The following is a 72,089-nucleotide window of genomic DNA, read 5'->3' as shown; positions in this document are numbered from 1 at the left end:
CCTGCACATATGGAGATAATCTGCAGGTTAATACAATTCTGAACCTGCCCTGCGCCGACACTTAGACCCCCCAAATTAAATTTCCCCCGGTAGTGATTAGGTTTCAGTCATGGGGGTGGCACCAACATTGGTTCAGTCACTGCTCTGATTAATAAAGTTAATGAATAAAGTTAATTTCCTGCCAGCTGCAGGGGTCTAAATGCCGGCGCCAGGCAGGTTCAGAAAGCAAGGATATTTTATTAGACAGAGGACAGCCCCTTGCTAATATGTTCCAAAGAGAAGAAAAACTAACAGCATCAAAAGGGTTCCCTATAAAGGAATGCTCATATACAGTACCAATAATAAGTTTGAACATAAATAATATTCCTTTATTTTATTGAAATGTGCTCATTGTAGATTCAGACTGAAGGCAGCAAAATCACGAAGGAACACAAATGGAAACTAGGAGTAAAGAAATACACTTAAAACAAACCAGGATATGTGTTAAACCTTTAGGCTATGTGCCAACAATGCAGAACTGATGCAGATTTTTCCTGAGCGTTTCTGCCTCTCCCTGGCAGAAAAAAAGCATGCGGATTTTACTTGTGTTTTTTCTGCCAGGGAGAAGCGTTTTTGCATGCGTTTTTTCAAGCGCTTTTCCAAGCGATTTTGAGCATCACTTGGATAAAATGCTTGACAAGTTGGTTACACAATATAAATCCATGCAACTGGCATGGATTTATATTGTGTGACCAACTTATGCTGCTTTAAATGCAGCATGAATAGTAAAAAAAATGAATTAAAATGTAAAAAAACAAAAAAAAAACCATTACACTTACCTCTCTGGTGGCCCCCGGTCTCCTCTCTGGTGGCGCCCTCGGTCATCTGCATCCCACGGTGTTCTCAAAGGACCTGCGTTGACGTCATTTAGTCAGCTGACAGGTCACGCGACCGTCGACGTCAGCGGTCGCGTGACCATCACATGACTAAATGACGTCACCGCAGGTCCTTTGAGAACACTGCGGGACGCCGAGGACAGAGCACGCCACCGGAGAGGAGACCGGGGGCCACCGGAGAGGTAAGTATAATGTTTTTTTTTAATTCTCTTTTTACTATTGGTACCCGAGTCTGGAGGAAAGTTTCCTCTTTTCCAGACCCGGGTACCATCCGCGCATTGAACCACACAACACACCGCAATTACGCACAATAAATGGTTGTGCTGCGGATATTTCCACAATGATAATCCGCATCAGAAATTTCTGCAGCACATGCGGATTATCATTGGGAAACATGGCAGACAACTTAACAAGCGTTTTTAATGCGTTTTTTTGGCGGAAATGCAGCCACGGAAACGCATTAAATCCGCATCGTGGGCACACAGCCTTATACATCCTCGGCATTGTCTCAAGCAGCTTCTAACTCAAAATGGCAGCAGTGGTAAATGAAGCTTGCTTAGACTGAACAATTCAGCCCTTCATAAGCCAGCACATACTTTGGTTTGTTTCACATGTGCTTTTTTACACTTTGTTTCAATATGTGTCCTTTTGTGGATTTGGTGTCTTAGGCTATATGCCCACAATGCTGAATTTTTCCTGAGCGTTTCTGCCTCTCCCTGGTAGAAAAAAAACGCATGCGGATTTTACATGCGTTTTTTCTGCCAGGGAGAAGCGTTTTTGCATGCATTTTATCATGTGTTTTTTCAAGCGCTTTTCCAAGCGATTTTGAGCATCACTTGGAAAAGTGCTTGCAACTGGCATTGATTTATATTGATTTATATTGTGTCACCAACTTATGCTGCTTTAAATGCAGCATCAATAGTAAAAAAAAAAAGAATTAAAATATAAATATAAAATATAAAAAATAAAAAAATAACATTATACTTTTTACCTCTCCGTTGCATCCTTTGTCCTCGGCGTCCTGAAATGACCTGTGGTCGTCATTTAGTCAGCTGACAGGTCACGCGACCGCTGACGTCAGAGGTCGCGTGATCATCACATAACTAAATTACGTCACCGCAGGTCCTTTCAGAACACCGCGGGACGCCGAGGACAGAAGACGCCACCGGAGAGGAGACTGGGGACCGCCAAAGAGGTAACTTTAATGTTTTTTTTTTATTTATTTTTTACGTTTTAATTATTTTTTTACTAATGGTACCCGGGTCTGGAGGAGAGTCTCCTTTTCACCAGACCCAGGTACCATCCGCGCATTGAACCGCATAACATCCGCAAGTATGTATGTATGCAGTTCAATGCAAGTCAATGGCGGCGATTTTGCACAATAACTGGTTGTGCTGCGGATTTTTATGCAATGATAATCCGCAGCGGAAATTTCCGCAGCATGTGCACAGCACATGCGGATTATCATTGGGAAGCATGGAAGACAACTTAACAAGCGTTTTTAATGTGTTTTCGCGGTGGAAACGCCGTCGCGGAAAAGCTTTGAATCCGCATCTTGGGCCCACAGCCTTAAGTCTAAATCTACAATGAGTACTTTCCAATAAAAAAAGGAAAACCATTGCATAAAAAGGATTCTTCAAACTTTTGATTAGTACTGAGCTTAACCCTTTCATGACACGACGTGACATTTGGGGGAAGTCGTATGTTGTGTCTCTCCCTTTGATGAGGCTCCGGCGCTGAGCCTTGATCTTTTCAGGCACATGACAGCTGATCTGATCAGCAGTCATGTGTCTCTAACAGAAGCGGGTGTAATCGTGATCCACACACGGCTGTTAACATGTTAAATGTTGGTGTCAACCTCTGACAGCGGCATTTAACATGCCCGGGCTGGAAGCGCGTCAATGGCTACGGCCATCGGCGCACCTGTCACATGATCGCAGGGCGCCCATGGGTTGGCCTGCCAACACGGGTTTTGTAGAAGACTGCAGGTTGTCTGCTATGAGCGCCACCCAGTGGCCAGCGTTCATAGTATATGAGCATTTCTGCTACACATAGCAAGGCTGAAACCCTAATATGTTCAGCACAAGCAATCGGATAACCGCAGTTGAAGTCTCCCAAGAAAAGTAAAGATTTCCAAAAATATTTAAAAAAATTAAAACCATATAAAGTTCAAATCGACACCCTTTTGCGCCATTCAAAATAAAACTATATAAAAAAAAACAAAAAACACATATTTGTGATATACGAATCGGCAGGTTCAGAAATGCCCGATCTATCAAAATATAAAAATAATTAATCCGATCGGTAAACGGCATAATGAGTAAAAAATTCAAAACGCCTGAATTACATTTTTTTGGTCGCCTCAACATTGCAATAAAAGGGGATCAAAACATTGTATGTACCCCAAAATGGTATCGATAAAAACGTCAGCTCAGGCCACAAAAAATAAAGCCCAAAATCCGGAAAAATGGAGACGCTACGGGACTCAGACATGGCGACATTTTTGTTTTTTTTACCAACTTTGGATTTTTTTTCACCACTTACACAAATAAGAACCTATACATGTTTGGTATCTGTGAACTCGTAAAGACATGTAGAATAATAATGGCAGATCACTTTTAGAATTTAGCTAGCATGGTAAAAAAAACACAATTGTGGAATTGCACTTATTTAAAAAAAACAAAACTTTGGCACTAGGAATTTTTTCCCCGTTTTCCAGTACACTATATGGTAAATTCAATGATGTCTTTCAAAAGTACAACTTCCTCAAAATACAAGCCCTCACATGGCTATATTGAGGGAAAAATAAAAAAGTTATTGCTCTGGGAAGAAAGGGAACAAAAATCAAAAATGAAAACAAAGCAGAAAATTGCCCGGGAGCGAAGGGGTTAAAGGGTAACGGACACATGCTGCCTAATCCGTGGGCAGCATATCTCCATCACTGACTGAATGAACTCAGCCATGTATATTTTACTCTGAAAAGCTGCGTTCTTAGGTTCCCTTTAAGTACAGTACCAAACAGAGAAAAACAAACTTTTACTAGCCACTCGCATCCCTGACATGACAGGCCTCTGCCTATGAGCGCGTACAGCCCGAGCCCTAGTGATTATGAATAAGAGCATATAGCCAACATAGATAACATAGCACCTGGCTTAGCCCTAGAATGGTCCAGCTGTGCAAAACAGCATATATATGGCTAGAAAAGACACTATCACTTTGCTTTATGCATATTATGTTAATATTAACTTTTACTTTAAGTTAAGTTTAAGTTGAATTCAAAAGTTATATAAATTGATAATCTTTTATTTCTATTATTCTATGTTGTCAAAATTACTTACAACTCTGAATCTTCCACGACACAGATGAACTTGCGGGGGGGGATGCCTTTACACCCACATGATTTACTGCAGAAACATACAAATCAAGGTCTCTTTTAGTATTAAAAACAAAATAAAAATAACATTTTAACTAATAAAACCATCATGGTGGGGGCATTGTCCTAGCAAATGTGGAGTGAAGACATGTTCATTGTTCTCCTGGGCCCTAATCCACAACTAATCAGATTGCATTTTATCTAACCAGATGGGTGGCAAAAGAGAAGATAGACACCTACACCATCACAAGACACTACAATTACCATGGAAGGCAGCATCCACCAATTCCTTACTGATACCTCAGATTGCGCTCCTAGATTCAGATGCAGACAGTTCAAGGTTCTGGAGTGTCCATCTCAGTCTCCTGACCTCAATATCATTGAGCCACTCTGGGGAGATCTGAAGCGCACATTTCATGCTAGACAGCCCAGGAATTTACAGGAACTGGAGGCTTTTTGCCAAGAAGAATGGTCAGCTTTACCATGTGAGAACATAAAGAATCTCATCCACAACTACCACAAAAGACTTCAAGCAGTCATTGATGTTAGAGGGGGCAAATCACGGTATTAAGAACTGGGTTATGTGAACTTTTGATCAGGGTCATTTGGATGTTTTTGGTTGTCATTAAGATTTAAAACGAGAAAACACAGTAGTTTCACAATAAATGGCTTCACCCAACCAATGATGAATTTATGTATCAATGGGGTATTTAAGTACTGATGGTGATGCTTGTGGAATACTGATGGAATGTTCTGGTGATGTATTCATTTAACGATGATGGTTCTGTTGATGCCTTCCCTCATTAAAAATAAAATAACAATTTAAAATATTTGGTATGTCCACATCCACAAAAGTCTTATTTTGTGCTTACTTTGCCTCTACAGCCTCTTCCTCAATTACTGGCCTTTTTCTTTTTTTCTGTTGCCTTCCTAAAATATATAACAAAACTGATTATGATTCTCATTCATCTCCATATTTACACATTGTCAAAAGCAGCAGTCTCCACCTCTCACTAATGAAAGAAGCAGAACCTATTACACACCATATGGATAAACCTATTGAGACACATACACATTACTCCCAGAGATGCTTTTATGGCATTCCTTTTTAAATCCAGGGTCATTAATATGGAGTTGATCTCCCTTTGCAGGTAATAAAGCTTCCACTCTTTTGGAAGGCTTTCTTAAAAAAAAAATTGGGAATATTTCTATGTTGACTTTTATCCACTCTTCTAGAAGAGCATTTATCAGGTCAGTCGCTGATGTTGGACAGGAGGACCTGGCTTGCAATCTCTAGCTCATCTGATAGAGGTATCTGATGGAGTTGAGGTTAATCAAGTTCTTCCACATCAAACTCATCCAACTATGGCTTATTTGGACTTTCATGAACTGCCTTAAGACAACATATTACAGCAACATGCTGAATTCAGTGAGCTCTTTAGAACAAGCCATTCTTTCACAAATGTTTGCAGAGGCAGACTACATGTTTAGATGCTGGATTTTATATACCCGTGCCATTGGGACCAAAAGAGAAAACCTGAATTCAATGATTAAGAGGTGACTTTCCATCCTTGTCCATACAGTGTAAGGGCTCTTTCACACGTCAGTGTGTCCGGTACGTGTGGTGTCAGTTTCCACACATACCCAAGACACCAAATGAATGGGTCTACGCAAATGTCAGTGTGTTTCCACGGACCGTGTGTCCGAGTGACACACACGTAGACATGTCTGTTTTTGGCCAGCAGCTTGGATCACATGGACCCATTCAAGTCAATGGGTCTGTGTAAACACATACGGCACACAGATGCTATCCGTATGACACGTACCGGAGCCTGGGATCAGCGGTACAGTTAGCGCTGTTCCCAAGTGTCGGGTGCTGAATGCTGCCCTCATCATTGTTCCCTGCTTGCACTGCGATCAGCACCAGCAGGGACAATGATGAATAGTAGTATTCTGCTCCCACAGTGTCCAACTGTAAAATAAAAAAAACTTATACTCACCTGTCCTAGGTGTCCCCCCGCTGTAATCCATACGAATGATTACACGCGGAGAATGACATGCTGCAGCGAGAGGGCCCCGGAGCTGCGCTCAGTGAGTGACAGGACACCGCTTGATGAGCTCAGCAGAGGTCCGGTGCCCTCTTGCTGCAGGAGCCATTTTCCCCGGCTCCTCTGTGTGAGCGGTTGCATGGATTACAGCAGTGGACACTTAGGACAGATGTGTATAAGTTTTTTTTTGTTTAATTCTCATTTCTACAGTTGGACACTGCGGGAGCAGACACTTCTATTCTCAAAATTGTCCCTGCTGGTGCTGATCACAGCGCAAGCAGGGAACTATGATGAAGGCAGAGTTCAGCACCCACCCGGTGCTTGGGAACAGGGCTAACTGTACACTGATTCCCCAGCCCCTGTACGTGTGATCCACACACGGACACAGATATCTCCGGTACTGGTGTTTCTGGTACCGGAAATATCAAGACATGTGAAAGAGCCCTAAAGCCTCCTTCACATGTACGTGTTTCCGGTACATGTGGCATCCGGTTTCACATGCACCGGAGACAAGTATCCACACATACCTATTATAATCTATGGTGATCTTCGTATGACCAGTCCATTTTCTCCCGGCTGCATGGATGACAAGGGCCAATACAAGTTTATGGCTCTGTGTAAAACATCCTTGTAACATCTTTGTGCTGTACATGTTTAACATTGCAAAGTATAGGAGAAGCTTTTGAATTGATATTTCTGAAGTCATAGTGGAAAAAAAATGGATGGCACACGGATGGAACACTGATCCAAAATACTGATGACAATGGTACCAGTATTATATGGATGTGTTAAGGGGGCCTTAGTCAAAGGAATCTATTACACATGTCATCCTTCGAATAACAAACCCTGAGCAGGAGGTTGCAACGAGGTAGACATAGAGCTTTTTCCCAGGATAGTGTAACTTTGTCTTTTACTCCATTTCTAATAAGAGCCATAAACTTTTTATATTTCAACATAGCTGCAAGAGGGCTTGTTATTTGCAGAACACCATTTATTTATGAAATAAGTGGAAACGGTGAGGAGAAAAACACTAGTTCCACAAAGTCTTATTTGGAGTTTTGCATTAGCTCTGCTCACTTTGTGGTAATGTGGTGGTGATCTGTTAACTTTGTTCTATGGGTCAGTATGGTTACGGGATACCAAATCTATATATTCTTCTTTTGATTTACTACTTAAAAATAAAATAAAACCAATTACAAAAACAATTTGGCTTTGTCGACAATTTTCTGACAGCCATAATTTTTTAAAAAGTGGGCATCCGGCAATCAAGATAACCCTTCGGAAATCTGCGTCCATACTGCACGGTGGGCACATGGTCAATAGAACTGATGGCCACCATGTTGAAGTCTTTTACATGCCACTATCACACTTTAAAGAAGTAAAACTGATGTGAACAGAGACAACTGTAAGGCTAGGTACACACTCTGTTTGTGCTTGACATTGGCCACAGTCAGGATGGGTGTCATCCATCAGCTATAGGGGCGCACTGCAAGGAAAACATACTGTATAGCATACGTTTCTCTGCCGTGGGCTTCTGTGTAGAAAGGCACAGCCCACTGTGATTTGCTTTTCCAGTTTTTTTGCCAAGTTTTTAATTTATTTTTTAACGGTGTTCACTGAAGGGGTTAACTTCAGTTTTATAGATCAGGTCATTTCGACGATAACAAATGTGTACTTTTATTTTTGTTTTTACATAAATATAGTTATTTATTGGTATGTTTATTATTTTTATTTTGTAATTTTTTTTTTAGATTTTTACAATTTTTTACTTTTTTTTTTTTACTTTGTCCTATAGGATTTTAATTTTTATTACTCTAGATTACTGGTACAACACATTTCAATGCTCCAGCACTGCAATACATTATACCTGTCAGTGTTAGGCAATGTTCACATATTGCGTTTTTGATTCATGTTTTTTATGCAAATTAACCTCTTCACCCCCTGGCCATTTTCAATTTTTGTGCTTTCTTTTTGCTCCCCTTCTTTCTAGAGCCTTAACTTTTTTTATTTTTCTGGCAATATGGCTGTGTGAGGACTTATTTTTTTGCAGGACGAGTTGTACTTTTCAACAACACCATTGATTTTACCCTATAATGTACTGAAAAACAGGGAAAAAAACTTCCAAGTGTGGTGAAATTCCAAAAAAAGTGCAATTCCACAACTGTTTTTTTTTTTTTTTATCTACCATGCTCACTAAATGTTAAAACTAATCAGCCATTATGATTCTCCAGGTCATTACAAGTTTGCAGATACAAAACATATGTAGGTTCGCATTTATTTAAAGGGGTACTCTGGGGAGATAAAAAAAATGTGTACTGTTCCTGCACTCATACACTATAAAGACAAAATGGTCAGTGCAGTTTAATTATCTTTATAACCCTTGCAATTCCACGTGACAGAATCTGCTCCTGACCACTCACCCTTCCCATCCGGGTCATTACATGATACACAAGTGTTCAGCCCCCCCCCCGTAAGGAACAGCCACCCTGAGAAGAGGGGACATGGCCTGTTCCAGTGCTGTTCAGAGCTCCAGCGCCATGATATCTGTTTGGTTAGTTCAAAAATATGGGGCATGCTCCCTTCTAGCAGGGCTGTGGAGTCGGGAGTCGGTGCCCATTTTGGTGGAGTCGGAATCCGTATAAAATGGTCCGACTCCAACTCCTAAAATGTATAATAAATTGGGTACAGTAGTTCAATGCAGTTTGTGGGGAATATTTTTTCATAAGAATTTGGGAAAGTTATGAAATGTCCTATAAATGTCTGTCCTATTCCCCATCTAAGGGTCTAGACTTTTAGCTGAGATTAATCTGTGATACAGTAAATTTATCACTTAAATATGAGCCATGCATGAGGGAGTTGGTGTCATGGAAATTGAGGAGTCAGAGGTTTGGCAAACCGACTCCACAGTCCTACCTTCTAGTAGCAGTCATGTCAACAAGAAGATGCAAACACATGCTCGGCTGTACAACAGGAAAAAATGGACCCCAAAATTTCAAAATTTGTTATGCAATTTATCCTGAGTACACCGATACCCCATATGTGGGGGAAATCCACTGTTTTGGAGCACGGCATGGCTCGGAAGGGAAGCATCGCCATTTGATTTTTTTGGATGTAAAATTTCCTTGAATAATTAGCAGACGCCATGTCGTGTTTGGGAAGCCCCTGATGTGCCTAAACATGGGAAACAACCCACAAGTGACACCATTTTGGAAACTAGACCCCTTAAGGAACTTATCTAGATGTGTGGTGAGCACTTTGAACCCCAAGTGTTTTACAAAAGTTTATAACGTAGAGCCGTGAAAATAAAAAAATCTCTTTTTTTCAACAAAAATTATCTCCTGAGTACGCTGAGGCCTCCATATGTTGGGTAAAACTATTGTTTGGCCACACGGCAGGGCTCAGAAAGGAAGACGTATAATTTTGGAATGCACATTTTGATGGAATGGTCTGTGTGTGTCATATCGTGTTTGGAGAGCCCCTGATGTGCTTAAACCAGGGCTGTGGAGTCGGTAAGCCAAACCTTGGACTTTGACTCCTCAATTTCCATGACACCAACTCCGACTCCATGACTCTGACTCCCTCATACATTGCTCATGTTTAATTGATAAATTTACTGTAGCACAGATTCATCTCAGCTAAAAGTCTAGACCCTGAGATCAGGAATAGGACATTCATAGGACATTTCATAACTTTCCCAAATTCTTGTGAAAAAATATTCCCCACAAACTTTATTGAACTACTGCACCCAATTTATTATATATTTTCGGAGTCGGTCCATTTTATACCAACTCCACAGCCCTGGCTTAAACAGTGGAAAACCCCCACAAGTGACCCCATTTTGGAAGCTAGACCCTTTAAGGAACTTATCTAGATGTATAGTGAGCACTTTGAACCCCAAGTGTTTTACAAAAGTTTATAATGTAGAGCCATGAAAATAAAAAAAAAACACTTTTTTTGAACAAAAATAATCTTTTAGGCCCCATTTTTTTTATCTTCATAAGGATAACATGAGAAATTGAACCCCAAAAGTTGTTGAGCCATTTCTCCTGAGTACGCTGATGCCCCCATATGTGGGGTAAAACTATTGAAGGGCGCACGGCAGGGCTCAGAAAGGAAGAAGAGAAATTTTGGAATGCACACTTTGATGGAATAGTCTGCAGGTGTCATATTGCGTTTGGAAAGCCCCTGATGTGCTTTAACAGTGGAAAAACCATACAAATTACCCCATTTTGGAAACTAGACAGAAGGAATAAATCTAGATGTGTGGTGAGCACAGGTGCATCACAGAATTTTACAACATGGATGTGTAAAAATAAAAAAATATATACAGTAGTTTCCCCACAAAAAATTTGTTTTAGCCCCCAATATTTTCATTTTCACAAGGATAGCAGGGAAAATGAACTCATCTAGCGGTGCAGTGAGCATGTTGACACCACATGTGCCTCACAGAAATTTACCCCATTGGGCGGTGAAGAAAGAATAATTACATTTTTCACCACCAAAGTTTTGTTTTAGATTTTACATTTTCACACAGGAAAATGGGTAAAAATGGCACCAAAATTTGTCCCACAATTTATGCTGAATGTGGAAATACCCCATATGTGGCTGTACAGTACTGCTTAGCCACATCGTGAGACTCCGGAGGGAAGGAGCGCTATTTGCCTCCTGGAGCGCAGATTTTGCTAGAATAGTTTGCAGACTCCATTAACAGAGACCCTAAGTGCTAAAAGAGCAGAATCTCCCCTCAAGTGACTCCATTTTGGAAATTATACCCCTTTGAGAATTTATGTACAGGTGTGGTGAGGATTTTAACTACATGGGTGTTTTCCAGAAACAAGCAGCAGTGGATGCTGCTGACTGAAAATTGCAAACTGCCATTGTAGTGACCAGTACGTTACGCCTAGCTTGTGCTTCTGGAGACATGCACCCGTAAATTAGGCGGGCTCTTGTCGCAAAAGTAATGCCAAACATGTGGATGCTAACTGCGATTTAGGCACACTGTGGGGCTCAAAAGGGAGGTGGGCATTTGTATTTGGGAGCACAGAATTTACTGAATTTCTTTTGGGGGCAAGAGCCATTTCGCTTTTCCAGAGCTTTTGTGCTACTAATAACGTGGAAGCCCCCTATATTTCCGTTAACAGATGATGGACCCGAGTGGGTACTTGCTTTTTTCGTGGATTGAGCCAAAGCTTTTATTGTGATCCAAAATGTTATGTAAAATGTTCCCATTTATCCTGTGCTCTAAGCTCAGCAGTGATATCGGGGTTTCCATTTAAATCTAAGAGTGACGTAATTCAGATGAAACTCCAGAGGGATCCATTCATTATAATGAGGCAGCAGAGTTACTCTGGACCCTGTCTGGCCTCTGTTTAGCAGTGTCCTTTTTTTTCAGAGGTGAATAAAACTATGGCCGACGGCACTTTTTTATGCACACCTAATAAAAAAGACGGACATCGTGGGATTACAGGCCACACGGCGTCCACAGGGTCTCCATTTGCCTCATTATAGGAAATCTTCCGCCGGGGGTTCCGTCTGAATCACGTATTTCAGAGATTTACACAGGAAGCACTGTGAGTGCTCAGCACAGGATAAATGTGAGCCGAGCCTTACTGCAATCCTTGGGAGGCAGAAGGAACAAATCAGCAGCAGGTGAAGAATTGGCTTAATTTATTTTTTACGCTATTCCTTGTGCGGTGTAAGTGATTAGACGTCTTTATTCTTCAGGTCGGTGCGATTACAGCGATACCAGATTTATAATGGATTTTTATGTTTGGCAGCTGTCACACACTAAAAGTGCTTTTTTTCCTCCAAACACTAGTTTCTCCAAACACTAGTTTTTGCATCGCCATATTTTGAGAGCTATAATTTTTTCATATTTCGGCTGACAGAGTCAAGGTAACGATTTTAGCGGTAACATTTTTATTTACATTTGTCTTTTTGATCGCGTTTTATTCCACTTTTTCTTCAGCGGCATGATGATAAAACACCTTTTTTTTCCTTCATTTTTTTTTTTTTTTTTTACCGTGTTCACTAAAGGGGTAAATAGTGGGATTGTTTCATAGGTCAGGTCATTCCTGACGAGGCATAATATTTATGGGTACTACGCCAGATGACCTGGCCCCCACAGTCACCAGACCTGAACCCAATCGAGATGGTTTGGGGTGAGCTGGATAGCAGAGTGAAGGCAAAAGGGCCAACAAGTGCTAAGCATCTCTGGGAACTCCTTCAAGATTGTTGGAAGACCATTTCCGGTGACTACCACTTGAAGCTCATCAAGAGAATGCCAAGAGTGTGCAAAGCAGTCATCAAAGCAAAAGGTGGCTACTTTGAAGAACCTAGAATATAAGACATATTTTCAGTTATTTCACACTTTTTTGTTAAGTATATAATTCCACATGTGTTAATTCATAGTTTTGATGCCTTCAGTGTGAATGTACAATTTTCATAGTCATGAAAACACAGAAAAATCTTTAAATGAGAAGGTGTGTCCAAACTTTTGGTCTGTTCTGTATATGTTACATTTTTGAAGAACTGGGGGAAAGAGATTCAGTGGCCAAGAATTAATCTGAACCCAATCAAGACACCTATGGGGAATTCTGAAGAGACAAGTTAAAGAGGTTGTTCCATGAACAGAAGTTCATTTTAATCAATAGATTTTGAAATAATTATAATTTCCACAATTAGATGTGTTTAAAAAAAAGGTTTCTGTGCTGAGATAATCTTATAAATGTGCCCCTGCTGTGTACTATGTAATGGCTGTGTCTGACCGTGCAGGAACATGATCTGATCATACTACATCTCCTGGGCAAGGGGGTAGAAAAAAAGTGAACAGACATTACAGCAGGGGATCGCAGATGATTCTTTCTTTGAAGTATAACATTGTTTAAGAACAGGCAGGGAAATGTTTTATCTCACAAAAAGAATCAGCTGTGAACCCACGCTGTAATGTCTGTATACTCTTTGGCTCCCCCCACCCCCTGCCCAAGAGATGTGGCATTATCAGACTATGTCTCTGTATGGTCGGTGAGACATGGCCATTACACAGTACACAACAGGGGCACATTTATAAGATCTCAGCAAAGAAACATTTTATTTAAACACATCCGATTGTGGAACTTATTATTCCAAAATCTATTGATTAAAATGTACTTTTGTTTATGTGAAAAACCCCTTTAAGCATCACTCTCATCCATCATCCAGGCTCTAAAAGAGGTTGTTCTTGAAAAAAGGGAAGAGATAGATGTTGCAATATGTCACCAACTTGTTCATTCCATGCCTAGAAAACTTGGTGTTGTCCTTAAAAGTCATGAAGCTCATACCAAATACTAGATGTAGTAGTTTTTGATGTGGGGTGTATACATTTTTGCATTAACTAATTTGAGAAAAACTGAAGATTTTGTAAGAAAAGTCATAAGTTCATACTTTAACTGCTGGCTACAGCAAGCTCCAGGGATAAAAGCTGGGAGGTAGCACAGGTGCAAAATACTGGTGAACAACCACTCACACCGACCATTCATAGGGAAAGGGGTGAATGATTAGAATTCTAGATGCATGTGAATAAAACCTGTATAATGTGCCAGTCACACAGATACGTGTAGTGCACCACGCCGGCTTATTATGTATAAGTGCGCCAACCATCCTATTTTCCCCACCAACACTACAGAGCCTGGTTGTATCCTGCAAAGATTAAAAATATTAGAGTTAATGGTTTATATTTTGAGCAAAATATGCAAGTTTGTAACCTGTGTCATAGGTCCCCATTTTCTTGTGAGTTCCTACACTAAAATTACAAGCAATTCACTGAAAAGGACATTAAATCCCCCAAAACTGTAAGAGCAAAAAGCAGCCTAATTTACCAATATTTGATCACAATACTAATGCATTAAGGATGTAGCTGACCACCATGATAAAAAGACAGAGCACTACACATACAAAGGGCCAGACTGGCCATTAGACGGGTCGGTACAGCCGTGGGCCACACTGTCTGGTACACTGTTAACAATATCAGCTTCCTGTGGATGCTGATACTGATAAGGACACGTTCACACTAGGTTTTTTTTCAGCTTTTTTTTAATGAAAATTTTCAGCTGTGTTTTACAGTACCAGCAAAGTTTAAGATTTCAGAAATCTCATGCACACACCTTGGTTTTTGTGTCATCAGTATTTTGTGCTTTGCATGTTTTTTTGTTGTACAATAGAGCAAAAAACGCCTCGTGTGAACACAGACATCAGGCTTTGCTGCATTTTTAGTGAAAAAAAATCAAGTACAACAGTATGTGAAACTCATTTATTTTTGTGTTTTTCCCAAGTTTACCATCTTGTCTTGGTCACCTGAGATTACAATTTGGATTAGTACAGTTTAATTAAATTTTTGATGTTTACAACAATAAACATTGGTTGAGCCAGGTGTGTGATTGAACAATACCTGAGCAACTCAATGGCAGACCATAGTTTGAAAATAAATAGTGTCCTATAAACTCAATGCACTGCCAGTGTCTTAAGTAAACTATTCCTGAACAATTAACCTCCCTCAACTGTTATATTTGTAATACGGGTTAATATAGTTTCACATATATTTTGCATTGGTGACATGTGTTCATGCTTCTGTGATGAAAGCAAAGCTGAATTTTGGGATCTTGAAAAACGCACCAAAACTGGAGTTTTTGACGCAGCTTCTTTCCTGCCAAGAGATCAGGTTTTGCTGCAGAGAAAAATGCTGAAAAAACGCCTAGTGTGAACATACCCTAACAGTTGTGATTGAGCATAGAGCTACTATATTAGTGCCACATCGCTTACTGTTAGGCCACAGGATACCTCTGGCCAGCTGGAGGCCGGCACCGCACAGGGGATATCAGGCTGTGCGGTGACATCACTGCATCACGCCATGCGCATTCACTGAGACACAGGTTAGAAGAGGGGACAGACTCGGGACTGTGGAGAACAATCCTACTATATAGTGGACCATGTGGGACTATCATACTGTATGAGGGCTGTGTGATACCTTTATACTGTATACTGTATTGGGAGGCCCAACATAATGTTAAGCTAACAGATGGATTAGAGAAGGCACAGCGCGCCAGCTTCAGCAATCAAATGTACTCGCGTCTTTCACTTCCGAATCACATCTGGGTGACATCAGCAGCGTAATCAGATCAGCGGCACCGCAGAGGTGCATACAACGTCGGTGGTAAGTGCTTCAGTGAAGCCGGATAGAAGATTTGTTGTAATAGGGTGGGGAGGGATTTGAGGAGAAAGTATGGGGAGCGATCAGAGTTGGGTGCAGACACAGTATGGAGAGCAAGGGGGGATGGGTGCTGACAGTATGGGGAGCGAGGAAGGGGAGATGGGTACAGACACAGTATTGGGAGCAAGAGAGGGAGGGATGGTGTCATGTATTCCACAGGGACGACACCGGGGAAATCACGCAATACCTCACCGTGCCGTCACTATCAGGATTTTGCCAGGGATCTGCGAGCACACGGCCCCACTACTCACTACGGAGGTATCGGCAAGCAACCAGTGGGCATATGGCGTCACACCTCTGGATTCCAGCGCATGGAATATGTGTTTACGCCCTCCATACGATCACTGTCAGCTTCACAATAGCCCAATTATTAATATTATTGGCTGCCACCACCGGCCGAGTTTGAAATATAATACAGGCCTGGCCAAACGCCTGCGTTCTGGTAGCATATAGCTTCGGGGGAGGGAGCGATTACAGGACAAAAGAAACAGAAATATTTATATTTAATCCAAAAGGGAGGCAGTGTTTAGGAAAAATATATACAAGGATGTTATAAAGGAGACATTTATAGTACAGAATAGACAGTTACATAAAATAGGATTACAGAAGAAACTTATTATAGAGTTCGCAGAGACGAATAAGTATAGCTGTAGGGGGGGCTCCCAGATTTGATTTGAGCGTTATCTAAAGCAATCTGTTGCTTATAGTCTCTATACCCACTTGGCAAAGAACATTGATCAATCTTCCGTCGGCTCTCTTGTGTCGAAGGGGAAGATCGGCCCACACACCCCTGTGATGACATCATGTGGGCTCGGGCTCCACCCTTCATGTTTGTATTTAAAACCTGCTTTTGGGATAACTTATCGCTTGTTGATCACAGAAGCTTGCAAACGACGCCATTTTTTCCGTTATGATTTTAGCTTCATTTAGAGACCACACATGGCGCAGTTTCGATCCGTTATTCTGGTGCTTTTGCGCTACAGCTCCACGGAGGGGTTTATGGCTATGCAAAAATAAGCATATTATTCCTTGGCTGACCCTGCCACTAAAAATATAGGTCCCGTTATTATCGGACGTATGGAACTTTAGTTATTCCGTATTTTGTATCGGAGTCAAAAATCCTGCAGTTTGTGGTTGGGGAATTGTCTTAATTATTGTAAGTGCGTTTGATGCCTAACGAGCCATTTCCTCTCTCCTTCCATCTCTGCCCATCTGCTGGAGGTGTCTACTTCGCAGGTCTGTGCTAAGAGGAACTGCATTCGTATGTTAAATAGAATAGGCTATTGAGATTCTTGTACTGTTATTGGCATACAGACAGCTGCGTGGAGTGTCAGCTCTTGTCTCGTGACAAATAGGGGATAAGGGAGTGGTGAGGGGGGCTTCAGGGGGAGAAGGAAAATTTTCAATATCTCTCAATATTTCCCTGACAGATGGTTACAGACACAGTATGGTGAGCAAAGTGTGGGAATGGGTGCGGACACAGTATGGGGTGCAAGTAGACAAAATAGACACCGAGGGGATAAATATGTGAGGAGACAGTATGAGGAAGGGGGGAAAAATGTGTGCAGAGACTATTGAGAGGAATAGTGTGTGGGGGCAGTATAAAGAAAGGGCAGCATGGGAGTACAGTGTGCCGAGGATGGGGAATGTGATGAGGGGCACAGTGTAGAGACTGGGCACTATAGGGGAGACAGTGTGAGAGGACAGTGTGAAGAGGGGGCCCAGTATATACAGTATAGGAGAGGGGAAATGAAGGGCAAGTACCATAAGGAGGACAGTGTGTGGAAGTCATATTTTGTTCAGGGAACACAGTGAGAGGCAATTATTTATTGAGGGACTCAGCATAGGGCAGTTATTTTTATTCAGGAACATTATAATCACGCTACTATTTTTATGGGCATTGTGTGGTGATGTACTGCACAAGACCGGAGAAGATGGAAGTCTACAAAGACAAAGTGTGGATGAGAAAAGTCAATATAGCGTCTGAACAAGATGAAGAATAGAGAATGATTTCAATCAGAGACAATGTACCTGGACGTAAATGTTTGTATGTGATACTAATTCTCATCAGTACTGTGGTTTCAGCATGGTCCGCAGCCTGATGATGATTTATAACAACAACTCCCAGCATCATCTTACCATTGTTAAGGATATACTGGGAGTTTAGGTTCATGCGATAAAAATGATACAAATGTGTATGGATCTGATCTGACATTACTATTAATGTACCATGAACTGATGCCGGTTTTGGTGATGTAGTTCTGTGCTGATGGTGGTTCTGGTGCTGAATTCATGAATGAAAAGTGGTTCTGGTGATGTATCAATGGTGGTCCTGGTGATGTATTTATGTACTGCTAGTCATTATGGTAATGAATTTCTGTATTGCTGGTGGTTCTGGTGATGTATATCTGTACTGATGAGGTTTGTGATGGTGTGTTTCTGTATGGATGTCGGTTCTACTGATGCATTTCTGTACTGATAGTGATTTTATTGATGTATTATTGTGCTGTTATTGAATTTGATCGTGTACACATGTAATAATCCATGACTTGTAGGATTACGTGATACATGTCTATATTAATAAAGCATTGTGTTTGACAAATTATAGGTTACTATATTTTTATTTATGTTAGGAGCATTAAAAGGGTTGTCTAAGTTTGTACTGAAAGTATGCAGTTACTCTACGTGACTGCAGACTTCTGAATTCCCACAGTGAGCACTGCAACCTAACTGGATTCTCTGGTGCCATCGGTGAGAGCAGGAAGTCAAGAGACCACATGTATGCGATTTACATACATGCAATCATGTGCCAACTAGACATGCATGGCCTCGCTAAATTAAAATTAATTGAGTGAGGCTGGACACATCTAGTCGGAATCTGGTTGGAAGTTTGCAAACACTGCGTTTGTATGACCGTACACTCTTGCCGCAATCATGGAAGAATCCTAAAAGTGTGCAGTACACGCATTGTGAGAATTCAGAAGCCTGTTGTCACCTAGAATGACTGCCCCGTAGCATTCCAATCCTAAAAGCGTGTAATATACTCACTGTCAACTCAGCTTGCTAGTTCCAGAAGTCATCACATGGCCAATTCACTCAAGCGATTTGCATACTTACGGTCAAGTGAAATCTAGCGTTTCTGGTTGCTGCTCTCAGTTTTTCACTGAACATTGAGAATTAGGAAGAGCAGCTAGTTGGCACATGATTGTAAGTGTGTAAGTCGCATATGAATGAACGGTCACATGACGACTACTCAAACCGCATGAGGAAGGGGGGTTGCGCCAAACTGAATTCTTGCTCCCAGTGTGGAAAACCTAGATGTCAGGGACAAGATAATAGAACAGCACAAAGCTGGAATGGGCTACAAAACCATAAGTAAGACACTGGATGTGAAGGAGACAACTGTTGGTGCAATAGTAAGAAAATGGAAGAAATAAAAAATGACTGTCAATCGACATCCATCTGGGGCACCATGCAAAATCTCACCTCGTGGGGTATCCTTGATCATGAAGAAGGTGAGAGATCAGCCTAAAACTACACGTGGGGAACTTGTTAATTATCTCAAGGCAGCTGGGACCACAGTCACCGAAAATTACGCCTTAAAGGTTTAAAATCCTGCAGTGCCCGCAAGGTCCACCTGCTCAAGAAGGCACATGTGCAGGCCAGTCTGAAGCTTGCGAATGAACACCTGGATGATTCTGTGAGTTATTGGGAGAAGGTGCTGTGGTCAGATGAGACAAAAGTTGAGCTCTTTGGCATTAACTCAACTCGCCGTGTTTGGAGGAAGAAGGATAAGTATAACCCTGAGAACATCGTCCCAGTCGTGAAGCATGGTGGGCGAAACATTATACTTTGTAGGTGCTTTTCTGCAAAAGGGGACATGACGACTGCACCATACTGAAGGGAAGATGGATGGGGTCATGTATCGCAAGATTTTGGCCAACAACCTCCTTCCCTCAGTAACAGCACTGAAGATGGGTCGTGGCTGGATCTTCCAGCAAGACAATGACACAAAACATACAGCCAAGGCAACAAAGGGGTGGCTCAAAAAGAAGCACATTAAGGTCATGGAGTGGCCTAGCCAGTCTCCAGACCTTAATCCCATACAAAACTTATGGAGGGAGTTGAAGCTCCGAATTGCCAAGCGACAGCCTCAAAATCTTAATTATTTAGAGATGATCTGAAAAGAGGAGTGGTCCAAAATTCCTTCTGACATGTGCAAACCTCATCATCAACTACAAAAAACATCTGACTGCTGTGCTTGCCAACAGGGTTTTTGCCACCAATTATTAAGTGTTGTGAGCGCAGCACAGAAGCCGGGGAGAGACAGGAGGCAGAGGCACAGCCTCTATATAGCAAGCAGGAGAGTACAACAGCTGAGCAACTTGTAACAGGAATGGATAGGAGGCAAATCGATGATAGATGGACAAATGGAGAGGATTTGGAGACAAATTACAGGCAGGGATTGTCTCCCTGTCAGAGATATGAGTCCATGGATAGTGACTGTTAACAGGAAAAGAGCATCCAGGAACTGTCAGTAGCAGTCACAGACTACTATTCCAATATAAAAGCTTGCTACTCCAGCCAAATAACAATGGCATAGAGGAGTTTATAATTAATGGAGAGATATGCGTTTCTTTATAAGGGATTAAACTTCCCATCTATGCTTCCCCTTAAATATGTCCAGATGAGGAACAATCATAATCAAAGGATCATAACTCCTACCCTTAAGATAATGAAGAGACCTTTAAAAGGCTGTCTGCCACCTGTTAATCACATGAATCTAATCAAGAAACTGAGAATAGCTATCAGGAGATGAGTTCTCAAGAGCACATTAACACAGAGGATTTAACCCTCAACTGGTGAGGTGGGGTTTGGCACACCCCAGTGAATTTTTGATCGGCTGCCACGTTTCATAATGCCCTCGGATTGAATCATCAAAGTATTACATTTTCCGATACTTGCGGGTGTCAAAAATTTGTTATACTCATGTGTAATCAATCGCCAATAAGAAAACGATTAAAACTAATGTGATCTTTGCATTTTCAGTAAAAATAAGAGATTTCTAAACACTGGGGTATTGGAAACCCCACCACCAGTTGCGTGACAAAAACCCCACCTCACCAGTTGAGGGTTAAATCTCCAAGAGAGAAAGAAAGAATCTGCAACCTTACGAACCAATGGTCTAAATTATACTAACACATCCTCTACATCTTCTTACCATAGAAGCAATAGCTTTGTCTCAATTCAATCTGAATACCCCTTAGACACGTCAGATGCAAGCTCTGAAAACTCAAAAGGCATCCAATCACAAAATAATTATAACGAGTCTAATGGTCATCAGTCATTTCAGGTCCTTAATAATTATTTCATTAAGAACATACACGCTACCAACGCACCTGTAACAGAAGAGTTTGAGGACAATTTGCAATGCTCTACTTCAATCCCTTGAATGTCGCCCCACCCCAACTCAAGTTAATATTTTAGACAGGTACTTGACTAACCCAGAAGGTAATTTTCTTCACAAAACTACGACCGCAATAGACAAAGTTACCCTTATTCAAGCAATGCCATGAGAGACATTCATTAAGGATATATTAATGGAGGTCAATAGCCCTGATTCACATACCGTATTTTTCAGACCATAAGATGCAGTTTTTTTCCCCAAAATTTGGAAGGAAAGTGGGGTGTGTCTTATGGTCCGAACAGTACTTTACCGTTGGTGGTGGAGCGGGGATCGCAGGGTCCTCCGGCGGCGGCAGAGGTGAGATGCGGCTGGAGCCGGGGCCTGTACCTCTGCTGGTGTCCGGCGGTGAGGCAGAGGAGCCGGGGGCTCTGCCGGGCTGTGAGCGATGTCCTGCAGTGCGGCAGAGCACGGTGTACGGCTTCCGGGGGCGGCGGCCATCTTCCCAAGGGAAAATGGCCGCCGGCGCATGCGCCGACCCGGAGCTCCGGCGTCCATTTTCCTGCAGATCACAGCCTCAGGACGCCGGAAACCGCACACGCTGCTCTGCCGCATCTCCGGAAACCACTCACAGCCCGACAGAGGCCCCGGCTCCTCTGCATCACCACCGGACACCAGCAGAGGTACAGGCCCCAGGCCACAGGTCCAGGCCCGTCCACAAGCCCCAGTCCACAGGCCAGGCCCCAGTCCACAGGCCAGGCCAGGCCCCAGTCCACAGGTCCAGGCCCCAGGCCCGTCCACAAGCCCCAGGCCCGTCCCCAGTCCACAGGCCAGGCCAGGCCCCAGTCCACAGGCCAGGCCAGGCCCCAACCAGACACCGGCATCTCACCTCTTCTGCTGCCGCCGAGTTCCTGAGGCAGGAAATGGAGGGACCTGCGATCCTGCTCCACCCCCCCCCCCCAAGGTAAGATACCTAATCAGAGTATAAGACGGACCCCATCTTATAAAAATTATTTTTTTTCCTATTTTACACCCCAAAATTTGGGGTGCGTCTTATGGTCCAGTGCGTCTTATAGTTCGAAAAATACGGTAGTTTAGTTACATCCTCTGAAATTACAAAAATGAAAGTAAGAATCGATAAGGTAGTATCTTAGTAAACAACACAAAATCATTCGGAGATGGTGAGCTCAATTAATTCTTTACAAAAAGGTCTCATCTTTTAAAGCTAAGATGTCTAATCTTGAAGACATTTCTAGAAGGAACAATTTAAAATAAGAAGCATTCCTAAATCAGTCCAACCAATTAAATTAGATAGCTATATCACCAAAATACTAGCTCAACTAATTTCAAACATATGCAAAGATAAGACAGTCGCCAAGGTCTATAGGATTGCAAAGCCTCATTACATCTCTCCCGATATTCCAAGAGACGTTAAAGTAAACTTCTACTCCTTTTTAACAAGAAATACCACTATCAATGATGTGGAACTCAAAAACTATAGGCCCATTATGATTTCATCTCTTTATAGATCTATCAAGAGCCACTCTACAAGCCAGGAAATCTGTCTAACAAACTACAAAATAACTACTTTGTGTAGCATCGGCATCTCTGCCCTCTGCCAGGCAGAGATGTCGTCCCCCTTACCGCCGCGCTCCTACCCCGGCGTCTTGAGGCTCCCCTGCTGTTGCAGTCGGTACGCGCAGCTTCCTGGGCACTGTGCTTAAGGCGCGCGCACTCCTTTCCTCTTAAAGGGGCCACGCGCGCCGTCCTAAGGAGTCCCCGGCCAATGGCCGGAAGACTTCTCACATATAAGGGACCTCCTCCAAAATGGAGGTGCCCGTGCAAGGTTGTTGCTCTGTGTGCTAACTTTGCTTCAGCCCTTAGGTCCCGCTGCCAGTCTGACTACCAGTCCAGTCCGCCAGCCTGACTGCCAGTCCAGTCCGCCAGCCTGACTACCAGTCCAGTCCGCCAGCCTGACTACCAGTCCAGTCTGCCAGCCTGACTACCAGTCTAGCCCGCCAGCCTGACTACCAGTCCAGCCCGACAGTCAGCTTCCAATCCAGTCTGCCAGTCTGTCTCTCGGCTTGGCCAGTAAGCCTATCTGGAGCCTTTACCTGCTACCTGTCTCCACCAGCCGGAACACACTCCAGTCTGCCTACGGTCCAACCCGCCAGTCTGTTATGGGCTTAGCCAGTCCGCCTACCCAGAGAACTTACCAGTAACCTGTCTTGCCTGCCAGCCAGCCTACCTGGAGGCTCCGGCCTGTTACCTGCCGTGCCTACCAGCCTGCCTACCTGGAGGCTCCTGCCTGTTACTTGCTGTGCCTACCAGCCAGCCTACCTGGAGGCTCCTGCCTGTTACTTGCTGTGCCTACCAGCCAGCCTACCTGGAGGCTCCTGCCTGTTACCTGCTGTGCCTACCAGCCTGCCTACCTGGAGGCCCCAGCCAGTTACCCGGGGTGTACGCCAGTCTGTCTACCCGGACCACCCATCAGCCTGCCTGCCGTGCTCATCTGCTGTACCGGTCAGTCCCTGCCATCTGACCCATGGGAGTCACCTGCTCTCATACAAAGACTGGCCCAGAGTGGCACCTGGTCCCTCTGCTCGGTCCCTCCCTGGTTCACGGAGTCATTTGAGCCGCCGTGCGACCTTGGTCAGTCCGAGTAGATACTTAGTCACGCCCCTTTGGTCCCTCTTTGCACCGCAGCACAGAGGTTCCACCACTCGGATCCATAACACTTTGTGCGGGAATAAGCTACTGTTGGTTAGAATCAGCCACTTTGCAGGTCAATTTAGGAAGCAAGATTTACTTCCTTTTTTGCCAGTAGGACTAAATCTCCTAAGAACATTAAGGCTAAGTTCCCTCGATGCAGAAATGCTGCAGATTTTTTCCGCATCTTCCTGGCAGGGAAAAAGCATGCGGAATTTACATGCATTTTCCCTGCCATGGTAGAAGCGCTTGTCAAGCGTTTTTGCGTGCATTTCTGCATGCGGGTTATCAAGCGCTTTTCCAAGCGATTTTAGCATCACTTGGAAAAGTGCTTGACAACTTGGTCACACTATATAAATCCATGCAACCGGCATGGATTTATATAGTGTGACCAAGTTAATAGTTGAAAAAAAAAATAGTAAAAAATAAACATTATGATTACCTTGAGATGGCCCCCGGTCTTTTCTCCGGTGAGTCCGGTCTCTTGTACGGCTCGCGGTGGTCTAAGAGGATCTTTGATGACGTAATTTAGTCATGTGACAGGTAACGCGACCGCCGACGTCAGCGGTCAAGTGACCTGTCACATGACTAAATTACGTCATGGAAGGTCATTTTAGACCATCGCGAGACGCTGTGGAGCCAAGACGCATCGCTATGGAGACCAGGGGCCATCGGAAGGAAAGTATAATGTTTATTCTTTATCTTAAAGTCTCCTCTTCTCCAAACCCCGGTACCATCCGCACATTGAAACGCTAAATATCCGCATGTGCACATGTAGTCATGCGGATATTAAGCGATTCAATGCAAGTCAATGGCGGCAATTACGCAGCGTGTCCACAAAATTAATGGACATGCTGAGTATTTTTCCGTAATGATAATCTGCAGCGGAAATTTCCGCAGCATGTGCACAGAATATGCGGATTATCATTGGGGACCATGGGGCACGTATTACCAAGCGTTTTCGCAGCGGAAATTCCGTGGCAAAAACGATTGAAAAACGCATAGTGGGCACGCAGCCTAAAACTGCAAAATATCTTGAAACAAATCTAATCCCAATGCTAATTATCACCAACGGGAATAAAATCCCAGTAATTTACTCAGTCATCACAGACTACATATCAGCTAACATACACTTAATCCTATGTGGTTATTTGTTTCAAACCCATCAGGATAACAGAGACTCTCATTTCAATTAAAAATCAATATTTTTTATTCATTATCCATATTAAAAAAAAGAAAAACAATTTTTTTTAAAAAAAATGACAGGGGACATCCAGAAAAGAGAGATGCAATATACACTGTGTTCCAAATTATTATGCAAATAATATTTTCTCAGATTTTCCCAAATTACCTATATGAATTGCAGTCATTGTAATTTTCCAGTCAAATAACTATTAGAGTACAATTGAAAGGTTTTTGTACAAACTGCCTATGATAACAGTATATTTAAAAAAAATAAAATACTCAAACTGCACTCAAAATGCATGTTCCAAATTATTATGCACAGCAGAGTTTTCAACCTTTTCATTTTAATAAAGAACAAAAAAATGGTCATTTTTGAAATTATAAGCATTAGCAGGTTATTACAAACTGAAATCAAACCGTTTTCAACTCAAAACTTTATTCTAGGTGATGTTACATTTGCACATAGGACCCTTTGTCCGAAAGGAGCTTCTGAACTCTCTCGTCCATTGAATTTGTCAGGTTTTAGATGGTTTCTGCTTCAATTGTTTTGCATGAGGACAGAATACCCTCCCAGAGCTGTTGCTTAGATGTGAACTGCCTGCCGCCATCATAGACACTCCTTTTGATGATGCTCCAGAGGTTCTCAATGGGGTTGAGGTCAGGGGAGCATGGGGGCCACACCATTCAAGTCCCATTCAAGAGAATGTCAAGAGTGTGCAAAGCAGTCATCAAAGCAAAAGCTGGCTACTTTGAAGAACCTAGAATATAAGACATATTTTCAGTTGTTTCACACTTTTTTGTTAATTCATAGTTTTGATGCCTTCAGTGTGAATGTACAATTTTCATAGTCATGAAAATACAGAAAAATCTTTAAATGAGAAGGTGTGTCCAAACTTTTGGTCTGTACTGTATGTATAGTGAAAAAGCAAAGAATAAGCATGGGAGCTGTGCACACGGGCGTGTGACATCACCTACTGACTTCCAGGGATGCGCTACATGTGGGCCGCGTGCGTTCCACTGCGCACCACCCGGAAGTCCCTTTTGCAAACAGGTGTAGTATACACGCAAGCGATGCGCCATCAAAGCACCTTACAGCTGGCACATGATTGATGGGATAACTTCCTATGGACGCACCAGCCCCGGAAGCCTGGCCTATCATTAGATATCTTTCATCTTTTCTTACTTTCTTTTTCATACATCAGATGATGCAATTGGCTACATGGCTCTATATATACTCAAGCCCCTCAGTGGATAGACACACCTCCGGAAGAAGCTTAACAGCGAAACGGCGTAGGGGTTCTGAGAGGTAAATGCTGTCAATATGGTCAGTTTGTAGCAATTTTTAATAGGTATATTGACTACTCCATGGCACTTTGCATAGTTGTAAGCAGTTGTTTACTCTCCAACTAATGGAATGAGATTATGCAGACAATTTTTTCTAAATATAAGCACTTAGCACTTTATGATCATAGATGTAAATGTCTGACTCCCTACTTTAATATAATTAGGGTATTGCATAATTTGCACTTTGTCAAATCTGTTTACATCTGTCTATAATACTGGTTCAAATATGCATCAAATGAATAAGGTGGTTTAGTTTTCTGCTATACAATCATGATGAATGTGACATGACCAAGCTATATATTGCATCTCTCTTTTCTGGATGTCCCCTGTCATTTTTAAAAAATTGTTTTGTTTTTCTGTTTTTTTAATATGGATAATGAATAAAAAATATTGATTTTTAATTGAAATTAGAGTCTGTGTTATCCTGGTGGGTTTGAAACAAATAACCACATAGGATTAAGTGTATAGTAATATTTTCACAGTGTCTAGTGTTGCTTAGAATTTCTTGGACTATGTGAATAATTATGTTTGCTGTTTTCAAACAGATTGGTCCATTCAAAATACTTAAAATGGATTTAAAAGCCAGAATGAATGCCTGGCAAACTAAGGCTTCAGATCTATTCAAACAGGGAACATCCAGTGTATGGTGGAATAAAACATCCTTAGAGAATTATTATACCAAAAGAATCATCCCACGTGGCTTACGTATACAAGTGTACCCATCTTTTGATCTAAAAGACGAGACTTTGAGCAATAAATGGATTAAGGCCGCAACTTTATGCTCGCTGGATTTCATCCAGATCATCATTGAAACAAATACTAAAACCCTTGGTGACTTGGATGATGAGTTGGAGGCATTGGAGAAAACTATTCACAAGGAGATTACAGGGGAAAATTTTGAAAAACTTATGACTGATATAAATAAATGGGAAGGAGATATCAGTCAGATAAAATCTAAGAAACACCAACGAGATCTAACTGAATTTGAGAACAATAAAATATTTCGCTGGCAGATTAAAAAACATAAAAACGTCACTAAAGTCTTCAATCAAGGTCAGTCTTATGAAAGTCCTTATCAGTCACAGACGGATGAATTTTTCATCCTCTAGTGATATTGATAGCACCAGTAGTAGGGGCTTTCATATGGACAAGGGCAAAAGACAGGAACGAAGATTTCAGGATATGTTTGCTAAGGCTGCTGGAACCAAAAAGGGAGAGAACTGTAGCACCCTGAGGACTCGGCTGCTACAGGGGTATTACACCTCAAGCCAGAGGTGTGGTATTCCACTCCCGGGTAAGGATGGAGTGTGGAACTGAGCTTAGTAGGCTGCATGCACTACATACATCCCATTTCCGGGGGACAGAACTACGGTACTCCCACTAGGTATATGTGCAGGTACGACAGCGTCTGTCCCTGGCTGGAGTGGGAAGGGGGGTGGAACATCCCAGTAGTGTAGGGGCAGATAGGGGGAGTAGTCTGGGTAAAGCTAGGAGCTCATTGGGTGCTGGTCACCTGAGCTCACACATAGAGGGAGTATATAAGGTGGGCACCATCTTAGGTCAGGGCCAGTCAGTCTTTGAGAGTCAGTCAGCTCAGAGGAGCTCAGCCAGGAGGGCTGACAGGGAGCTGTGGCTCCGGCTGGGCCCAGCTCCAAGGCCAAGTCTGCAGTGAGGAAGAGAGGAGTAAGAAAGACCCAGAGAGAGAGACAGAAGGAACCCCAAGATCCCAGAATTAAGCCAGAAGGGTGAAGGGTTGGCGGACACGGGTACCGGAACCCGAACTGGTGGAGGCCACTTATCCTCAGCCAGAAACCGGAGGTCTTGGTCAAGATTTGCCACGACCCTCACCAAATCCACCAGAAAGGCACACCGAGTATAGGGTCAGGGAACCCAGAGAAGGGTTGACCACCAAGAGACCCGAGGGAGCCGGCCATAAGTGGATCCCTGGTGGGAACGGCCAGGAGGAAGAGAGAGAGAGACAGGGAAGCTCAGGACCACGCTCCGGACTGCCTGGGGGTTAGCCGAGTCCAGGACCTGGTGGACGCGGCACGGCTCGGGTGGTCACTCAAGGCCAGAGTGACCAAGGAACACCCGTGAGTAAAAACACTGAACTTGCATCTCGTGTCTCTGACTCTTCTTACTACACCATAACTACCCCCATCATCCGCACCAGCTGCCCTGAGGCCATACCCCTCCCGTTGGGGGTTATACCATCATTGCTGCACCCATACCACCGGCCTCAGCGGACTGTTCTGCAGCGGCGGCTTCAAAGCCGCACTCAACGGGTGGCGTAGTCGATCAAGTTAACATCTACTGCCTTAGACTGCCACTTAGTTTGACACCCTGGGCACGGACCGGGTCACCGCCACAAGGACTACTACCCCTATCCAGATCCGGCTCCGGGTATCCCCTGAACATGGCCCAGGGGGCGCGTCAAATTTGGCGTAGTCGGCAGGATAACGTGCCCGCAACTACCGGGTACTGCGTGCCTGAAGAAAAGTTCACATTTACCTGAAAAAGAAGTCTCCCGCCGGTTCCGGAGGGTCCCCGCCATCGGACCCCATCACAGGTCGTTTCCCGCCGGTTGCCCGCCATCTGCAGCTTTTTCCCGCCATCCACGGAGTTTCCCGCCAATGGGAGACGTTTCCCGCCATCAGAGAAGATTTCCCGCCTTGGCAGAGCGGACGCCATTATGGGCGTGCCAGAGGGTGGCAAGAGGCCACCTCCCATCGTGGGCCAGGACCAAGAATGGCGCCAAAAGCGGAAACCGCCCCCACCAGCAGAGACTGTAGTGATAGAGATGTCCATCAGCGTGAGGGGACTGCCCCTGGAACTGACAATCACCAAGTTGCCCCGGGACCACCCTCGATGTGGGCGGATACAGAACAAAAGAGCGAAGATCGGTGCAGCCTGGAGGAGTCTGGAGAGAGCGCACCCGGGCGCCGCAGTTCCAACAGCGCCCTCTACCTCCACTGAGCCACCGGCCTGGTCGCAGGGCCGAGTACCCCTGGGCGCCGCAGTTCCAACAGCGCCCTCTACCTCCACTGAGCCACCGGCCTGGTCGCAGGGCCGAGTACCCCCGGGCGCCGCCGTCTTCACGGTGCCCTTTACCTTCAGGGTGCCCCAAGGCCTGGTGAACCCGGGCGCCGCTGCTACCACCGCGCCCTCAACATCCAAAGTGCCGCACCTGGGTGAAGACTTGTTTGCCCAGCACACTTGCCCGGATGGGCAGCCCTTTGTGTGGCCACCGGAGTACTACCAACTCCAACTCCAGAAGGAAAGGCCCCTGTGCGAGCCCCTGATCCCGGCTCCGGCGCCTGTCAAGATGACCCCACTCTCGTTAGAGGAGGTGCAGTTTGAGTGGGACCCCACTGGAGGAGACCTCATCGGGTTCACTCAGGAAACCCGGGCGGCTGCAGCTGAGCGTGCGGAGTGCTGCCGGCAGCAATTGGAGGTCTTCGAGCGAGAACGGAGAGAGAGGCGGGTCCGTGAGCAGCGGCTGCAAATACAGAGTGCAGAACAGAAGAGCCGGACCCGACGGAACCCCCGTGCAGCCCACGCTCCCCGTGCCACCGGGACTGTAATTAAATTCCAACTGCAGCACGGTTGGGGCTTCATCAGGGATCACCACACCCCCGGAGACGTCTTCGTGACCCGCAGAGATGTCGAGTCCCACCTACCGGAGGGACACAGAGGACGTGACCTATACCTGGGTGACGAGGTCACCTTTACCCAGCACCAATGCGCCAAAGGACCCTATGCCCTTCATGTACACCGGTTGACAGAGGAAGAGCTGCGGTGTGAGGAGGAGCAAGAGGACCCGGACGGGTCTGAAGCCTACCCGCGAGAAGGAGCAGGAGGACGCCGTTACTAAAGTACGGTAAAGAGAACTGTATATAGTTACCCGTAAGGGTACAGCGAACTGTTACCAGAAAAGTACAGTCCCCGTTGGGACAAGTGTGAACTGTTACCCGTGTGTCCCTATTCCCACTGACCGAGGACTGAGAGCGGTCATTCTTTCCTAATACCTGGCCGAGGACTGAGAGCGGCCACATACCCCCCTTGTACATAGTTGCGCTTCCTAAAGCGCTCCCTACCGGTTTTATAAAGAACTGTGTTTTTTCTAAAAGAAACTGTTGCACTTTACCCGGTCACAAGTTGCACCGTGGCCGGAGGAACAAGAATATTTACGATGAAAAGTTTATTATGAAAAAGTTTTATGCTGCTGATGATATATATACTGTTTTATATGTTTATGATGTTATAAAAAAAATTGTATGTTTTTGTATGTTTTTGCTCTTTTACAGCCCGAGGACGTGCTGTGATTTACCAGGGGGGAATGTAGCACCCTGAGGACTCGGCTGCTACAGGGGTATTACACCTCAAGCCAGAGGTGTGGTATTCCACTCCCGGGTAAGGATGGAGTGTGGAACTGAGCTTAGTAGGCTGCATGCACTACATACATCCCATTTCCGGGGGACAGAACTACGGTACTCCCACTAGGTATATGTGCAGGTACGACAGCGTCTGTCCCTGGCTGGAGTGGGAAGGGGGGTGGAACATCCCAGTAGTGTAGGGGCAGATAGGGGGAGTAGTCTGGGTAAAGCTAGGAGCTCATTGGGTGCTGGTCACCTGAGCTCACACATAGAGGGAGTATATAAGGTGGGCACCATCTTAGGTCAGGGCCAGTCAGTCTTTGAGAGTCAGTCAGCTCAGAGGAGCTCAGCCAGGAGGGCTGACAGGGAGCTGTGGCTCCGGCTGGGCCCAGCTCCAAGGCCAAGTCTGCAGTGAGGAAGAGAGGAGTAAGAAAGACCCAGAGAGAGAGACAGAAGGAACCCCAAGATCCCAGAATTAAGCCAGAAGGGTGAAGGGTTGGCGGACACGGGTACCGGAACCCGAACTGGCCACTTATCCTCAGCCAGAAACCGGAGGTCTTGGTCAAGATTTGCCACGACCCTCACCAAATCCACCAGAAAGGCACACCGAGTATAGGGTCAGGGAACCCAGAGAAGGGTTGACCACCAAGAGACCCGAGGGAGCCGGCCATAAGTGGATCCCTGGTGGGAACGACCAGGAGGAAGAGAGAGAGAGACAGGGAAGCTCAGGACCACGCTCCGGACTGCCTGGGGGTTAGCCGAGTCCAGGACCTGGTGGACGCGGCACGGCTCGGGTGGTCACTCAAGGCCAGAGTGACCAAGGAACACCCATGAGTAAAAACACTGAACTTGCATCTCGTGTCTCTGACTCTTCTTACTACACCATAACTACCCCCATCATCCGCACCAGCTGCCCTGAGGCCATACCCCTCCCGTTGGGGGTTATACCATCATTGCTGCACCCATACCACCGGCCTCAGCGGACTGTTCTGCAGCGGCGGCTTCAAAGCCGCACTCAACGGGTGGCGTAGTCGATCAAGTTAACATCTACTGCCTTAGACTGCCACTTAGTTTGACACCCTGGGCACGGACCGGGTCACCGCCACAAGGACTACTACCCCTATCCAGATCCGGCTCCGGGTATCCCCTGAACATGGCCCAGGGGGCGCGTCAGAACCGCTTAAGGGTAATTAAGGGTAATTAACTTGTCTTCACATGTTCTATCAGAAATTCAACTCAGAGTTCTTGAAAGAGGTTTGACGTTTTCTCCTCTTCGTATTTAGACACGTTCTCGGTGGTGAGAGATGTACATCTCCTTGCTATAAAGCTAGTTTTTAAAAAATTGCATAACAAGGCCGACCATCAGAGTATGTTTTCCATCGTGGAAGAAAGGGAAGCACTTCAGATTTTGGAATCATTGGATGATGAAAATCAACTTACAAACGTTGGTAACATTCCTTCGAACCTTTTTCACAAATCCAAAAAGTTCCCCCCTCTAAGTACATGCCCAGCGGTCGATGTCTTCACCAAACTAGTTACTAATGACATTCAATCTCTTCCAAGCTGTCCCCCTGGAAGTCAAACATTAATAAAACAGGAGAGAGCAGCTGTAAAAGAATTACAATCCCTCCCCGACGTGGTATATAAACCAGCAGATACGGGGGGGAATCTGGTGGTGCGGCCCACCTATTTATACGAAAAACAAGCCCACCATCTTGCTATAAAAAAAATGGTATATAATCCGACCCCTACCTTCCACAATGAATTAATTTTCATCATGGAGAAGGCTTTGGAGAAGGGTATTATTACCCAAAAAATGTTAGATACAATTAATAACTTTCATCCAAAACTTCCCACATTGTATCTCATTCCAAAGGTCCACAAAAAGCACACTGACCCCCCGGTAGACCCATTGTTTCAGGCAATGGGGGATTATGTGAGGTAATTTCCGACGTCATTGATTATTTTTTGAAACCTATCGTATCCACCCTACCATCATTCATCCAGGACACCAATGCGGCTCTCCAAAGATTAAACCACCTTTATATTCCAGACCAAGCCATCATGGTAACGGCAGATGTGGAAGCCTTGTATACTTGTATAAAACATGAAGATGGCTTGAGAGCGGCATCTTGGTATCAGACATCTACAAATTTGGATTCAGAGCTAGCTGACTTAATATTGATCCTCCTGGAATATGTCCTCAAGCATAATGTATTTATTTTTCATAATTTTTTTTATTTACAACTACAGGGCACAGCGATGGGGGCCACTTGTGCCCCCTCCTATGCCAATTTGTTTATATGAGCTTGGAGAGGGACATATTCCAGGGAAATCAATTCCTGGCATTGATTTGGTGCAAGGGTGGATGCGATATATCGATGACTTATGGTTTATGTGGGAGGGGTCAGTGGGGGATTTGGATATTCTGATGAAAGCTCTCAATAATAATAATAATCTTAACATTAAATTGACATATCATTTTCATAGAGAGCTAGACTTCTTGGATCTCAAAATCCACATTTCTAGTGAAGGACGTGTCATTACGGATATATATCGCAAGTCTATGGCCACTAACTCACTGCTACATGCAGAATCGTCTCATTTGCCCTCCACCATTAGGGGAATCCCTATTGGTCAGTTGAACAACAAGCCACTAATCTCGCTCAACGCTTTTTGGCTAGGGGTTACAGTCGAAGACAAATTAGACGCGGATATATGAGAGCCAAAAAAGTATCCAGAGAACAGCTCATTCATAATGCGCCCAGGAAGATTGATACAAATAATGATGGAGTGGTACGGTTTATATCAACGTATAATAACCAATGGGATGAATTGACATCAATTATCAACAAACATTGGAAAGTTTTGCTAAGGACCATGTTTTGTCCAAAATTCTCCCTTCAGCCCCATCAATGGTGGCAAAGAGATGTAGAAATCTGAAAGATATATTAGTACATAGTTACTATGATTCAACTGCCAAAAACAAGGAACCTTCTACTATTCCACAGGGTTTCTTTCCTTGTGGCCACTGTAAGGCTTGCTGGAATCTCGTGAAAGCCAAAACATTTGCCAACCATGATGGCACCAGAACTTTCCAGAAATGCAAACATCTGAATTACAGCTCCAAAGGAGTAATCTACTATGCCGAATGTCGCTACCGAAAACTTTAAGTTGGCTTTACCACGAGAGAATTCAAAATACGGGAAAGAGAGCATGTGAAGGACATCGAAAAAGCAGTTGGCATTGATGACCCCACATTAAAACTATTCCGCGTCATTTTAAACTGTACCACAATTGTTCCCCTAAAGGCCTTAAGGCATTTGCCATAGATCAGATAGTCCTAGGTCTAAGGGGTGGAGATCTTGGAAAAGCCTTAGGTTAGTTAGAAAGTCATTGGATTTTTCGATTGGGTACCTTGAATCCACAGGGTTTAAATGAAGCTACGGGTTTTAGTTCTTTCTTGTAATTTATTCATATTTCTTCCCCCATTTTTTTCGAGTTGGTAGGTTTCATGTTTATTTCTGGGTGGCTATTTTTTATGTTTTTATCTTATGGTATTTTAATACCTTTTTAACTTTTCCCTTTTTTTCATTCTGACCATTTTTCCTGGCGTCTGCGAGGCCGTTTATAGGGTAGCCGAGAATTATGCTGTAATCAGCTTTTAAATAGATCTTAGGTCCAATTTCCCTTCCCTTGTTCCCTTTTTTCCCTCCCGCCCCCATTCTCATTTTTCATTTTTGTGTATCATGGGTACTGTAAAGGATGAGTAGTCCTCTTTACAAACCATTATGTACTTCTAATTGATTGTGTTTTTATCCCAAATCAAAGACTTACTTATATCCACTACTTACCTGCTGCCTTGGCTACTTGGGGTGGAGTCTGGTGACCTGGTTGACTCCTCCTTCCGAAGGGGATGGTGTTCCTAGAGCCTTCTGTGGAGATCCATGATAACGGACAATTAGAATCAAGGAACATTAGTTTGGAACCATCTACCAATGATATGCATGGACTATAATTATAGATGGCGCTGTGTCCCTTTAACAAGTGAATCTGAAACATATTGAATATTTTTGAAATTCGTGGCATTGTGTAGGCTTCTCCCCTTATTCTCCGTGATTGCGTGGCATAAAATCCTAGCACAATTAAATGTTTCTAATTGTTACACTTCGCTTCTCTTTGACAATAGACATATTAACACTTACTTACATATATTTGTTTTATTACTTTTCACTTATTCTTTGCTTTTTCACTATACATACATTATTTTCGTTATTTATACACTTCACATTCAACAAATACATATTTTCATTCATACATGATTTTTCTTTTTTAATTTACACTTTTAGGGTATGTGCACACGATGCAGAAATGCTCAGGATTTTTTCCTGAGCGTTTCTGCATCTCTCTGGCAGGAAAAAACGCATGCGGATTGTACATGCGGTTTCCTGCCAGGGACATGCGGAAATGAAGCGGTCTTCACTTTCATTTCCGCATGCGGGTTGACAAGCGCTTCCCAAGCGATTTTAGCATCACTTGAAAAGTGCTTGTCAACTTCACACTATATAAATCCATGCAGCCGGCATGGATTTATATAGTGTGTGATGTCAAAAAATAAAAAATAAATCTATACTTTACCCTCTGATGGCCCCCGGTGTCCTGCTTCATCGGTCCCGGCTGCCGGCAGTGAAGACTGTAGGACCTTCCGACGTCAGCGTCACGTGACCCGTCACATGACTCTGACGTCAGCGAAGGTCCTTCATTCAACCCCGAAGTGCTCGGGAAGCCGGCAGGACGCAGCGCGGGCCGTCAGAAGGTGAGAATATATATATTTTTTATTTTATTCTTTTTTTTTTAATGGTACCTGGGTCTGGATGAGAGTCCTCTCATCCACACCCGGGTACCATCCGCACATTAGACCGCATGAAAAGCGCATCAACATATACAGTGATGCGGATTCCATGCGGTCTAATGCAAGGCAATGGCGGCAAAAGAGCAGCGTTTCCGCAAAATTAATTGACATGCTGCGGATTTTTGACCGCAGCGTTTACGCTGCGGAAAAATCCGCATCATGGGCACAGGACATGCGGATTTCCATTGGGGAACATTGCTGCCCTTCTACCATGCGTTTTTCATGCGTTTCCGCGGCGTTTACGCAACTGCAAAAACGCAGCGGAAACGCATGAAAAACGCATCGTGTGAACTCAGCCTTACTTTCATTTTCACCCCCCCACCCCCTTCACATTTCACTTTATGGTAATCGATGCTCCTACAGCATCTATTTTCTGTCTTTACATTTGGTTTATTCTTTTCTTCTTCCCTCCTTCCTTCCCCATTCCCCTCCCATTTTCCCTTGTCATTCCTTGATATGTATGCCATGTCCTACAGGTTCATGGTTTAGGAAGTGGGGATGGACCTTTTTGAGGTTGTGCTCCATGTGGTCCGCATGCGTTCCACACATGCGTTCCACTGCTCTGCACAGCTAGGCTTTACTCCACGGGTCCGGTTCCTGTATAGTGGCGTGCGGCACCTTACAACTGGCACATGATTGATGGGATAACTTCCTATGGACGGCTCCCCCGGACGCCTGGCCTATCATTAGATATCTTTGATCTTTTCTTACTTTCTTACCAATTTTTAATAGGTATATTGACTACTCCATGGCACTTTGCATAGTTGTAAGCAGTTGTTTACGGTCCAACTAATGCAATGAAATAATGCAGACAATTTTTTCTAAATACAAGCACTTAGCACTTTTTGATCATAGATGTAAATGTCTGACTCCCTACCATTTAATTTAATTTATTATATTTGACTGACTATTGCATAATTTGCACTTTGTCAAATCTGTTTACATCTGTCTATAATACCGGTTCAAATATGCATCAAGTGAATAAGGTGGTTTAGTTTTCGGCTATACAATCATGATGAATGTGATATGACCAAGCTATATATTGCATCTCTCTTTTCTGGATGTCCCCTGTCATTTTTTTAAAAAAAAAATTGTTTTTCTGTTTTTTATATGGATAATGAATAAAAAATATTGATTTTTAATTGAATTTAGAGTCTCTGTTATCCTGATGGGTTTGAAACAAATAACCACATAGGATTAAGTGTATAGTAATATTTTCACAGTGTCTAGTGTTGCTTAGAATTTCTTGGACTAGGTGAATAAATATCAGCTAATATCTACGGATTTTAACCAAGATTATAACATTATAAACACTTGAATTACAATTCATACTAAATTCGATTACAATATGGGTCAATTTGGGTCTATGCCTTGGATTTCATCTGGATTGTAATACAATTTTCCATCTTGGACTATTACCATAGAATTACAATCTATCTTCAAGAACCAGATTATAAAAAGATCATAATCCTTTTTTTTCCATCTTCCAATTGAAACAATCTTCAATATTTGCATTAGGTCAGCGAACTTCTATTCATACTTCACTCTGACTGAATGGAAACTTAAATCAAACTCCTTCCCCCCAGGTCGATGGAGAACATCTTGATCCCCGGCAAGTGTCCACATATATCATTAAGCTACTTTTAATGTACTATATGTGTCTTACTAATATTTCTGTCTTTCTTTTTTCAGCAATTAATTCATAAGGAATAAGCTATAATTTTAACAAGTGCAAGTTACATGTAAAATTCAAAGACAGCTTTTTGTACACTTGCCTCTCTTTTCCATATTTTCAAAAGGAATTACCTTTTACTTCCCCTTCCTTCCCCCTAGCTTTCCTACCTCCCCTACTCTCCGCCAACCTTTAGGCTTATATTGTGTGTGCATTTCTCCCTTTAAAATGTTTTAAAATACCAATAAACATAATTGAACAAGAAAAAAAGCCTTTACTTACAAAAATTGTAAGGTATTTTGAGTTTCCCAAAATACATGTGGGAGTCTCCTCAAAGGTGTGGAGGAAGGCGATGTGGTCAGATGAGACCAAAATTGAACTTTCTTGCCACCAAAGTAAACGCTATGTCTGGTGCCAAACCAACACAACTCATCACCCCAAGAACACTATCCCCACAGTGAAACATGGTGGTGTTAGCATCATACTATGGGGATGTTTTTCGGCAGCAGGGATAGGGGAAATTGTTCAAGTCCAGGAAAAGATGGATCCTGCGAAAAACATGGATCTTTCTGAGCAAAACCTGTTTCAGTCTGTCAGTGATTTGAGACTGGGACAGTGGTTCACCTTCCAACAAGACAATGATCCAAAGCATACTGCTAAAGCAACACTCGAGTGGTTTAAGGGAAAAAGTGTAAGGCTGTGTGCCCACGATGCGGTTTTTTTAAGCGTTTCCGCAGCGGCAAAAATGCTGCAGAAACGAATGGTAGAAGGCCAGCCATGGTCCCCAATGATAATCCGCATGTGCTGTGCACATGCTGCGGAAATTTCCGCTGCGGGTTATCATTGCGGAAAAAAACGCAGCACTACCAATTATTTTTTTCGCCGCCGTTGACTTGCATGGATTACGCATCACTGCATCTGTATATGCGGAATCCAAGTGTTTCAATGTGCGGATGGTACCCGGGTGTGGAGGACAGGAGACTCTCCTCCGGACCAGGGTACCATAGAACCTGTAAAAAAAAGAATAAAATAAAAAATAAATATTATATTTACCTTCTGACGGCCCCCGCTGCGCTCATCCTCCCATGCCGGCAGTTTGCGATGGACTGAAGGACCTGCGCTGACATCATAGTCATGTGATGGCAGGTCCTTCAGTGCAGTGTACCGCGAGCTGCCGGCAAGGGAGAATGGAGCGAAGCAAGACTTCGGGGGCCATCGGAAGGTAAGTATAGATTAATTTTTTTATTTTTAAACATTCTTTAAGGTCACACTATATAACACACATGGATTTATATAGTGTGACCAAGTTGTCAAGCACTTTCCAAGTGATGCTAAAATCGCTTGGAAAGCGCTTGTCAATCCGCATGCAGAAATGCATGTGAAGAACGCTTCACATCCGCATGTCCCTGGCAGTAAAAACGCATGTACAATCCGCATGCGTTTTTTCTGCAAGGGAGATGCAGAAACGCTCAGGAAAAATCCGGAGTATTTCTGCATCGTGGGCACATAGCCTAAATGTTTTGTAGTGATAAAGCCCAGATTGTAATCCAACTGAGAATCTGTAGTCAGACTTGAAGATTGCTGTTCACCAGAGGAAATCATCTAACTTGAAGGAGATGGAGCAGTTTGGCCTTGAAGAATGGCCAAAAATCCCAGTGGCAAGAGGTAGAAAGCTCATAGAGACTAACCCAAAACGACCTTCAGCTGTAATTGCTACAAAAGGAGCTTCTACTAAGTACTGACTTTAGACGGGTGAATAGTTATGCGCATTGAAGTTTTCAGGTATTTTGTCCTATTTGTTGTTTGCTTCACAACAAAAATAAAACCAAATGTTCAGAACTGTAGGCATGTTCTTTACATGATCTCATGCAAAGCCTTTAAAAAACAATTAAATTCCAGGTTGTAAGGTAGAAAAACACAAAAACTGCGAAGGGGGTGAATACTTTTGCAAGCCACTGTATATCGGATTTTTATGTTTGGCTGCTGTCACACACTAAAAAAGTGTTCCCCAACTCCAATTTTTGCAAATTTATTAAAAAAGAAAAACTGAAATATCACATGGTCATAAGTATTCAGACCCTTTTCTCAGACACTCTTATTTAAGTCACATGCTGTCCATTTCCTTGTGATCCTCCTTGAGATGGTTCTACTCCTTCATTGGATTCCAGCTGTGTTTAATTAAACTGATAGGACTTGATTTGGAAAGGTACACACAAGATCTTACAGCTCAAAGTACATGTCAGACCAAATGAGAATCATGAGCTCAAAGAAACTGCCCAAGGAGCTCAGAGACAGAATTGAGGCAAGGCATAGATCTGGCCAAGATTACAAAAGAATGTCTGCATTACTCAAGGTTCCTAAGAGCACAGTGGCCTCCATAATCCTTAAATGGAAGAAGTTTGGGACCACCAGAAGTCTTCCTAGACCTGGCCGTCCAGCCAAACTGAGCAATCGTGGGAGAAGAGCCTTGGTGAGAGAGATAAAGAGGAACCCCAAGATCACTGTGGCTGAGCTCCAGAGATGCAGTAGGGAGATGGGAGAAAGTTCCAAAGTCAACTATCACTGCAGCTCTCCACCAGTCAGGCCTTTATGGCAGAGTGGCCCGAAGGAAACCTCTGCTCAGTGCAAGACATATTAAAGCCAGCATAAAGTTTGCTCAAAAACACATGAAGGACTCCTAGACTATGAGAAATAAGATTCTCTGGTCTGATGAGACAAAGATAGAACTTTTTGGTGGTAATTCTAAGCGGTGTGTGTGCAGAAAACCAGGCACTACTCATCACCTGCCCAATACAATCCCAACTGTGAAACATGGTGGTGGCATCATCATGCTATGGACCTAAGACTTGGCTGAAGGTTCACCTTCCAACAACACAATGGCCCTAAGCACACAGCTAAAATAACAAAGGAGAGGCTTCAGAACAAATCTGTGACCATTCTTGACTGGCCTAGCCAGATGCCTGACCTAAACCCAATTGAGCATCTCTGGAGTGACCTGAAAATGGCTGTCCACCAACGTTCACCATCCAACCTGACGGAACTGGAGAGGATCTGCAAGGAAGATTGGCAGAGGATCCCCAAATCCAGGTGTGAAAAACTTGTTGCATTATTCCCAAGAAGACTCATGGCAGTACCAGCTCAAAAGGGTCTTTCTACTCAATACTGAGCAAAGGGTCTGAATACTTATGACCATGTAATATTTCAGTTTTTCTTTTTTAATAAATTTGCAAAAATTTCTGCATTTCTGTTTATGTTCAGTCAAGATGGGGTGTAGAGTGTACTTTAATGAGAAAAAAAATTAACTTTTTAGAATTTACCAAATGGCTACAATGAAACAAAGAGTGAAAAATTTAAAGGGGTCTGAATACTTTCCGTACCTTTAATAAAACCTATAAAAATTTTGGAATAAAATATAAAGTCACATATTTCATTATACCATCTGAATTTTCATAAAATGTCTTACCGCTATAATAGGTGCGGTCTGAAGGTCCGCTTGCACTGCAGATTTAAAAAACAAAACAAAACAAAAAAAGACATTACTACATGCTTGTAAGAAATAATAACTACAATAAAAAAAGCTTCTTTACTTGAAGGGAATTTGTCATGTGAAAAAACGAAATTAGCCTGCACATATGGGGATAATCTCTAGGTTAATACTATTCTGAACCCGCCCGGCGCCGACACTTAATCCCCTGCTGTTGGGAGGAAATGAACTTTATTTCTCCCGGCATCCATTGGGTTTCCATCTCGGGAGTGGCACAGGTGTAGGTTCAGTCACCACTCTGTGTATAGTGAGCCGTGGCGGTAACCACATCACTGGCACTGACTGAAAGCAGCTCAGCATTACTCAGAGCCGGGGATGCGGTTACAGCTGCCCTCTCTATACACAGAGCGGTGACTGAACCACACCGGCACCATCCCGGTGACTGAACCCAGAACACTACCAGGAGGAATAAAGTTCATTTCCTCCTGAGAGCGGGGGTCTAAGTGCAGTGCAGGTTCAGGATGCTATTACTCTGCAGATTAACCCCATATCTGCAGATAAATAGCTTTTTTTCACGTCACAGGTTCCCTTTAAGGAACAAAAAAAATATATTACATCAGTGGAGAACCTAGAAACACCAAGGTGCATTCTGATCATAGGGAAAACAACCACAAACCAATGTTCAAGAAGAAGCAAATAGAGGACAATATATCCGCATGCATTTAGCCGTGTGAGATGCCACCAGTAGCAGTGCAGGAAGGATTGTGAAATTTGGCGACAGATCCACTTTAACCATTCACATGCACAGACATGAACTAAGGAAATTTTACATCTAGAACTTTACGATATATGAAAAAAAGAGGATAGTCCCTTGCGTAATAAGTTACAAAGTGAAGAAAAAGTAACAGCACCGAAGGGGTTCCCTATAAAGGGATGCTCATGTACAGTACCAATAAAAAGTTTAACAACAACAGTTCACGCAATAATTTTCATTCATTTTATTGGAATGTGCTAATAGGTCCCTTCATAGGTCCCTCACGAACGATGACGTTACTAAGTTACTGATGTCATCGCTCGTGAGACATGACCAGGAGTGATCTGTGAATTGTCGTTCTCAGAATGACGCACCAAAGGTTGCTGTACAGAATCGCGAGACGTCGTGGGAACCCCAATGGGTCACATCACAGCTGCGGGAATTATTATTAATAATAAATTGGTGAATGAGGGAATGTTTCTTGTTTTCATTTAGTTAACTCTCTTTTTATGTCTTTCAGGTTCCCATTTTTGGACTATTTCTAAGTGGCTGGATTACGTCGGATCTTCATGTTGATTTGTTTGCTTTTTAATAAATTGGCGAGCAAGGTGTGTGGGAGTGTTTTTTTAAAATAAACGATTTTTTCCTGTGGTTTTTTTTATGACTACTGGATTAGTAATGGGGGTGTCTGATAGACAACTCTCCATTAATAACCATTAGGCTTGTTGCTCACTGACATTACAAAGCTGACATCCACCCCATAAACTATTACCCCAATTGCCACCGCACCAGGGCAATCGGGAAGAGTCGGCAAAGTGCCCAAATTGGCGCATCTCATGGATGCGTCAATTCTGGGGCGGCTGAGAGCTTTCATTTTTGGGCTGGGAAAGGGCCAATATCCATGGATCTTCCCAGCTTGATAATATAAGCCCGCACCTGTCTCCTTTACCTAGGCTGGTTATCAAAAGTAGGGGGGACCCCGCGTCATTTTTTAAAATTATTTATGATATAGATGTGTTTTTGGGTGCGTTTGCGAGGAGTAAATGCACTTTAACCCCTTTCTGACATTGTCAGTAATAGTACGTCCCTGCGCCCTGGTACTTATGGACCAGGTACCTACGATTACGCACAATGTGATCGCGCCCGCACAGAGGCTGTGCATTTCCGGGGCAAGCAGAGTTAAGAGCGCCCCTCTAACCTTGAATACCATGACAACATCTGGGTCACCAGGCATCAGGAAGATAGGTAGAGCGTGTGCAATGCACGATTTATCTAACTTGTGCCAGTGCAGGGCTGACAGCCTGCATAGCACAAGGATGCTACTGCATCCCTATGCTTTAAAAGTGATCGGTCTGCAAAAAAATGAAAGTCCCATAGTGGGACAAAGTGTAAAAGAGTTATCAGAAAGTGAAAAAAAAAATAGTAAAAATATTTAAAAAAAAAGAAAAAATCCAAAAAAATAAAAATATTCTGTACCCATAAATAAATATTATTATGAAAATATATATATATATATTAGAAGTACACATATTTGGTATTGCGGCGCCCGGAAAGACCTGTCCTATAAAACTATCCCTCTATTTAACCCCTTTAGTGAACACAGTAAAAAAAAGAAATAAAAAACTAATCAAAAAACTATGCTTTATCATCATACAGCCAAACAAAAAAAAGTGATCAAAAAGACGAATGTAAATAAAAATAGTACCACTGAAAATGTCATCTTGTCCTGCAAAAAAATAAGCTGCCATACAGCTCCATCAGCGAAAAAATCTAAAAGTTACTGCTCTCAGAATAAAGCGATGCAAAAAAAATTTTTTTTCTATAAAATATTTTTTATTGTGTAAAAGTGACAAAACATGAAAAAAACTATATAAATGTCGTACCCGAAGAATATCGCTGCCTTATCAATTTTACCACACGCGGAACTGCATAAAAAACAAAGCGATCAAAAATGTAATTTGCCCGATAATGGTACCAATAAAAACGTCAACTTGTCCCGCAAAAAACAAGCCCTTACATGACTGTCGGTCAAAATATGGAAAAATGATTGCAAAAACTAGCCTTTGCAAAAAAAAGTGTATTTTAGTGTGTGACATCTGCCAAACATAAAAACCCGATATGAATCTGGTATTGCTGTAATTGCACTGACCGAAAGAATAAAGTCGTCTAATCACAAGGAAAGGTGTTAAAAAAACCTCTAGGCTTAGGGTTGTACTAGGATTAGGGTTGTGCTAAGGTTAGGGTTGTGTTACTTTTAGGGTTGTGCTAGTAGTTAGGGTTGGAGATAGGGTTGGGGTTAGGATTTTATCAAAAGTTAAAAAAAAAAAAAAAAAATGATGACCATATGGCGACTAGTGTTGAGAGCAACTGCTTGCTACTTGAGTTCGCATCGGGTGCTCGGGTATACACCGAGAATTGCAGATGCTCGAGTGACATGCTCGAGTCTCCACCCCATATGTTTTGCGGCTGTTATACAGCCAAAAAAACTTGAAGGGATTGCCTGCCATGCACGAGCGATCCCCGCATGTTTTTTTTTTGGGTGTCTAACAACCATGAAACATGAGGGGCGGGGACTCGAGCATGTCACTCGTGCACCCGCAATACATGGTGCTTACCTGATGCAAACTCAAGTAGCAAGCACATGCGCTCAATACTAATGACAACTTATTCAATATGATGACCTAATGGGTATCAAATTCTGTGTCGTACCTCTGGGTTCAAAATGTTCACTATAACCCTTGATAAAATCCTTGAGGGGTCTAGTTTCTAAAATAGGGTCATTTGTGGGGGGTTTCCGCTGTTTAGGCACATCAGGGGCTCTCCAAACGTGACATGGCATACGCTCTCGATTCCAGCCAATTTTGCGTTCAAAAAGTCACACCATGCTCCTTCCCTTCTGAACCCTACCGTGCGCTTAAACAGTGTATTTTCCCCATATATGGGGTATCGCTGTACTCAGGAGAAATTGCACAACAGTTTTTACGGTCCATTTTCTCCTCTTACCCTTGTGAAAATAAAAACATTTGGGGCTAAAACATCATTTTTGTGGAAAAAGTGATTTTTTCATTTTCCTAAAAAGTGATTTCTTTATTTTTAAGAGTGCTCATCACACATCTAGAGAAGTTCCTTGAGGGGTCTAGTTTCCAAAATGGGGTCACTTGTGGGGGGCTTCCACTGTTTAGGCACATCAGTGACTCTCCAAACCCGACATGGCATCCGCAAATTATTCAAGCAAATTTTACATTCAAGAAGTCAAATGGCGCTCCTTCCCTTCTGAGCCCTGCCGTGTGCCCAAACAGTGGTTTTCCCCCACATATGGGGTATCGGCTTCTTCAGGAGAAAATGCACAACAAATATTGTGGTTCATTTTTTCCTGTTGAAAACCCTTGTGAGTGGACATAAGAAAATTTGAGTCTAATGTAACATTTTTGTGAAAAAAGAAAGGTAAATGTTCATTGTTTTCTTCCACATTCCAAAAAATCATGTGAAGCACCTGGAAGGTTAATAAACTTCTTGAATGTGGTTTTGAGCACCTTGAGGGTTGCAGTTTTTAGAATGGTGTCACTTTTGGGTATTTTCTGTCATAAAGGCCCCTCAAAGTCGCTGGTCAATTTTTAACCCATTTTTAAAAAATGTTGGTTCCAAAATTGTGCTGATGTAAAGTAGACATGTGGGAAATGTTATTTAGTGGGTGTGTCCAGATGAGGAGCTGAGCGGCCGCACATAGACCCAGCTCCGAGCTTCCACCGTCGAATAGCGGCTCACAGCGCAAAAAAAAGTAGAGGACTACCTTAATATCGTGCAGCACAAGCTCCGCTACACTTTGGGCGGCGATGGGGCGCACCACAAAGAGCAGAGATGTGGCACAGGGCAGGAACCCTGTAAAATCCAAGATGGCTGCCGTAGAACTCATCATGCAGCCAGAGGCGGTGCAGAACGCTCCATGAGGTCTGATCCTCTGCTATCGGGTCAGACCTCACCTAATAAGAGCGGTTATAGTCAGAGACCTGCACAGGAACATCACCCCCTGACAGAGGACCCATGTGGATCGCAATCCTGCAGCCCAGAGACCTCCAGACACCAAACAGCAAGTATCAAATGCACCTGACACATGGCACAGCTCTGCCCCCATTACAGAGACCACACTGAAGTCCCTTTTAGGGGATCTTAAACAGGGCATACACAGTGATATTACCTCCACCTTCACTGCATTACAGAAAGACATTGTGCACATTGGAGATAGAAAAGCACATATTAAGGAGAAGTTGGAGGAGTTCACTACTGCTCACAATGATCTGGTCGACGCTCATAATGAGGCAGATGAGGAGATTAATGCACGGAGATTAAAGTTGGCGGATATGGAGAACTGCTTCAGACGCAACAATCTACATTTTAGAGGGATAACGGAGAGTATTGCTGCAGACGCACTGAAGGAGTTCCTAACGGACTTTTTTACTGAATTAATCCTTGAGAAGGATCAGCGGGACCTTCTAATAGACAGGGCGCACAGGATCCCCAAACCCAAAAGTGCCCCCACCTCTGCACCCAGAGATGTAATTGCCCGGCTTCACTTTTTCCACTTTAAAGAAGCCATAACCAAAGACGCGGCGGGAAATCCAGAGCTTCCGGACAGGTTCAGGAGCATCATGATGTTCACTGATCTGTCTGCTGCCACCCTGAACAGGAGATGCGAGTTTTCTACAGCGACCAAAATCCTGCAAGACAACGAGATCGTGTACAAGTGGGGCTACCCTGGAAGCTGATCATGACTAAGAAAGGAGTCACACATGTCCTGACATCTCCTCGGCAGGGAATGACTCTGATGCAGAAGTGGTCGCTGGCGACTGTGGCAGAAGGGACAAGTTCTCTAATAAAGAAGAAGAAACCGCCGATGTTGAGGAAGGAGTGGATCTGAACAAGCAGCAAGCTTACTTTCCTAACCGTTGTACCCTCAATTTAGTTGCTCTGCCTAGATCTTTTATTATTTTTTTTTGAGCAGATCATACAACTATTTTTTCCAATACTCTGCGGTAGCACGAGAAAAATATTTTTTCATTCTCACTTCCCCTTGTTGTATACTGGATAGCACGGCATGTCCAGTAGGTTCACTTAGAACCGGACTCTATTCTTGGAACTGTTATAGTTATTTATATCTTTTGAGATTTGTATTTTGTTATTTCCCCATTCTTCCCTAACTGTCTAGTGGTGTCATATAGATTTTCTCTGCATTTTGTATATGGTACTTCACATTTTGAATATCAACGTGAAAGGGTTAAATAGTCTGCTTAACCCTTTAATGAACTTGCGATTTTCCGTTTTAATTTTTTGCTCCCCTTCTTCCCAGAGCCATAACTTTTATATTTTTCGCTCAATATGGTCATGTGAGGGCTTAATTTTTGCGGGACAAGTTGTACTTTTGAACGACATCATTGGTTCTTACCATATCATTTACTAGAAAACGGGGAAAAAATTCCAAGTGCGGTGAAATTGCAAAAAAAAATGTTTTTTTTTTTTTTTTCCACATTCACTGAATACTAAAACTGACCTGCTATTATTATTCTCTGTGTTATTACGAGTTCGTAGATACCACACTTGTATAGGTTCTTTTTATTTAAGTGGTGAAAAAAAAATCCAAAATTTCCTTATAGAAAAAAGCCACGCCATTTCCGAGACCCTGAGCGTCTCCATTTTTCGGAATTTAGGGCCAGGTGATGGCTTATTTTTTGCGCGTCGAGCTGACGTTTTTATTGATACTATTTTGGGTTAGATCGGCTTTGCTGCATACAGGAGATGAGCAGATCGCCTATATGCAGCAGAATTGTTCACTTGCTATGAGCATCAACCATTGGCCGGCGGCGCTCATAGCAATCAGGACATGACAACCACTGGGGTCTGCTGCAGACCGCGGGTTGTCATGCCAACCCATCGGTGACCCGCGATCATGTGATGGGAACACCGATGGGCGGGGCTAATGCCAAGATTGACAGCGGCATTTAACTGGTTAACAGCTGGGGGTGGATAGCGATTCCACCCGCGGCTGTTGCGAGCACATGTCAGTTGTATAAATCACTGGTTCAGCGCAGGCTGAGCGCCGGAGCCCGTGCTGAACCGCGGGTATGATGACCTGGGGCGAACTAGTATGCCCCAGGTCATAAAGGGGTTAAAAGATCTCTCCTATGGAGAGAGGCCCGACTGTGTGTTCAAGAAACTCACTTAAACAGTGTTGACGCACACAGGTTGCAGAACAGAAACTTCCCAATGTGTTTCACTCTCACGCAATTGGTAAAAAAGGGGAGTAGTAATAGTGATAAAAAACACCATCGCCTTCCAATTGATCAACAGCATTGTAGACAATGAAGGCAGATACATCATCTTAGTATGCAGAAGAAATAACAAAATTTACACGATCGCCTCCAAATATGCCCCTAATTCCAAGCAGATTTCCTTTGTTAAGGAAACTTTAGCGGTAATAACAGATGCAAAAAAAAAGCCCTCCTGGTGCGCAGGGATTTTAATATCACCCCATGCCAGGCATAGACAAATCTGTACATCCTCAAAAAAAAAGCTCGTTCTCTTTCTCAGACTCTCTTGGCAGAAGAACTCTACGATGTTTGGCGAGTTTTGCACACCTCCGTACGTGATTACACGTTCTATTCACATTCACACAAAGGCTACTCAAGAATCGACCTAATTCTTACAGATAAATGGTTATTACATGACATGCAAAAGCCACGATAGGTAACATCACATGGTCAGACCATGCCCATCTCGTAACACATTAAAGAGGGATACAACTACACGACATACTCCCCATGGAGAGTAAATAATTACCTAATCGCAACACATAAAATTAGGCCCCAACTGCAGGAGACCTTGAAAGAATATTTTATAATTAATAATACACTCAACGTGTCCGCATCAACAGTATGGTATGCTCATGAGGCTTATATTAGAGGAAAACTAATTCAAATAGCATCCCAAAACAAAAAAGAAAGAATATGCCAAATAGAGGAAATCAACCAAAACAAAGCCTCACTAGAAGAAATGTATAAAAACAGCCCCGTAAACACAACTCTCCAAAAATTACAAAAATTAAGATACGATTTATATCAATTGCTCCAACATAAATACGGGCATAACCTACGGAAAAGCAAAGCTAAATACTATTGGCAGGGAAACAGAGCAGGTAAAATACAAGCGAATAAAGTCAAAGCTAAAATGACCAAACAAAGAGATTGCCAATATCTTCGCAAATTATTACTCAACCCTCTACAATTTACAAAAAAAAACAATACAATACCACAACCTAATGCCCAACTGATCAATCAATTTTTAGAAAGTATAAAGCTACCCAAAATATCAGAAGATAAAATTATATTAAACCAACCAATATCCCAATTAGAAATAAAGTGTTATGATCTGCAACATGTACTAAGGAAAGATAGGGGAAAGCTGTCCCTACATTAAGACTAAGCTGAATCCCTATGATGTAGCAGGCTGCCTGTTCCTAGCGAACAGACCCACCTTAGTCCTCGGCTAGTCTGAACGAAGACCTATAGCATTAAGGGAGGGGTTCCTAAAAGAACTAAGGACTGGGACAAAAAATGGGACACCTCCTAAACAGAGAAGTTGTTGCAGAACACAAAAAGACAAACTGACAAAAGGTACAAGAGGTCCCAGAAGGACCAAGCGAACTGACAGAGAAGGGCACCAAAGCACCAGGCTAGAGAAACAGTCAAACACTGAAGTCCAGCACAGCCAGAAGGGCGGAGCTGGAATATAAAGGCAAATGGTCACGTGACCGCAAAACACAAGATGGAAAAAACAAACAGGAGGGTTCTAACAGTACCCCCTCTTTTATGAGGATCCTCCGGATTCTCCAGGCCCAGGCCTATCCGGAAACCTCCTGTGGAAAAGCTTTAACAAGCCTAGGAGCAGATACATCATCCGTCCTTACCCAGGAGTTATCTTCGGGACCAAAACCCTTCCAGGAGACAAGATACTGTAATCTCCCTCTATGCCATCTAGAATTCAAGATACGAGAAATTTCATATTCGCCGTCTTCCACCAAAGGAGGAACTGTGACAGTGACGGCCCTATCAGATACATCAGCCTTTTTCAAACATCATTTTTATTTGTTTTTTTCAACAGAACAATTCATAGAAAGACATATAAAACAAATAAATCAAAGCCAGGATGCACATAATAAGGAACCTGTACACAGATCATCCACAATGAATAATCAATAAGTTCCGGTTAGCTGGCTTAACAAATAGACATCTAAACTAAGTATTAGCAAGTTACAGTCATCTACAGTCAATGGAATTAATTAAATAACGATAAATTGTGATGATTATCTCCCCTGCTTTAGTTAACACGTAAGAGTCCTAGGTTATTATTTAGATCCTCCAGAATATACCATTCTGTAGAAGTAAATGGTTTGACAATTTTATTCTTTTCAGACAGAGAACAGCATGTTATAATAAACTGCTTCCATTTTGATAGAAATTTGCCAGCTTGCTGTTCTTTGTTACAAAGGGTATCTAATTGCTCTACTCGCATAAAATGTTTCATTTGGATTATTAGCTCTGCTATAGGGGGAATGATAGGATCCAGCCAATGTTTAAGTAACTTTTTTTGCCAGCAAGAATAGAGTATGAAGTAGTTTTGGGGGGCCTTTTGATTTTTGGTCAGGATTTTCTGGGTTATTCCAATGATGTAGTATGGCTACATATGGAGAGAGAGTGTATCCTGGGCCCCATATAGTCTTTATCACATCTGAGACTTGATTCCAGTATACTGTTGAATCAGGGCAGGACCATAGGCCGTGCATAAGATCAGAGTATGGGTGATGACATTTAGGGCATGCAATCATCCTATTTGACAAGGGATCTTTTTTCGGTATATTAAAAGCGTAAATGGCCCCGTGTATTATTTTATTCTGAGTCTCTCTCCATGATTCGTTTATAATGTATTTTCTAAATATATTCCAGCCTAATCTGATCTTAGTAGGGATTTCAACGTCATCAAGTTGCTGCTTCCAATATTTAAAGAAAATGTCAGGGTGTAGAAGTGTATTAGTGCAGTTAAATTAAAGGGGTAAGCATAGTCAGGAACCGCCGGAGCGGTGAGCAAGGCAGAGCAGAGAGAAACCGCCGGAGCGGTGAGCAAGGCAGAGCGGGCAGAAACCGCCTGAGCGGTGAGCAAGGCAGAGTGGGCAGAAACCGCCGGAGCGGTGAGTAAGACAGAGCAGAGATAAACCGCCGGAGCGGTGAGCAAGGCAGAGCGGGCAGAAACCGCCGGAGCGGTGAGTAAAGCAGAGCAGAGATAAACCGCCGGAGCAGTGAGCAAGGCAGAGCGGGTAGAATCCGTCGGAGCGGTGAGCAAGGCAGAGCAGAGGGGACAGGGCTCTGTTCACACCGAACAGACTGGAAGGGAAAGGCAGAACCAGATACACACAAGATACTTGCAATGAAGTAGCAAGGCAGAGCAGGCAGGAACCGCCGAAGCGGCGAGCAAGGCAGAGCAGAGAGAAACCGCCGGAGAGGTGAGCAAGGCAGAGCAGAGAGAAACCGCCAGAGCGGTGAGAAAGGCAGAGCAGGCAGGAACCGCCGGAGCAGTGAGCAAGGCAGAGCAGGCAGGAAACGCCGGAGCGGTGAGCAAGGCAGAGCAGGCAGGAACCGCCGGAGCGGTGAGCAAGGCAGAGCAGGCAGGAATCGCTGGAGCGGTGAGCAAGGCAAAGCAGGCAGAAACCGCCGGAGCGGTGAGCAAGGCAGAGCAGGCAGGAACCGCCGGAGCGGTGAGCAAGGCAAAGCAGAGAGAAACCACCGGAGCGGTGAGCAAGGCAGAGCGGGCAGAAACCGCCAGAGCAGTGAGCAAGGCAGAGCGGGCAGAAACTGCCTGAGAGGTGAGTAAGGCAAAGCAGAGATAAACCGCCGGAGCGGTGAGCAAGGCAGAGCGGGCAGAAACCGCCGAAGCGGTGAGCAAGGCAGAGCGGGCAGAAACCGCCGGAGCGGTGAGTAAGGCAGAGCAGAGATAAACCGCCGGAGCGGTGAGCAAGGCAGAGCGGGCAGAATCCGCCGGAGCGGTGAGCAAGTCAGAGCAGAGGGGACAGGGCTCTGTTCACACCGAACAGATTGGAAGGGAAAGGCAGAACCAGATACACACAAGATACTTGCAATGAAGTAGCGAGTGGACTCTAAACTCACAAACGGAAGTACAGCGACAACAAGTAGGAGTTAGGTGCAGGTTCAGACTCTGCAGAAAAAGGGACATAGAGGGAAAAACGGACATAGAGAAAAACAGGAAACAGGCTAGGAGAGTGTTCAGACAGGAACTGAGTGTTCAGACAGGAACTGACACTGCAGCGAGATACAGGAGCAGGAGCAGGTCTGGGTATGTGGCCCCCAGAAGGCGGGACGAACAGGCTAGGAGCGTGTTCAGACTGGCCTGGAAATACAGCCTCCAGGAAGGCGGACAGACAGGCAAGAAAACACAGGTAACAGATCTAGGTATGCGGCCCCTAGAAAGCGGGACGAACAGGCTAGGAGCATGTTCAGACTGGCCTGGAAATACAGCCTCCAGGAAGGCAGAAAGACAGGCAAGAAAACACAGAACAGGACCTAGCACATTCAGAGTCAAGGAGCACACTAAATGATAGAGCTGCTCAGGCATCAGCTTTCAGGTGGAGCTGGTTTAAATATCCAGTGACAGACTGCAATAGGCTGAGAATGCATTAGGGGTGTGCCCACAGCAGCTACAAGAAACAGGAAGTAACCGGGCCGCCGCCCTAAGCAGTCAGAACAGAGACAAACAGACAGCATGAATAGAAGCCAGGCTAGCAGACTGGACTGAAGATCAAGTTTGCATAGTGAGAGATGGTGCACCATGCAAGCCCGCCACCAGGTATGTTACACTTATACACATGTTCACAATTGCACAAATGACTGGCACGGCAGAGAATAAGCGCTCATCCTCCACTTCCACGATGTGCAGTGGCATAATGAAGTGAACTTATTTTACGGCTGACATCACAACTGTGCTTTAGAGGTGCATTAAAGAAGTTGTCCACTACATTTATATTGATGCTCTATCAATGTCTGATTGGCAGGGCTGGCGGACCCTGGCCTATTGTAGTGTCGGCGTCCCTGCCTCCTGCCAGACAGGGACGCCGTTCCCCTCACCTCTCCGCTCCGTGCCCGGCGGCTTCCTCCCGCTCTGCTGGCAGCGCGCGCTGCTTCCCGGCCTCTGCGCTTAGGGCGCGCGAGCATGCTCCCCCTCTCTTAAAGGGGCCGCGCGCGTCGTCCTAAGGAGTCCCCGGCCAATGGCCGGAGGACCTCACCATATATAAGGCACCTCCTCCAAAATGGAGGTGCCCGAGCAATGTTGTTGCAAAGCCTTTCAACTCTGCTTCAGCCCTCAGGTCCCGTTACCAGTTACCTGCCAGTCACCTGCCAGATTCCTGCTTGATACCTGCCTGATATCTGCTTACCTGCTTGTTATCCTGTGGTCCGACAGTCTGCCTACCAGCACCTGCCAGTCTGTCTATGGATCAGTCCGCCTGCGGACCAGGAAGTACCTGCCAAATACCTGCCTGATACCTGCCTGCCTGTCCAGAGACTCTTACTCGCTCACCTGGGAGCGCTCACCTGCTACCTGCCTGCTAGCCTACCTGAGGCTTAGCCGTCACTTGCTGTGACCACCTGCCTGTCCAGAAACTCTTAATCGCTCACCTGGGAGCGCTTACCTGCTACCTACCTGCTAGCCTACCTGGAGGCTTAGCCGTCACTCGCTGTGACCACCTGCCTGTCCAGAGACTCTTGCCCGCTCACCTGGGAGTGCTCACCTGCTACCTGCCTACTAGCCTACCTGGAGGCTTAGCCGTCACTCGCTGTGACCACCTGCCTGTCCAGAGACTCTTGCCAGCTCACCTGGGAGCGCTCACCTGCTACCTGCCTGCTAGCCTACCTGGAGGCTCTGCCGTCACTTGCCGTGACCACCTGCCTGTCCAGAGACTCTTGCCCGCTCACCTGGGAGCGCTCACCTGCTACCTGCCTGCTAGCCTATCTAGAGACTCTTCCCTGCTGTCACTTGCCGTGACCACCTGCCCGTCTAGACTCTTTCGCTGCTGTCACTTGCCGTGACCACCTGCCCATCTAGAGACTCTTACCCTGCTGTCACTTGCCGTGACCATCCGCCTGTCTAGAGACTGTCCCCGTCACTAGCCGTGACCTCCTGCCCCTTCTACCCAGAGACTGTCCCTGTCAATTGCCGTGACTACCTGCCCGCCTTCCCTGGGAGCCACCCGCTTCCTTACAAGGACTGCCCCTTTGTATAGTTGCTCAGAGGTTCCACCTCCCAGACTCGTTACGCCTATCAGCTGCTATCGGTGTCGGCAGCAGCTGTCGTTGGCCAAAAGTGCTTACTTGCGGTGCTTGGCCATCTAGTTGTTGAGGTCGCTGTGGGTACTGTATATCTGCCTCCCAATGAATTGAATAGGAGGCGGATATGCAGTACCCCGTGGTGGCCACTACAATTAGATGGCCAAGCTCTACAAGTAAGCATTTCCAGCAGCCGCCGCCACCACCGATAACAGCTGATCGGCGAGGGTGCTGGACCCCAGCCAATCAGACGATGATGCCCTATTCTACGTATAGGGCATCATTGTAAAAGTTGTTGACAACTTCTTTAAGGTAAGTTCTCGGTATTAGCTGAAGACACTGAAAACTATAATTTTGTATTAGTATGAGCAGGGCTGTGGAGACGGTAAGCTAAACCTCCGAATCTGACTCCTCAATTTCCATGACACCGACTCCGACTCCATGACTCCGAATCCCTCATACATGGCTCATCTTTAAGTGATAAATTTACGATAGCACAGATTCATCTCAGCTAAAAGTCTACACCCTTAGACTATAAAAGGGCAGACATTTGTAGGGCATTTCATAACTTTCCAAAATTCTTATGAAAACATATTCCCTACAAACTGCATTGAACTACTGTACTCAATTTATTATATATTTTAGGAGTCGGTCCATTTTATACCGAGTTCACCAAAATGAACACTGACTCCGAATCCACAGCCTTGAGTATGAGAGGGCAGTATGGGAGAACATGGTTCAAGAGGGGGGAGAAATGTGCTAGAAAGCAGCATGGGAGGAACATTATGTTGTCAGTAAGGAGGATAGCTTGTGGGATGCACAGTATTGAAAAGGGGCAGCTTGTGGTGAACTGTTTGTAGAGAAGGCATCGTGTGTGGGATAGAATGGAGAGGGGTCAGCATGAGGGGGAAGTATGAATGGAGAGGGGACAGCTTGTGGGAGACTTGATAAAGAAGGGACAGTGTGGAGATGGCTACAGCATCAACATAATTAGTAGATAGGGGACAGCATAAACTGGGGATGGTGTGGATGTCATAGTTCATAAGGGAACTGTGTGGAGGTTAAAGTTCATAAGGGTGGTTAGTGTGGCAGTTATAGTTCACAAAATCAGAGAATGTAGACATTATAGTTCAAAAGGGAAAACAGTCTGGCGGTTATAGCTAATATGAGCAAACAGTCTGGTGGTTATAATTCATAAGGACAATTGTGGTGGTCATCGCTCCTAAGACAGAATTGTATGGAGGCTGTGGTTGACAAGGAGAGCAGTGTAGCGGTTATAAATCATAAGGGGGGATATTGTGGAGGAAATATTTTCTAGTACAGGGAAGTTTAGGACATATATCTTGAGAAGGACAAAGTGGGTGTCAAATTTTGTACAAGAAGCACAGTGAGGGGCAATTATTCAGGGGCACAGTATAGCAGGAATGTGGAGTCGGTAAGCCAAACCTCCGACTCCGACTCTGTCTCCTCAATTTCCATGACACCGACTTCAACTCCGACTCAGACATACATAGTTCATGTTTAAGTGATAAATTTACTGTAGCAGCACAGATTCATCTCAGCTAAAAGTCTAGACCCTTTTTCCCTTATCAGTGAAGTAGAAAATAGGATAGTAAATGGAGTCATATGACAAACAATTTTATAGAAAAAATTTTATTGAATAGGAAAAAACAATATATAGTGGTGTTTTTTTTTATTTTTTTTTCATTTTTTCCCCTCTCCCCTTTCTAAATTCATAGAGTTCACTTTTTATTAACTGCTTAATACCTTTTAGAAATTGCACATGTGTTTTAAATTGCTGAAAATTGATTGAGGGGTTGGATTAGTTCCTCCTCCTCTTTTTATTCTATATAAATGTATCCTTTAAAGACAATTATGATTTTACCTGATGAAGGCTAATGTTATGTATAGCCGAAACGCGTTGTTTGTATAAAAATAAACTGGATTATTCCTGAAAGATTTGGAGTAAGTAATGAATCACCTGGAAGCGCTCCCTGACAAACTGGAAACTCTTTCTTGCACGTCCTAGACCCTTAGATGAGGAATAGGACAGACATTTATAGGACATTTCATAAATTTCCCAAATTATTATGAAAAAAATATTCCCCACAAACTTCATTGAACTACTGTACCCAATTTATTATATATTTTAGGAGTTGGAGTCGGTCCATTTTATACCAACTCCGATTCCAACTCCATCAAAATGGACACCGACTCCACGACTCCGACTCCGACTTCACAGCCCTGCAGCATAGGGCAGATATTTTCAATCAGGAACATTATAATGATACTCTTATTTTGAAAGGTACTGTGTTGGGATGTGCTGCAGAAGACTAGAGAAGATGGAAGTCTGTAGACACAAGCTGTGGATGTGAAAAGTCATCATGGCGTCTGGACAACATGGAGAAGAATAGAAAGAAAACAACACCAATCAGAGAAGATGTCGCTTATAAAGTACCGGGATATAAATGTTTATTTGTGATGTTGCCTGTCTCATCAGTACTGTGGCTTCTGTATAGTCCGCAGTCTGATGTTGACTGATAGCAACGCTTAATATCTCCTTACCATTGTTATGGACATACTGGGAGTTATAGATTTGGGAGATAAAAATGTATATGTTGGGGCAAGATTTGACATTGCAATTGATTGCTGTATTAAAGGGACTCAGCAAAGGATGACTCTTCAAGCTAAGTACATGTGCTTGGTTCTTCACGGCTGTGCCAATCATTTAAATTCACCTTTACATCTGCTTCATACTCCTTTCTTCTCTGATTATCAGCTCTAAATTCATAAGGCCTGAGAAAGGCAGAGATAGATGGAAGCAAAGCAGATGAGAAAGTGAAATTTAAATTATTGGCCCAGCGGTGATGCACCGAGAGCTTGTACTTTGTTTGAGCAGTAATTTTGTGCTGACAGAGCACCTTTAAAGGAGGTGTCACAATTCAGAATTTTTTTTTACCCAAGTGCAGTTTGTTATACTGTATAAACATAAAATACGTGCATTACAAACTGTCTCCAGGTGCAGTGCTAAGTCTTCTGCATCGGTGTCTGGAATTGGCTGCATTACTGATGTCACATCGACAGTGTGTCAGACAACAACCTAGCTCAGCGGCTCTGAGCAAGTCATTCTATCTATTCTGGCAGAGCTTACTTATTAGCTGCCGCATTGTCAAAGTGACATCAGGACTGCAGTCAATTCCAGGCACTAGTGCAGCAGCTGAAATGTATCAGTGGACCTGGGGACAATGAGTACAGCTGGTTTATTTTTTAATAACAAACTGCGCAGAGGTACAACATTTTCAGAGTTTAACAGGGCAAATCCTTTAAGCTTAGTGCTGTATCTATGTACTGATGATGATTCTGGAAAAGTACTCATGCACAAATTCTGTTTTTTTTTTATTATGTATTAATGTATTGATGGTGGTTCTGGTGATATTGTTATCTCTGTATGGTAGTTCTAGTCAAGTATTCATGTACTGTTGGTGGTTCTGCTGATGTATTCAAGTAATGATGAGGGTTCTGATACTGTACTTGTGCATTGATGATGGTTCCAGTGCTATATTCAATTACTGATTATGGTTCTAGTGATGAATTTATGTATCAGCTGTGTTTAAGTACTGATGGTGGTGCTGGTGCTGTATTTATACACTGATGAAATGTTCTTGTGATATATTCATGTAAAGATAATGGCTCTGGTGCTGCCTTCCCTCATTAAAATAAAATACACAATTAAAAATATTTTGTTATGTCCATATGCATAAAAACACATAAGCTCTGTTCACACATGTCTGGTTTTTCAGCGTCACAAATCTGCAGCAAAACCTAGTCTCTGGCAGGAAATCAGCTGTGTCAAAAATGCAGGTTTTACTGTATTTTTTGTGCGTTTTTTTTAACAGTCCTACTGTCTCTTGTAAGGTGGCTAAGGGACACATAGTTGATGGGAGGTATGTATCACAGAGATGTCTGTCTTCTGATGTAACCCGGAATGTTGCTCCAGTGCACGCAAGCAGTAAGAGGACTGTTTGGTGCACCTGGGACCGGGTTACGGGTAGTTGGAAGAGATGGGCGAGTCTAGCTAGCCACATACCTCACCTCTGGGAGTGGTTAAAATATAAAAAGGAGGCCGGTGTTTGGCACATGGTCTGTGTGTTTGGAGGGAGAACGCTTCCTGTGTGTTGTGGTCTCATGACTGAGCCAGTGAAAGGGATGCTATCCACAGCCTGTGTGCCCACACGACTGGCTAACCAGAGACTTTGCCTTAAGGACTTTTTACTTAGTTTTTGCATGAATTAAAGGCTGTTTGTATTCCTTTTGCCTGGTTGATGAAGTAATAAACCGACATGGACATTTAAAGGAAAATGCTTCTCGATGAACACAAGTGAGTAGAAACCCCACAATTGGTGTTAGTAGTTTGGACAGCATTCCCAGCAGAAACGTGTGACCGCTAAAAGGAAGACTGCATGTTCAGGGTGAAGTCTGCCACAAGCCAGCAAGTGACAGCAGACAAAATGGAGGACCTGCTGAAACATTTGGTGCAGGCGCAGCAGGCACAACATCAGCAACACCAGCAATTAATGCAGTAGCAACAAATGGTGCAACAAGAGACCACTAAGTTGCTGATGCAGCAGATCCAGCTCCAGAAGCAGCAGCAACAGGATGAGTATCATCAACAGCAGCAGCAGTTCAAGTTACTTGCAGAGACGATCGGTGGCACGGCGACCGCAAAGACCAGGTCAGTGGACGATTTTTCTATCTGGAAGGCAGTAAGGAGAGCCCTACAGAAAATGACCCAGGGGATGACAGAGGCCTTCCTGACTGTATTTGAAAGGGTCACCGAGAGGGAGAAACTTCAGACAGAGCAGTGGGCAGAAGTGCTGGTGCCATACTTGATGGGGGAGTCCCAGAAGGCTTACTATGACTTAGCTCTGCAGGACGCCAAGGAATATGGAAAACTTAAAACCGAAATTCACCTGGGGGTGACGTTGACTGTCAGGGCACAGTGGGTCCACCGCTGAGAGTATTACCGGTACAAACCCCCTCGCTCCCAAATGTTTGACCTTTTGCACCTGGTCAAAAATGGCTGCAGCCGGAGTCCTCTACCCCTGCGCTGATGGTAAAGCGAGTGATGATGGATTGGTTTGTGCATTCCATGCCGAAGCCAGTAAAGACCTGTTTTGCCCAAGGTGATCCCCGGAATGTAGATGGACTGGTCGAGAGACAACAAGGGGTTGAGGGCTCCCTGGGAAGGCAGCCCACTCAATACAGGGGGCGGAGACCCAAAAGGGGGTGGGACGTCCCAGGTCCAAAGGGGCGGGGAAGGTAATGCTCAAAGTCCCTACGAGTGAAATTATTTACTGGAAGTGCAGCGGCCCAGGCCATATAGCTGCCCGTTGTCCCCTGACCCTCGAGCAGATGGACTGCAGTGTCTGGCCTGCAGTGTGAACTGTCACCCAACGAGGGGCCACAAGCATGTCCTATGAAGGTAAATGGTTGGCAGGTAACGGGACTGCTGGACTCCGGGAGTCTGGTGACACTTGTGAAGGCCACATTTCCTCTCCAACTGATCCCAGGAAAGAAGCATTCATAGTGATGCTAAAGACTTCCCCACGGCCAGAGTGGACAATGAAACGGGCCACGGTATTGAGTCCCACGAGGTCGCTGTTGTCCAAGACTTGTTGCACCCCATCATTATAGGCCGGGACTTTTGTTTGTTTTGGGATCTGTTGGGGAAGGGTTCTGGGCTCGCTTGCTTTGATAAGAAACCAGTTTGTTCACACACGTTGTGTTTTGCTGCGTATTTTGCAGCAGATTCTTATGAAAATTTTCAGCTGGGTCTAGCAGTACCAGCAAAGTCGATGAGAAACCAGAATTCTCTGTTCACACATGTTGCTTTTTGTTTGCTGCGTGTTTTCTGCCTTGCTTGCGTAATTGGAAAATAGAACATGCCACTTCTTTCAGCGTTTCTGCGCAGAAAACGCACCTGAGTTTTTGCTGCGTATTTTAACCCATAGGAAGTAATGGCTGGTCAAAAATACGCAGCAAACACGCAACAAAATCCGCAGCAAATACGCATGTTTTTTACGCAACTGTTTTCCTGCCAGAGAGAAGTTAGCAGCAGATTTTCAGCAGAAAAAAACAACGTGTGTGAACATAGCATAAGTGGTATCACCACACCCAGAGTCAGACGGATTTCTCTTTTGTGTTCTTGTGGATGATGAGGCGATAGTGTCTCCTGAGTCAGACATTCCGGAGTTAGGGGTGACCAGTGAGAATTTTGGATATGCCCAACATAGGGACCTAACTATGAGGGAAGCCTTTAATAATGTCACGGTCATGAATGGGATTGCACAGGAGCCGGGGGCTGACACAAGACTTCTCTATTTAATGTTGAGTGGGGAGTTGTACCGTGTTATGAAAGTGAGGGAGGAGCTTGTGGAACAGTTATTGGTACAGGGCCCTACAGACTAAGGGTGTTGGACATGGCCATTGACATGTCTTGGGAGGACATCTGGGAGTGGAAAAATGCAGGAACGAATCATGCAGAAGCCTTATTGGCCTGGATTTCACCAGGAAATAGTAAAGTATTGCAGGTCCTGCCCTACATGCCAGATTATCCGCCCCCACCTCTCACTTTCGAAGTCGCCTCGTGCCTTTGCCCATCATTGAAGTGCCGTTCGAGAGAATTGCTATGGAATTGGTCTGTCCCCTCGATAAATCTTCTTGTGGGCATCAATATATATTGGTCATCTTGGACTATGCCACCCGCTATCCTGAAGCGATCCCTCTGAGAAACTCCTCAGCTAAGAGTATAACTCGCGAGTTGGTCAATGTTTTCTCCCGGACAGGGTTACCAACAGAGATCCTGACCGACCAGGGAACACCCTTTTTGAGTAAGGTGATGAAGGAATTGCGTAAGGTCTTGCAAATCTCCCAACTGAAAACATCAGTATACCATCCTCAGACAGATGGCCTCGTGGAGAGGTTCAACAAAACTGTGCTGAGGAAGGTCATAGAAAAGGATGGCAGAGACTGGGATTGTCTCCTGTCGTATCCGTTGTTCTCTATCTGAGAGGTTCCACAGGCCTCTACTGGGTTCTCGCCATTTGAACTCCTGTATAGCAGACATCTGCGGGGTCTCCTGGATGTAGCAAAGGAAACCTGGAAAGCCAAGGTCACACCCCAGAGGAGCATCATCGAGCACGTAGCCCTGATAAAGGAGAGGATTGCGAAGGTGATGTCCATCATAAAATAACATCACCTCCGGGCACAAGAGGCTCAGGTCAGGGTCTACAACCGATCAGCCAGAGTGCGGCAGTTCATTCCTGGTGACAGAGTCCTTGTGTTAATTCCTACTGTTGAAAGTAAGTTCTTGGCCAAGTGGCAATAGCACTATGAGGTGGTGAAAAAGGTTTGTGAAGAGAATTATAAGATTCATCAACCAGGATGACGTAAGCCATACCAGATCTATCACGTGAATCTCATCAAACCGTGGCAAGACAGAGAGGCTGTTGAAGCTCCGAGCTTGTTGGCCAAACCAGAAGGCGAGGTTGGAGGAGTCGCAATAGCGGAGACACTAATGAAAGACCAAAAACAGCAGTGTCGGGAATTGCTACAGAAGAACAGGGATCTGTTCTCGAAATTTCCGGGATGCACAAAGGTTATAAAGCACGAGGTTCTGACGGAACCTCATGTGCGCGTGAACTTGAAGCCCTATCAGATTCCTGAGGCCTGACGAGAGTTGCTCTCCATAGAAGTGAGTCGTAAGCTGAAACTCAGGGTCATTGAGGAATCCAAGAGCAGTTGGTCGAGCCCAACGGTACTGGTCTCAAAACGAGATGGCGAATGGAGAATCTGCAATGACTATCGGTAGTTGAATGAGGTCTCTAAATTCGACCAATATACGATACAGCGTGTCTATGAGCTGATTTAGAGACTTGGGCCAGCAAGGTACATAACCGCCTTGGAGTTGATGAAGGAATATTGGCAGATCCCTATTTCACAGGGAGCCTAAAGAGAAGACTGAGTTATCTATGCCGGACAGATGCTTCCAATATGTTCGGATGCAGTTTGGACTGCAGGGAACACCTGACACCTTCCAGAGAGTCATGGATTGAATCCTTGCACCCCATAAGAAATACTTAATGATATACAGTTAGGTCCATATATATTTGGACAGAGACAACATTTTTCTAATTTTGGTTCTAGACATTACCACAATGAATTTTAAACAAAACAATTCAGATGCAGCTGAAGTTCACAGACTTTCAGCTTTCATTTGAGGGTATCCACATTAAAATTGGATGAAGGGTTTAGGAGTTTCAGCTCCTTAACATGTGCCACCCTGTTTTTAAAGGGACCAAAAGTAATTGGACAGATGAAATAATTGTAAATAAAATGTTCATTTCTAGTACTTGGTTGAAAACCTTTTGTTGGCAATGACTGCCTGAAGTCTTGAACTCATGGACATCACCAGATGCTGTGTTTCCTCCTTTTTGATGCTCTGCCAGGCCTTCACTGCGGTGGTTTTCAGTTGCTGTTTGTTTGTGGGCCTTTCTGTCTGAAGTTTAGTCTTTAACAAGTGAAATGCATGCTCAATTGGGTTGAGATCAGGTGACTGACTTGGCCATTCAAGAATATTCCACTTCTTTGCTTTAATAAACTCCTGGGTTGCTTTGGCTTTATGTTTTGGGTCATTGTCCATCTGTAGTCTGAAACGACGACCAATCAGTTTGGCTGCATTTGGTTGGATCTGAGCACACAGTATGGCTCTGAATACTTCAGAATTCATTCGGCTGCTTCTGTCCTGTGTCACATCATCAATAAACACTAGTGACCCAGTGCCACTGGCAGCCATGCATGCTCAAGCGATCACACTGCCTCCGCAGTGTTTTACAGATTATGTGGTATGCTTTGGATCATGAGCTATACCATGCCTTCGCCATACTTTTCTCTTTCCATCATTCTGGTAGAGATTGATCTTGGTTTAATTTGTCCAAAGAATGTTCTTCCACAACTGTGCTGGCTTTTCTAGATGTTTTTTAGAAAAGTCCAGTCTAGCCTTTTTATTCTTGATGCTTATGAGTGGCTTGCACCGTGCAGTGAACCCTCTGTATTTACTTTCATGCAGTCTTCTCTTTATGGTAGATTTGGATATTGATACGCCTACCTCCTAGAGAGTGTTGTTCACTTGGTTGGCTGTTGTGAAGGGGTTTCTCTTCACCATGGAGATTATTCTGCGATCATCCACCACTGTTGTCTTCCGTGGGCGCCCAGGTCTTTTTGCATTGATGAGTTCACCAGTGCTTTCTTTCTTTCTCAGGATGTACCAAACTGTAGATTTTGCCACTCCTAATATTGTAGCAATTTCTCGGATGGTTTTTTTTTCTGTTTTTGCAGCTTAAGGCTGTGTGCCCACGATGCGTTTTTCAAGCATTTACACTGCGCAATTTCCGCAGCGTAAACGCTTGGGAAACCTTCCCTCATGGTCACCAATGCAATTCCGCACTTTCAATGCCCATGCTGTGGATTTTTCCGCAGCGTTTATGCTGCGCTCAAAAATCCGCAGCATGTCCATTAATTTTGCGGAAGCGCTGCGTTTTCGCTGCCATTGACTTGCATTAGAAAGCATGAAAAACGCATCACTGCATCTGTACATGCGCATTCCATGCGTTCTAATGTGCGGATGGTACCCGGGTGTGGAGAAGAGGAGACTCTCCTCCGGACCCAGGTACCATAAAACTTGTAAAAAAAAAGAATAAAATAAAAAATAAAGATTATATTCACCTTCCGACGGCCCCCGGACTCCTTCCCTGTGCTAGCGAGCAGATCGCGAAGGGCAGTCATGTCACGGCAGATCCTTCAGTACAGTGTCCCGCGATGTGCCGGCAGCCAGCACATGAGCGCAGCAAGACACCAGGGGCCATCGGAAGGTAAGTAAAGATTTATTTTTTATTTTTAACATTCTTTACGGTCACACTATATAAATCCATGCCGGTTGCATGGATTTATATAGTGTGACCTAGTTGTCAAGCACTTTCCAAGTGATGCTAAAATCACTTGGAAAGCGCTTGACACCCGCATGCGGAAATGCAAATGAACAACGCTTCATTTCCGCATGTCCCTGGCAGGAAAAACGCATGCACAATCTGCATGCGTTTTTTCTGCCAGGGAGATGCAGAAATGCTGCAGAAATTTTCTGCTTCATTTCTGCATCGTGGGCACATAGCCTAAGGATGGCTTGTTTCACCTGCATGGAGAGCTCCTTTGACCGCATGTTTACTTCACAGCAAAACCTTCCAAATGCAAGCTCCACACCTCAAATCAACTCCAGGCCTTTTATCTGCTTAATTGAAAATGACATAAGAAAGGGATTGCCCACACCTGTCCATGAAATAGCCTTGGAGTCAATTGTCCAATTACTTTTGGTCCTATTAAAAACAGGGTGGCACATGTTAAGGAGATGAAACTCCTAAACCCTTAATCCAATTTTAATGTGGATACCCTCAAATGAAAGCTGAAAGTCTGAACTTCAACTGCATCTGAATTGTTTTGTTTAAAATTCATTGTGGTAATGTCTAGAACCAAAATTAGAAAAATGTTGTCTCTGTCCAAATATATATGCACCTAACTGTACCTGGATGATATTGCAAACTGGACTGGAAAAGTCATCTGGAAAAGGTCCAGGTGGTGTTTGATGCTCGAAAGAAGGCGGGGTTTTCAATAAATCTGAAAAAATTGTGCCATGGGGAAAGTAGTAGTCAAATACCTGGGATATGTAGTGAGTAGAGGCGAGATCAAACCCCAAATCACTAAATTGGAACCAATCCAAGCTTGGCCGAAACCACTGTCGAGGAAGCAAGTTAGAACCTTTCTGGGAATCGTGCGATACTACAGGAGGTTCATCCCAAACTTCGTCATGATGGCCGCACCCCTGACTGATCTCATTAAGGGAACAAAATGAGCCATGGCCAAATGGACTGTAGAGGCGGAGACGGCCTTTCAAGAAATGAAAGTGGCTCTGTGTAGGCAACCGGTTCTGGTTGCCCCCAACTTCAAGAAAAAATTTATACTCCAAACAGAAGCATCAGATGTCACATTAGGAGCAGTCCTTTCCCAGGAGATACACAGGGAGGTGCACCCTGTTCTCTACCTGAGTGGGAAGCTGTACTCATGCGAGAAAAATTATTCTATCATAGAGAAAGAGTGCTTGGCCATAAAGTGGGTGGTGGACACGTTACGGTACTATCGCACGAAAGTTTAGATTTGTATTCGACCATGCCCCACTCAGATGAATGAAGGGGAAAAAAAGGAAAAAACGCTAGGGTCACCCGCTGGTTTTTAGCCCTACAGGATTTCAACTTCCAGGTAGAACATAGAGCAGCGAAGCTATAGTTGTGCTCAAAAGTTTACATACCCCGGCAAAATTTTTGCTTACTTGGCCTTGTTTCAGAGAATATGAATGATAACAAAAAAACTTTTTCTCCACTCATGGTTATTGGTTGGGTGAAGCCACTTATTGTCAAACTACTGTGCTCTCTTTTTAAATCTTAATGACAACCAAAAACATCCAAATGACCCTGATCAAAAGTTCACATAACCCAGTTCTTAATACCGTGTATTGCCCCCCCCCTACCATCAATGACAGCTTGAAGTCTTTTGTGGTAGTTGTGGATGAGATTCTTTATGTTCTCACATGGTAAAGCTGCCCATTCTTCTTGGCAAAAAGCCTCCAGTTCCTGTAAATTCCTGGGTTATCTAGCATGAACTGTGCGTTTCAGATCTCCCCAGAGAGGCTTAATGATATTGAGGTCAGGAGACTGAGATGGCCACTCCAGAATCTTCACTTTGTTCTGCAGTAGCCAATGACAGGTCGACTTGGCCTTGTGTTTTGGATCATTGTCATGTTGGAACGTCAAAGTACCTCCCATGCGCAGCTTCCGGGCTGATGAGTGCAAATTTGCCTCTAGTATTTTATGATAAGGTGCTGCATTCAACTTTCCTTCAACTTTTACCAAGTTTCCTGTGCCTTTGTAGCTCTCACATCCCCAAAACATCAGCTAGCTACCTCCATGCGTTACAGTAGGAATGGTGTTCCTTTCATCATAGGCCTTGTTGACCTATCTCCAAATGTAACGTTTATGGTTGTGGTCAAAGAGTTCAATTTTGGTCTCATCACTTCAAATTACCTTGGTCCAGAAGTTTTGAGGTTTGTCTCTTTGCTGTTTGGCGTATTGTAGGCGAGATACTTTATGGCATTTGCGCAGTAATGGATTTCTTCTGGTGACTCAACCCGGCAGTCCACTTTTCTTCAAGTGCCTCCTTATTGTACATCTTGAAACAGCCAAACCGCTAGTTTTCAGAGAGTGCTGAATTTCAGCTATTATTTGTGGGTTTTTCTTTGCATCCCGAACAATTTTCCTAGCAGTTGTGGCCGAAATTTTTGTTGGTCTACCTGACCGTGGCTTGGTTTTTACAAAGCCCCTGATTATCCATTTGTTAATCACAGTTTGAATGCTGCTGACTGGCATTATCAATTCCCTGGATATCTCTTTGTGTTCCTTTCCTGTGTTATACAGTTAACTACCGTTTCCCATAGATGCATTGACAATTCTTTTGCTTTCCCCATAACTCACAATCCACAAACGTCAGTGGCTGAATGAAAGATGCAAGAGTCTGTCTGGATCCCAGAAACTCACTCAGCTTTTATGCACACATACTGATTACAAGCAAACAGGTCACAGGTGAGGATGTTACCTTTAGTAGCCATTCAAACCCATTTGTGACAAATTCTGTGCATGTTAAAAGGCCAAAATCACCAGGGTATGTGAACTTTTGATCAGGGTCATTTGGATGTTTTTGGTTGTTATTAAGATTTAAAAAGAGAAAACACAGTAGTTTGACAATAAATGGCTTCACCCAAACAATAACCATGAGTGGAGAAAAAGTTTTTTTGTTATCATTCATATTGTCTGAAACAAGGCCAAGAAAGCAAAAATTCTGCCGAGGTATGTAAACTTTTGAGCACAACTGTACATGGTAATGCCGATGCCCTCTCGAGAATCCCTTGTCAAGTAGTAGAAGGTGCCAAGCCCCACTGAAATAGGCAGAGGGGGAGGTATGTAAGGTAGCTAATGAACACATAGTTGATGGGAGGTATGTATCAAAGAGATGTCTGTCCTCTGTGACATAACCCAGAATGTTGCTCTAGTGCACATAAGCACTAATAAGACTGTTTGGCCCGGGTTACGGGTAGTTGGAGAGATGGGCGGGTCTAGCTAGCCACATACCTCACCTCTGGGTGTGGTTAAGCTATAAAATGGAGACCGTTGTTTGGCACATGGTCTGTGTGTTTGCAGGGAGTAGGCCTCTTGTGTATTGTGGTCTCCTGACTGAGCCAGAGAACGGGATGCTATCCAGCCTGTGTGCCCACACGACTGGCTAAGCAGAAACTTTGCCTTAAGGACTCTTTACTTTGTTTTTGCCTGAACTAAAGGATGTTTGTATTCCTTTGCTTTTGCCTGGTTTATGAAGTAATAAACTGACACGAACATTTAAAGGAAAATGCTTCCTGTTTGCCTCCTGACACACCCAAGTGAGTAAAAACCCCACACTCTATTTATGCATGTACATAAAGTTCTGTGAAAAAAGAACCCCATTCTATTTTGCCATCAAAACCGCTGAAAAAACGTTACCTGCGTTTTTTCAGCATTTTTTTCCCCACCCATTACTTCCTATGGGTGGAAAAACGCTAAAAGAAGTGACATGCTCTATTTTCCAAAACCCAACCAAGGCCCAAATTACGCAAAAAAAAGATGTGTGAATAGAGAATTCTGGTTTCTTATAGACTTTGCTGGTACTGCAAAATGCAGCTGAAAATTTGCATAAAAATCTGCAGCAAAAAACACTGAAAAACCCAACATGTGTCAACCTAGCCATACAGTACAGAGAAAAAAAGTAATAGAACTGCTTTTTCACACCTAAAAATGCAGCAAAAAGCCATCAAAATGTTCTCTGCACTCTGAATTGATTTCAATAAATATTTCAACTTACAAAGCAAGAAACAGCCCTCACATTGCTCTATGGACAGAAGAATAAAAATATAACAGGTCTTCAAAAATGGCATCACAAACCAAATCTTCATTTTTTTTTTACAAAAAGTAAAAATCTATGATAGTTTGGTACTGCTGTAATTGCAATGACCTGCAGAATCATGTTCACATGTCACTTTTACCACACAATCAATATCTTAAAAGCAAAACTCCAAAAAAAACAATGATGGAATTGTGTCTATTCATTACAGGTTTATATTGAACTGCTGGGAGCAGTGACACTTGAATATTCACGTCTGGCAACAAAAAAGCTACAATCAGCCCTGCCCCCACAGACATTAGATAGTCAACCGATTCAAGACCAAATTATAGGTTTAGCCAACTTCTATATGAGAATTAGAATTAAGTGACAACATACTGATTGCTGGGGATCCAACTGCTGAGCCCCCAAGCAATCAAGTCACAATATGATGTTGCTTTTCAGTTACAGTATGGTGGTGCTAAAGTCATGTTAGAAAAGTATTATTTTATAATTTACTAGCTATATGGCAGTATTCGTTACAGTTACATATTTAGTAATGTTATGGTGGCATATAATGGTACTGTTCAGTCAATACAGTTAAAGGGGTTGTCCACTACTTTGGCATTGATATACTGTCTTGGGTTTGCTGTGGGGTATTTTTGCATTCTGCGATATTTTAATTATAATATGAATTGAGGATTGACCATGAGAGTATAATGTTGTGGTCTTGTACAGTGCATTTCTTGTGTTTTTAATTGTTGATGCCCTACGGATGGGGCATCAATGTGAAAGTAGAGGACGACTTCTTTAAGGATTTCTGTCCTTGAATAAAAATTAAAATGTTGATTTTTTGGAGCAAAACAATAACTAAGCAGTGACTTGACGGGACTCTGTGTAACAAATCATATACTACATAGTTACAAGTCATATTTATGTATGAGCTAGCCAAGATGACAGTCTATAAAATGATGGTAATAATAGAGGATAAGGCTGTGTTCAACCGATAATATTCTGGTGCTCAGGAAAAAGATGTCCAATATATAATATACTATCCTGGAAGACAAGGAGATAATATGCAAAAAGAAGATCCTTTTATTCATTTGATCCAAAAGAAAAAATCCGACGATGGTTTCAATCATAACATGATTTTCATCAGGGATGAGGATCTATACAGAAACAATGTCATATTTTATAACATATAAACACATCATTTCATGATACAACGAGTAAACAGTAGCTTTCCTGAACACAATATATCTGAGGTATACGTTGTATATTTTTTCACTTAAACTCTTCTTATATACTATTTTCTTTTGCTTTATAAAACATATACATGTATGACAGCACTACAGTGTCTTTTCCTAACTGATTACTCGTTGTATCATCTTTGATATAATGTCCTTAAAACAAGTGAAAATGAGGCTCAGTATTGTGTGTGGCCTCCACGTGCCTGTATGACCTCCCTACAACGCCTGGGCATGGTCCGGATGAGGTTGCGGATGGTCTCCTGTGGGATCTCCTCCCAGACCTGGACTACAGCATCTGCCAACTCCTGGACAGTCTGTGGTGCAACGTGACATTGGTGGATGGAGCGAGACATGATGTTCCAGATGTGCTCAATCAGATTCAGGTCTGGGGAATGGGCGGGCCAGTCCATAGCTTCAATGCCTTCATCTTGCAGGAACTGCTGACACACTCAAGCCACATGAGGTCTGGCATTGTCCTGCATTAGATGGAACCCAGGGCCAACTGAACTAGCATATGGTCTCACAAGGGGTCTGAGGATCTCATCTTGGTACCTAATGGCAGTCAGGCTACTTCTGGCGAGCACATGGAGGGCTGTGCGGCCCTCAAAAGAAATGCCACCCCACATCATTACTGACCCACAGCCAAACCAGTCATGCTGAAGGATGTTGCAGGCAACAGATCTCTCTCCATGGCGTCTCCAGAATCTGTCACGTCTGTCACATGTGCTCAGTGTGAACCTGCTTTCATCTGTGAAGAGCACAGAGCGCCAGTGGCGACTTTGCCAATCCTGGTGTTCTCTGGCAAATGCAAAGCGTCCTGCACGGTGTTGGGCTGTGAGCACAACCCCCATCTGTGGACGTCGGGCCCTCATACCACCCTCATGGAGTCGGTTTCTAACCGTTTGTGCAGACACATGGACATCTGTGAACTGCTGGAGGTCATTTTGCAGAGCTCCTCCTGTTCCTCCTTGCACAAAGGAGGAGGTAACGGTCCTGCTGCTGGGTTGTTGCAATCCTATGGCTCCCTCCACATCTCCTGGTATCTGCTCCATGCTCTGGACACTGTGCTGACACACACAGCTACCCTTCTTGCCACAGCTCGCATTGATGTGCCATCCTGGATGAACTGCACTACCTGAGCAACTTCTGTGGGTTGTACTGTAGATACCGCCTCATGCTACGGTACCTCTAGGGATGAGAGCAATGGCAAAATGAAAAAGTGACCAAAACAACAGCCAAAAAGGATGAGAACAGAGAAATGGTCTGTGGTCACCACCTGCAGAACCACTCTTTTATAGGGAGTATCTTGCTAATTGCCTATTTCTACCAGTTGTCTGTTCCATTTGCACAACAGCAGGAGAAATTGATTCACAATCAGATCAGTGTTGCTTCATTACTGGACAGGTAGATTTCACAGAAGATTTATTGATTTGGAGTTACATTGTGTTGTTTAAGTGTTCCCTTTATTTTTTTGAGCAGTGTATATATACACATACATGTGCATCTCACTAAATTAGAATATCAAAAAGTTAATTTATTTCAGTTCTTCAATCCAAAAAGTGAAACTCATATTATGTAGAGTCATTACAAACAGAGTGACTTATTTGTGTTTATTTCTGTTAATGTTGATTATTATGGGTTAAAGCCAATGAAAACACGTAAGTAATTATCTCAGTAAATTAAAAGAATTAACAAAAAACACCTGCAAAGGCTTCCTAAGCGTTTAGGTCCCTTAAGGCCCCGTCACACTAAGCGATATCGCTAGCGAGATCGCTGCTGTGTCACGGTTTTGGTGACTCACCAGCGACCTCACCAGCGATGTCGCTATGTGTGACACTTTGTAACGATCAGGCCCCTGCTGTGAGGTCGCTGATCGTTGCAAAGTGTCCTGGACCATTTTTTGGTCGTTGGCCTCCCGCTGGCCAGCACACATCGCTGTGTGTGACCAGCGGGACCAACGATCTGGCTGGTAACCATGGTAAATATCGGGTTACTAGGGGCACGCGCGCACTCAGTAACCCGCTGTTTACCATAGATACCACTCTGCTACGTTGAGCGGAGGCTCCAGCGCACCGTAGCACAGTGGTATCCATGGTAAACAGCGGGTTACTAGGGGCACACGCGCACTTAGCAACCCGATATTTACCATAGTTACCAGCCTGCTCCTGCTTAAGCAGCAGGCTGGTAACGGGAGCAGGACATCGTGGAACGATTCTTTCCACGATATCGCTGCTCCCCTCATCGCTGATGAGCCTGCCTGTTTGACAGCTCACCAGCGATGTATTAGCGATGCAGCAACGATCCCTGACAGGTCGTATCGTTGTCGGGATCGCTGCTGCATCGCTTAGTGTGACGGGGCCTTTAGTCTGTTTAAGTAGGCTCCACAATCATAGGGAAGACTGCTGACTTGAACGCAGAAGGCAGTCATTGACACACAGCAGAGGGTCCCAGCGTTCCAATTTTCATTTGGAAATCAAGGTCCCAGAGTCTGGAGGAAGAGTGGAGAGGCCACAATCCAAGCTGCTTGAGGTCTAGTGTGAAGTTTCCACAATCAGTGATGGTTTGGGGAGCCATGTCATCTGCTGGTGTAGGTCCACTGTGTTTTATCCAGACTGAAGTCAGCACAGCCATCTACCAGGAAATTTAAGAGCACTTCATGCTTCACTTTTCTAACAAAATTTGGTAGAAGGAAATTTCATTCTCCAGCAGGACTTGGCACCTGTCCACACTGCCAAAAGTACCAATACCTGGTTTAAAAACAACAGTATCACTGTGCTTGATTGGCCAGTAAACTCGTCAGACCTTGTCAAGAGGAAGATGAGAGACACCAGAACCAACAATGCAGACGAGCTGAAGGCTGCTATCAAAGCAAAGTGGGCTTCCATAACACCTCAGCAGTGCCACAGGCTGATCGCCTCCATGCCACGCCACAGTGATGCAGTAATTGATGCAAAAGGAGCCCCGACCAAGTATTGAGTGCATTTAGTGAACACACATTTCAGTAGGGAAACA

Source organism: Phyllobates terribilis, unplaced genomic scaffold (assembly GCF_046119375.1).
Source record: "Phyllobates terribilis strain yellow unplaced genomic scaffold, ASM4611937v1 Scaffold_597__1_contigs__length_995708, whole genome shotgun sequence".
Classification (NCBI taxonomy): Eukaryota; Metazoa; Chordata; class Amphibia; order Anura; family Dendrobatidae; genus Phyllobates; species Phyllobates terribilis.
This window is presented reverse-complemented; position numbering follows the sequence as displayed.